The 72,089-nt window shown below is 40.4% G+C and overlaps 2 protein-coding genes and 1 long non-coding RNA gene across 5 annotated transcripts; all 3 read left to right on the top strand.

Annotated features, from left to right (window-relative positions):
* The first annotated feature begins 5,448 nt into the window (after window positions 1-5,448).
* Window positions 5,449-13,553, top strand: LOC131220775 (BTB/POZ domain-containing protein At1g30440). Of its 2 annotated transcripts, XM_058215612.1 has the most exons (5): window positions 5,449-5,658; window positions 6,307-6,490; window positions 9,046-9,115; window positions 10,868-12,094; window positions 12,515-13,553. In XM_058215612.1, exons 2-5 carry the CDS (start codon window positions 6,432-6,434, stop codon window positions 13,055-13,057), a joined length of 1,899 nt encoding a protein of 632 aa, XP_058071595.1. In that variant the 5' UTR covers window positions 5,449-5,658; window positions 6,307-6,431; the 3' UTR covers window positions 13,058-13,553. The 2 variants fall into 2 exon arrangements, with proteins under 2 accessions (XP_058071595.1, XP_058071594.1); XM_058215611.1 differs by having other exon boundaries at window positions 5,449-6,490.
* A 9,803-nt stretch (window positions 13,554-23,356) lies between these two features.
* Window positions 23,357-59,995, top strand: LOC131220774 (cation-chloride cotransporter 1). Of its 2 annotated transcripts, XM_058215609.1 has the most exons (13): window positions 23,357-23,652; window positions 35,833-35,973; window positions 36,224-36,302; window positions 36,545-36,636; window positions 37,830-37,944; window positions 39,129-39,229; window positions 39,549-39,610; window positions 40,114-40,344; window positions 40,524-40,638; window positions 43,541-43,735; window positions 52,442-52,842; window positions 57,349-57,510; window positions 58,759-59,995. In XM_058215609.1, the coding sequence occupies exons 1-13, from the start codon at window positions 23,483-23,485 to the stop codon at window positions 59,847-59,849; spliced, it is 2,955 nt and encodes a 984-aa protein (XP_058071592.1). In that variant the 5' UTR covers window positions 23,357-23,482; the 3' UTR covers window positions 59,850-59,995. The 2 variants fall into 2 exon arrangements, with proteins under 2 accessions (XP_058071592.1, XP_058071593.1); XM_058215610.1 differs by lacking the exons at window positions 23,357-23,652; window positions 37,830-37,944 and having other exon boundaries at window positions 35,911-35,973.
* A 3,115-nt stretch (window positions 59,996-63,110) lies between these two features.
* Window positions 63,111-66,124, top strand: LOC131219897 (uncharacterized). The gene is made up of 2 exons (XR_009158509.1): window positions 63,111-63,269; window positions 65,373-66,124. It is a non-coding gene; the product is annotated as an uncharacterized LOC131219897 (long non-coding RNA).
* Window positions 66,125-72,089: the final 5,965 nt, after the last annotated feature.

Genomic DNA, 72,089 nt, shown 5'->3' with positions numbered 1-72,089 from the left:
CTAAGTTCCACATACGACTGATTATTGGGGTGGCCCACAGCCCTAAGGGGGCTTATCAAATGCACAACATGGATGTTCAACATACATCACGGTGGGCCCCACGGCTGGGACCCACGTCAGCGCCTGCTGCTGCATGTTATATATATTGAAAATAGTATTTTCGGGGTTTTTCATAAGTGGGGCCCGCATCGGGAGAATGTAGCCCAACCATTACATTCTACGGCTTAAGACAGTCTAAATGAGCCCAATATTCGATGTATTTTGGTGTGTAAAAACATCAGAGTGAATTTTAACGGTAAAAACCCATGTTGTCTGAGCTATTGCCCACCAGAAAATCGAATTGGCCTCATATTTCGGCTCAACCCCTAAAAGGAGCTGGGGAATGGAATGGACGATGTGGATTAAACCCATACTTCAAGGTGGGGGCTGCATAAGCGATCCACCCAAGTTTTGACTCAAACTGACATTTGTTTTGTCGTCAGTACACCACACGGTCAGTGCACACTTCACTGCACGGCCACGTCTAGCGTTCCTGGACGCTAGATGGTTTGAATGCAGCACATTTTAAGGTGGGCCCCACTTACAAACGTGTTACAGGTGGGCTACCAAATGGCTGGATGGTGTAGATAAGACACACATCAAGGTGGGGTCCATCTAAGTGGGCCACACAACCACATCGTCACACAAAATGTGAAAGAGAGAGAGACACGTGTGATGGAGGGACCCCGACACTATGGGCCCTCCCTTCCATACGTCACAACATAAATCAAGTAGGTCCCATTACATGTGGGTCCATCGATCAAAATCAACGGTGGAGATCCTTTCTGCACCAAAATGCAAGGTTTAGATGACTCTATTTATGCAAGGAAAATAAACATCATGATGGGGTCCATGGAAAATGACCCCATCATGGAATGATCATGAGGATCAAAGTAGGTCATCGGCCACACCTAGGGTTCAAAGTAAGATCCATACCATCAATCGGTAGGTCTCACTTGACCCATCATCAAAGCATTACATCTAGGCCTATAAAACACCCACCGTTTGATCTTCTTAGTCCGATGGAACGCCGAACTCCTTGTGTATTACTTTGATGGAAAGTGATGAGAAATGAATAGCTAATATGATGGATCTTGTAGTGGGAAATGGGCCACACACACTCACTTTTTCTCACATTGGAAGAGCTTGGACGTCCACTACTTTTGCTTGAATTTTTTTTGTGCTGAGAAAGAGAGAAATGGTGGTTCTAAGGGAGAGGTGATGGATGTGAGTTGATAGGTATACTTGACTGTATGGGTGTGTAAGAGAGAGGGGTGAGAGATAGTTGATTTTGGAATTGCTATTGTACTTGACATGAGGTGATTGATTAATGAGACATGTTGTAGAGATTCACTTCGGATTGCAAACGCGCGATGTTTTCCTCGAACTGAATGCGGGCCATATCTCCCTACTAGGGTATCGGATTGGTACGTAAGACGCGGCGTTAGAACCGCGGTGACGGCGCAGTCACTAGGGTATAAGTCTCGGGTCGAGCTGACTCTGAAATATGGGATACGATTCAGGGTTGCGCACAAATGCAGTTTATGTGTCACGGGTAGCCGAAATTCGACCGGAATGATCGTAGAAGCCTACAGAACAGTACAAGCTAGGATACGGGTCTTACAGAAGGTTTCACTAGTGGTAATGAAGGTTTGGCTGGTGTCAAGGCCGGTGCCAAGCAAAGTATATATATTAAATAAATACTTCTTTTTTTGGTTTTTATGTTACTTAGAAGGTGTTTGATAAAACACCTGTAAAACTATTGCCTCTGTTTTACAAATAGTGAGATTGTGAAGTTAAAATTTAAGCATTTGTGGAAATGCCTCGATGACGAAATTAGCTTGATCTTGGCTCGAACTTAGCCCGAGCTAGCTTGAGTCATTGACCGAATCAAGCTGAGCTTGCTAGTCAAGCTCGAGAACCGAGCCAAGCTAAGTTCGAGGTGAGAATACTCAATGTATACCCGCAGACACGGTGGGGATGGGGAAGGGTTCCATCCAAAACATGCCATCCAACCCGTTCATAAGCTGGTCCATCAGCATAAAGTGAAAATACCAAATATAAGCTTAATCCACGAAATCGATTGGCCCCACGGAGATTTCAATGGTATGCAACGCATCCACACCGTTCCTAATGGTGTGGCCCACTTTAGTATTGGGTGTCACGTAGTTTTTGGGCCACGTCCTAACATGAGCTGACGAAAATGATGGTAGGAGTAGATCTCACACATATGGGCCCCACCTAGATTTTATTGCACGGGCTCCCTACAATGATTGTAGGAAATTCGCGTCCCCCGCACATGGTCCAGCTGGACTGGTTGACAGAACAGAGAACTGCTCGTTTTAAGGCTCGCATCGCGTGCGTCGCGACGCACGCTAGTCAATCTGTGTGGCTGGCTGGGGACCACCCTGCATGGTCAGATGCCTCGAATGGTGGGCTCGTCTTCTATGGGCTTTCATCCAAGGGAGCGCGTGAAAATTTCCTGAATCGATGTGTTTTAGGAACGTGTGGTATTCATGGAAGAGATCTAAACCGTCAATTCCTATTTTCATCACTTATGGTCCACGTTTGAAAAACCATATTGTTTGGATGATCTTAGCCCTTTATATTTGTGGCCCTAAAAGACGAAAAATAGCAACGGACCACGTTAATTGAGAAATTAGACGGTTAAGATTGTTCCGTCAAAGCGTATCTTGATTAGGAGCCAATCTACGGTGGACCTCACAGGATGAATGGCCCAGATCATCATAGACGTGCGGCACGTTTGTGGTACCCGATCTGGAGGCACCGAATTACTATGCCTCCGTAAGCAGGTACTCCACGCCGTGGTAATGATCTGACTATATGTTAGTTCCTGACAATTTTGAAAATGGTGGTGACTCATCTCTTCACACGTAGCCATCGAGAACCATCCAAATCATGGGACATACCGTGGATGGAAGAATCAGATAGTTAACATTATCTTCTCATCACAGCTGCATCATCATCGATTTGGACAGCCTGGATTGCCTTTTTGTACAGTCGAAGAGATTACACCATTAGTAAATTGTGCAAAACTAACATTGGATTCTATCCCAAAACACTTTTTTAACTGGCATTTTTGTGGACGGCTAGGATCAACTGACACGAAATCATGTGGGGCCACCAAGACATGCTGTACCTGCGATCCCTCTCATCGGATCAGTGGCCATCAAAATGGACGGTTAGCGTGGAAATGGTAATAAGTTCAATGGCTTATATTATCTGATTAATTTTGTTCTGCCAGTCTGATTTTATCACAACCATTCAAATTGAGTCCCACGTTTTCAACGGTCTATATTAACATATTCGCAGCCGTATACGTGGACGAGTCATTGAAACGGTGTAAAACGCACACATCGTTTCTCCAGTACAGTACCGCCACAGTACGAACGTACATCATTGTAAATGAGCACAGACAATCCCAACCGTCCAATTGATGGTCATCAAATGGACAGCTAGAAAGAAAACAACAGAGCATCCATTGCTCCTACTTTAATAGGCACACTTAAATACTCCAATCCTCCACTAGGTCCGTCCTACAGTAATTGTGAAATCCTAACCATGTAGTCAATATCCTGTGACACGAACGGTCGAGATTAGATGATGGGTCTAATGAGTGAAGGAAACACTGCTGATGGACACGGACGATCTTAACCATCCAGTTGATGGTCATCAAATGAACGGCTGAAAGGAAAATACCAAACGGCCAGAAGTTTACATCCAACATCAGATCGGGTCCATCTAAAGTGGGGCCCACCATATGTCTCCAAAAATTGAGTGCAACGATGCGACTGTTGGATTCCCTGAACTAAGCTCCGGTGAGAAATGAGTACTTTTGATCCTTTTTAAAGCCCAAAGGTCCCACCTTCTTTTATTTCTTACGAGGAGTTATGTGTCTTGATGTGTAGTCCTAAGGCATCAATCTGTCAAATGGTGGCCATATTTGATGATCCAGACCGTTGATCTTACGGATCATGTTGAGAATGTGCTAATGAAGAAAGATTTCACGTTATTACAATTTCCAAAAAATAAACAGTTTGATAATTCACATGAACTGTCCATGAAAATGACCATGGTTTGATGGCCATGATCTTTAAATATCTAAGAGCGCTTGGAATTCCTCCATCGGGTGCAATTATTATGAGATATACGGTCTGGATCAACGAAATGTTTATTTCATCTGCACTAAATCGGTGCATTGGTACACTACTCATTTCATATAACGCATCAACGGACTAGAAAAAAAATGGAAGAATTGAATGGATAAGATATTTAAATATTGAATTATTTCGTTCATCCGCTATCCCGGGTATCTTCCATAACATCAACGGCTTGGATCAACGACTGATGGGCCCCAGTTGTGGGAAAGGATTGCATCAGGACAGTTACAAAGTTCTAATGCATTAGGACTCTATAATAAAGTCTAACAGGTTGCACGATAAACAACCGTTCATCCAGAAAATATCTCCCAAAATTTCATGTTTTTGAGAAATCCAAACCGTCCAATACGTTAAAACCATCATTAATACAACATTATAATAAAATAATATTATTTAATGATCAAATGGATCATAAATATAATTTATTAATTATCAGTGGATATTTTTTTATGTTGTGGCCCACATAATAATTTTTTTGTTCTAATTTTTGTAAATGATATTAAGATACTGTGATAAATGTATTTTAAGGGTTGGATTTTACAGGAATATGACAGATTCTAAGTTATTTTTTGGATTGACTGTAGATTTGGTCCAACCGTTTGAATTTGGGACCCTCTGTTTATTTATTATTTTAAAAGCCTTGTATTGTCTTCCTTGTCTCCTGACAGATTGGTTTTTCTGCAATTATCAGAAAAAGATGGTTTTATTTTTTGTTTTTTTACTTTAACTGGACTCTTTCAAGATATATTATTTATCCTTACTCATTAAAAATAAAAACTACCCTTTGAAATTTGAATGCTTCTCTCTATCTCTGAGGATTTTCTTGTCTTTTTACTGTTGGGTCTTTTCATTTGATGTGATTTCAGAAGTTCCTTATAAGGTGGTTGGAGAATAGAAACTACCCTTTGGAGGTATCTGGATCATTTTGACATATGGCTATTTGAATTTCATGGGTTTGTAGCTAGTGCTTTGTGAGGTAGTTGTGGAAAAAAAGCTCTCTGTTGGAGGGGTGTCTCTGTCTTTTTCTAGCTGATGGGTTTTGCATTCCAAGGGGTTTTAGGTAGTGTTTTGTAGAGTGGGTAGGAACAAATCTAGCCTTTGGAGGTTTTCTATCTTGTGCTTTCAAATATGGGTTTTTTGGATGGTATTTTTTAGAGCAGTTGTAGAAGGGAAAATAAAAAATAAAAAAACTTTGAAGGTTCTCTTTCTCTCTCTCTCTATTTCATTTCTTTTATTATTTGGTGGAGTGGAAGTTGGAATCTTTGGGTGGTTTTGGGGCAGAAACATGTGGTGGATGTCCTAAATTTCTTCCTTGTTTTTTCTAGTGTTTTTGGGCAGGAATTTGTGGGGTTTGTGCTAAAGTCAGAAATCTGTTGCGTTCTTACTACATTTGTTTGAAAGGTGTTTTGGGTTGTGGCTTTGGGCAGAAATTTGTGGGGTATGTTCTAAATTTGAGTTTTTTTCCTGAAGGATTCATGGGGTGGTTTGATTTTTTTTAAGGGATTTAGGGAAGAAAAGTGTGGGGTATTTACTGCATTTTTTTTTGTAGTGTTATGGGTGTGGTTTTGAGCAGAAACCTATGGGGTATGTCCTAAATTTGATTTTGTTTAAGGGTTTATGGAATGGTTTTGGGGCAAAAAGCTGTAGGATATGTGCTAAATTGATTTAAAAAAGGGGATTTTGGGCAGAAATCTGTGAGGTATTTACTACATTTAAAAAAGTAGGTGTTTTGGGCAGAGATTTGTGGGGTATGTCCTAAATCTGGGTTTCGTAAGGGCTTTTTGGGGCAGAAATCTGTGGGGCATGTGCTAAACTTTGTTCTTTTGTTTTTTCTTTTGAAGGGTTCTCAGGGTGGTTTGGTGCTGAGATTGGCTGTTTTGTATTTGGGTTTCTGGGCTGAGAATATTGGGTTGAAAGTGGGTTTGTTCCATTTGGGGTGGTTGGAGTTGCCGAAATTCGCAGGGCGGTTTTTAAATTGAAATTTGTGGTTTTGGGGTAGAAGCATTTGGGTTGGTTATAGAACTGGATTTTGGAATTTATAGTGATTTTAGAGATGAATTTTGTAGCTCTTGCTTTGAAATTGTAGGGAATATTTGAATTTGGAGGTCTCTTGAGGGTGGATTCTTGGAGACTAGGTGCTGTTTTGGCTTGAGTTTGGGTTCTGTTTGAAAGCTTTCAATTTCTATTTTGGTTGTTGGATTTGTGGAAAAAATGGCTTGTATGAAGCTGGGATCGAAATCTGATGCATTCCAACGGCAAGGGCAGGCATGGTATGGAGCATTCTCTTTGCTTTTTTTTTTTTTAAAATTTTTGAATTAATATGTGGAAACCAGTTTTGATTTTGTTGGTTTGCATTCCTGCTTGTTTTGAATTAGTTTCACTTGTATTCAATTAGAAAAAGATGAGTTTTAGAAGCTTAGACATGGATCTGAGATGAGTGTTGTAATGTGAAGAAGGCAGGATTTAGATCTGCGGAAACTCGAATTTTGGTTTCAGAAATTTTGATTTATGTTTGAACTGTTGAAGAATCCATTATTTTGGGTTGTTGTTGTTGTTGTTGTTGAGTCTATTGCAGGGATTTGATTTGGACCGTTCATCTATTCTCAAGGTAATTTGGTGAATTATGGCCATGAAAATGAAGAAACAAGATTTCTTGTTGAATTTTCTTGGTTGATGAATGGATTTTTTTAAAGGTTTTGGATTTAGTCTGCACCCGGTATAATTCAGTAAATTCTTTATGAGTGCCCTTTGGCAATGGATCCCGACCGTCCAATTAGTAAACCACCTCTTCGATGAGTCATAGCCAAAAAATCGGGCTGATCGGAAATACCTAACCAATCTGAACTCTTCTGTACTCAATCCAACCCAATCCGACCTAGTTACATGTGATTTTTACGAACCCAACCTAACACGACCTAAATTTGCTCAACCCAAAACCAGCCCAATTTCAAATCAGGTTGTTCAACCCTAACCCGACCTGAGGACCATCACAACCTGAAAGAACCCAAGCTGCAGCCTTAGATTGGTTCAGACCTGTTGACTTATCAATTATCAACCTTATTAGCTATATCAGATACCATCTGCTTAATTTTGGCAAATGCACACTGGATAATCTAATGAACAGGCATTTTTAACTATGGGAAACCATTTGATGCTTTGGCAAAGTATGATGCTTGATACACTGGCACTTAGAAATTGTAGACGGGACCTGCATTGAATAAATTTGAAGTGACTGAACTGTGGAACCTACCATAGGTAAGTTACAGTCCCCAAATTAGATTGGTTGAACAATCCTAATCTCTGATTCATGGACACTTCTTTGTTGAGATAGGACCATTGGTTATTTTCCTTTTCCGCCATCCAAGAAAGTCCATCAATCCAATAGTGAGATAATCAAATAAGTGTAATTTTGGTTCATGATACATCTAAACCAAGCCCCATAATTTAGCCACTTCAGTTAGAATTACTTGTATGCCACATATGCAATTTCTATGTGCCTGTCTATCATTCATCACACTTTGCCAGAGTACCAAAGTTTCTCTTATTCTTTCAAAAAAAAAAAAAAAAAACAAAAGCAAACTTTCTCATATAATCAATCTTGCCGGGCATGTTAAATGACACTTGGATATGAGTATACACAATCTTGCCTAGAATTTCAGCTTTCACAAGTTTGAGGTGATAAAAGTAAGTTGCATGGATAGTTTTCTAGAATCTTGATCTCGCTAAATCAGTTGAATCATTTAGATTGATGATATGCTTTTGGAGTTCCATTCATTATTTTCAGGGACATGTCTAGAAATTCATCATTCATTGAAAGCTGAGTTCATGTTTTATGATAGCTGTACCGATGATGGTCTTCATACCCTGTTAATGTTGTTTCATAGGCGTAGGTTGTAACCTTGAATAGATTAGAAGATTTGTTTAGTACTCAGTTGTGTTAGTTCGAGTCTAGACACCAAGAGTCAGTTTTTTTTTTAATAGATAATATTTAATTTTTAAAAATCATAGTCTTGGTGAGTTATTATTATTATTTTTGAGTTTCATGTTGTATTCCATAACCGTAACAGTGGCTGTAATGGGCACTGTCGTTATTGTTATGATTAAAGTCCACATAACGGCCGTCATGACCAGATTTTTTTTAAAAAAAACTGTGTCGGCCCCATAACGGCCGTTATAGACTTATAGGCATTTTTTACGGTCCATCATGTGTCTCCACTGTTACCATTATGTAGCTGTTTTTGGATACTGTGGTTTCTTTGAGTTGAATCGAGTTGAATGAGTCTCAACTAAAAAAAAAAAAAAAGGCTTTTCTGATTCTTGATGACGTGCAATTGAGTCAAGTTTCTCGGTGTTTTCAAGCAAAAAGTCCTGAGAGGTAGCACTAATTTCATGAGTCAAAAGCTCTCTGATTGCACAGCCCCGATTTTGCTTCTGCCTTGTTAAATGGGACATGCAGGCGAAGTTGCATATGTACAAGATACAAATCGCTCACTACATGGAACCCTTTGTCTGGATTCTTTGGTCCGATGAGCGACTTGGATCTCGCACATGTGGGTAGCACTGGCATGTGCAGCTACAAGCCCTATTTGCATTTATCATTTCATCTAATTGATACCCCTAAGAAGTGATTTTCATGAAATCTAAATCTTGAGTCGGGCATGCTGTCTTGAAAATATCAGTCCGAGTCTTCTCGTAACTCAATACCTCAATAGTATTTTTCCTATAAAAATGACTATATTGATCTATTGCTGTTCTAATTCATACTTCATTTTGATGATACACATGGATTATATCTTTGGGTTTTTTTTTCCCAAACATTTTGCAGGTTCTGTGCAACTGGCCTTCCCAGCGATGTTATTGTCGAAGTTGACGAGATGTCCTTTCATCTTCACAAGGTGAGTTCTTTCACATGAAATAGCTCATACTGGCTACTGTTACTATAATAAAATGGCTTTTATCTTCCTACCCAATATCATCAAAAACTGGTACGTATCGCTGGAAACATACCAGTATTGCCCATGAATGATACGGCTGTATTGGCCCAAAGCAGCCCAATTCAGGGGCGGCGGGGGCTTGTATCAATGGTGAGCGATGCAATCCCCGATCAAGGTATTCAAAATTGGTTATGTAACGGATGTAACTGCTACGCGTTAAGGGCTGAAACAGCCGTTGCAGAAAAACGAGCCATAACGGCTCTGTAACGGTCCCATAACGGGTACATAAAGGCCTTGTAATGGTCCAGAAACATTTTTTTTTTCAAAAAAAAGGGGGGGGGGGGGGGGGCGGTAACGGCCATTACGGCCCATATCGTAATGGTAATAGCGGTGGCTATGTACCGTTATGGAACACCCTGTCCCCGATACACCGGTTTAAAACCCTGTTCCTACCTCTTGATTGTTCCTTGTTCCCTGAGTTGTCGACCATGGGATAAGGGTAGGATGCTGATTAATATACTTCTCTCAGGCGATCATGAGAATTCTCATCTCAAATGTTGATAATTGCTTGGGCATTCGTTGCTAGTGGCCTACCACAACTTGCGAACCCAATTGTAGTGGCCCAAATAGATGGGACAAAAGGTATGATGACGATAGTGGCGGTCGCGGTGATGATCTTAGCAAATTGGGGTTGGCTTTGAAATGCTAGATCAGCAGCAGTTCTCTGAGTGGCTATCCACCGGGCATCAACATCCCTTTTTTACTAGGGCCCATGGAACCAATCATATTGGAGGCCCACATTGACACCACTTACATGCCAACAAAACCCCACCCAGCAGATCCAAGCCATTGGATTGTGATCTTGACGTGGACCTTGGTGTACTATGAAGTGTCAGATTGACAATGGGAATGGCGTAGTACTTCAAAATGGTTGATATTGGTCCTAGAGCTTCAGCTTTATTTGCAAACTTATTGGAGAATAATCGGAGGCAATCTGGATGCTTTGATCGGTCCTGATCATTTGGTTGTGAGACCTGAATTTTCCGACAATGTCCACCATCGAAACCTTCCGCATTGTAAATCTTGAGTGAATGCCATCCTATCCATTCATCTGACACACCTCACCAGAATGAAATGATGCCTCGAAAACCAGGCCATTCCAAGACTCAGGTGGGCCACACCACTCGGGTGGAAAATTAATATTGTATGTGGAGAATCTAATCCTTGAAAAAACAAGAAATACTCAGGATTTTGGAAAGAGAGTGCTGTCCGTCCATCGTTGTTTTCTGAGATTTCAGTGAGATGGATATTTGCCCATCCAAGTGAGCTTGCTATCTTGACCATCCACGGGCTTCAATGATCCGTTCCCTTCGTATGTTCAAAAATAACTTCCATTTTTCGATTCTCATTATTTCACGGAATGCCGGTTTTGCTACTTTAGAGCTTTACTAAGTCGCCCAACTGCATATCCAAGCTGCCCATCAAGCGGTCCCGGCTTGTGGAAGGAAAGGAACATGCTGGTCATGCAAATACAAAAACAATGCGGTGGGTTAAAAGAATTGCAACTGTTACACCTTTGATGTGCATGTGTGGCCCACCTGCTTGATTTTTGCACGACGGCATCTACATTGGCCAGTTCCACCTGATGCGTGGCTTGGATCCTGCACACGCGGGACACTTTCTCAAATCTCTCTATCTTTGCATTCTTTGCAGTTCCCATTGCTTTCTAGAAGTGGGGTTTTAGAAAGACTGATCGCGGAGGCATCTGATGATGGAGAAGAGGGCTGTGTCATACAGCTCTCAGACATTCCCGGCGGCGCAAAGGCGTTCGAGCTCGTGGCGAAGTTCTGCTATGGTGTGAAGCTCGAGCTCACTGCGTCGAATGTCGTCCACCTCCGCTGCGCGGCGGAGCATCTTCAGATGACGGACGAATATGGGGAGGGCAATCTGATCACACAGACTGAGATATTCCTCAACCAGGTTGTGCTCCGCAGCTGGAAGGACTCGATCAAGGCTCTCCAGGCATGCGAGGATGTCCTCGCCCACGCTGACAATCTCCACATGGTGAAGAGATGCATCGAGTCATTGGCTGTGAAGGCGTGCACAGACCCAAATCTGTTTGGGTGGCCGATGACGGATCGTGGGCCCATGCAGAGCCCCGGTGGGAGCATGTTGTGGAATGGGATAAGCACCGGGGCCCGGCCGAGGAATGCTAGCTTGGATTGGTGGTACGAGGATGTATTGTCATTGAGCCTCCCTCTCTATAAGAGGCTGATTTCGGTCATGGAATCCCGCGGCATCAAAGAAGAGATCATTGCTGGTTCAGTCACACACTATGCGAAACGTTTTCTCCCAGGCCTCAACAGGCGTCAGAGCATGTCGGGTGAGCACAGCACACGCCTTGTGGCTGTGGCAATTGCATCCGCACCATCTGAAGAAGAACAGAAGCATTTGCTTGAGGAGATTGATGGCCTGCTGCCCATGCAGAAGGGTGTGGCATCGACCAAAATCCTGTTTGGGCTTCTCCGAACTGCCATGATCCTGCGGGCGAGCCCGGCTTGCGTATCAAACTTGGAGGAGAGGATTGGGATGCAGCTGGACCAGGCCACCTTGGAGGATCTTTTGCTGCCCACCTTCTCCTACTCTATGGAAACACTCTACAATGTCGAATGCGTGCAGCGGATTCTTGAGCACTTCCTGGTGTTGGATCAGGCGACAGGTGGGGCCTCCCCATGTTCGGTTGATGATGGGCAACTGATGGGGTCTCCTTCTCTTACGCCGATCACGATGGTGGCCAAGCTCATCGATGGGTACCTTTCAGAGGTTGCACCTGATGTTAATCTGAAGCTGCCGAAGTTCCAGTCACTGGCTGGGGCCATTCCTGATTATGCCAGACCGTTGGATGATGGGCTTTATCGTGCGATTGACATATACTTGAAGGTGATCTTCATTTATGAGAAATGCAATGGCTATTTGTGTGTCCTCTGCACACATGCTCCCCTATAGCATGTGATCGAGGAATCTGGTTCATCCATCTGGTAGTCCAACCAACCATGTATGTGCCATGGCCCGAAAATCAGGCAAGTCCGATTACCAGGTGGGCTGCATATTTTCGAAAAAAAGACAGAAAAATTGACCAGTAGATTGCAGTCCAGATCCTTTGTGCTCATGGGACCTGCCTGTTGACTGGGTCAGCCTGATTTTGGACCACAATATATACATGGTGTGGCCCACCTGATGAACGGCATGGATTGGACACTCAAGTGGATATTTTCTATACTATTAACCTTTTATCAGGACATTTTCTTTTGAAGTTTACAGTCTACACTTTGATTTTGATCTGTTCCTTGATGCATTCAGGCCCACCCATGGCTCACAGATTCGGAGAGGGAGCAGCTCTGCCGTCTGATGGACTGCCAGAAGCTCTCCTTGGAAGCCTGCACGCATGCCGCTCAAAACGAGAGGCTCCCCCTCCGTGTAGTTGTCCAGGTCCTCTTCTTTGAGCAGCTGCAGCTGCGGACGTCGATCGCGGGCTGCTTCCTGGTCTCTGACAATCTCGACGGTGGGTCGAGGCCTCTGAGGAGCGGGCTCATGGGCGGGGGGCCGAACGAAGGGGGGTGGGCGACAGCGGTGCGCGAGAACCAGGTGCTGAAGGTGGGGATGGACAACATGCGGATGCGGGTGTCGGAGCTTGAAAAGGAGTGCACAAGCATGCGGGAGGAGATTGAGAAGCTGGGCCAAGGAAAGGGGGTGTGGAGGTCAGTCCCACGGAAGTTCGGGCTCAAGATCAAGTCACAGATGTGCAGCGCCCAGGAAGGGTCAGTCAGCGATCAGAAGGCGGCTGAGAAGACAAAGGAGAGGCGAAATGGGAAGCATATGAGGAACTTGTCTGTAGATGGGTAAGCTTCATTTCTTCCTTCATTTCCAGTGCCTGTGTCCATCATCTTTCAATGAATGCGAGTGGGGCCCATACAAGTGTGGTGGAGGGGCCCACTTCGCACACGTGCACTTGTAATGCCTGTGTTAGAGATCCAGGGCTAGCTCAACAGGTGTGGCCCACCGCATACTAGAAAAGAATCGGTGGTCGCGGCCCGGTTCTGCTCATCATGTGGTCGACAAGCGTTTTGAATTCTTGAGCCGATGGTCTCTTCTCCAACTGTTCTTTCAACTGTGGTCTACCTGATGAGCCGACTGGCCTGAGCTTTTTTGGGTCAGGGTGGAACGGTCGTGGCGGACCCCAGCTGATGTATGGGCTAGATTTCGCACAAATGTTCTTTGTTGGCGTGTCTGAAGTCGGCCCTTTCATCTCATTCACCATATTTATCTTCTGATTGATTGTATCTGTATTTTGTTGGGCTGTTTTCCTTTTCATTTTTCAATATGAAACTGTGAAATTTCATCTCCTTTCTTTGTGGATTATTCTTGTTTGGAGGAGCATGTATGATCATTTGATCCGAGTTCAATTTGTGGAAGTTGGGCCCACGTAGTAGTGATCCAGACCATTAGACCGTTGGGTCACACAGGAGATTGACCGTGCCTGAGAAATTTTCTGAACAGTATATGATCTTAAATAGATGGTCAAGAATAGCAATGTAGAGCATGGGTCCACAATCAACTGAGAAAATGCCCAAGATCAGTGGCTAGGATTATCCAAACCGGGAGTTTTTTTGGGTCATGGTCTAACTATGGGCCTTGCTCAATAGATCGATGGTATGGATCACTAAACCGTGGGACCCACTTGTAGAAATGGAAACTCGGTGAGGATCATCATCATGAATTCGTGGTCATGATCATATGATTTACAAAATAAACTGTGAAAGATATAAAAATGCAGCTGCGTTTGTGTTGCACTTGTGCTTGATCTGGACGGTGAATTTACTGGGCCATCTCGTGGATGGTTGCTCGTCCCATCATTAGCTGCAAATGTACTGTGCTCAACGATTGTACGGTCAGGATAGTTCAATCACTGCAATTGTGATACTGAGTGAACTCTGTGGGCCCCACTGATTTATGTATTTTATCCACTCCACCCATTTTACCAGATAATTTTAAGGCTTAAGCCCAAAAATGGGGTGGAGACTAGGTACTACCTCCAGTACGGCAGTACCTAGCCAGAGATGGACGGTCCTGTCAGGGGCTCTGTGCGGTGCACCGTGATGTATGTATTTTATCCATGCCGTCCATCCATTTTCACTGGTAATTTTAGGGCAGGAGATGAAAAATGAGGCAGATAAAAGGCTCTAGTGGACCACACCATAGGAAGCATCGTGGATTGCATGCCTACCGTTGAAAATGTCTTGGGGGCCACAGCAGTTTTGGATCAAGCTAATATTTATGTTTTCCCTTCATCCATGTCCGTGTAATCCTACGAACAGGTTGGATGGAAAACAAACATCAAGGTGGGCCTTAGGAAAGTTTCAACGGTGGGCGTCACTCTCACCGAGGCTTCCTGTGGTGTGACCCACATGAGCATTAGATCTGCCTCCATTTTGGCTTTATGCTCTAGAATGACCTAGAAAAATGGACGGACAGCGTGGATAAAACACATACATAATGGTGGGCGCATAGAGCCCCTGACAGGACTGTCCGTCTCTACCTTCGTCCTCGTGGGGGTGGTACGGTTCCCCATTCACGCACCCAAAAATAAGTGTATCCAAAGCTCAAGTGGACTACACTACTTGAAAAAATGTGAATTGGACGTCTACCATTGATAAATTTTGGGGGCCACAAGTTTTGGATCAAGCTGATATTTGTGATTTCCCTTCATCCATGTCTGAGTGATCTTATGAACGGGTTGGATGACAAATAAACATCACTGTGGGCCCTGGGAAGGTTTCGACAGTGAAAATCATTGTTCCCACTGTTTCTTGTGGTGTGGTCTATTTAGCTTTGGATATGCTTCAATTTTGGGATCCGCCCCTAAAATGAGCTGGAAAAACGGGTGGACGGTGTGGATAAACCACGTACATTCACGGTGGGCCCCACAGAGTTTACTCAGTGTGATAAAAGCCAACTGAGTTTACGCAATCCGATTTCAACTGATCCGCTCATTGGGTGGGCAAGTGTGTATGATGTGTTGAACTGTCGGTTGTCTGGTGATGCTGACATGTTGAACTGTCGGTTGTCACCATACTGTTGAGAGGATCGGCCTGATTTTTGTGCGTGGTCATCTTCATGGTGGGTCCCACCATTGCAATGGGATTGATGTACGACGCAAGTGTCCTGCTAGCGTGTAGGCGCGGCATTGCCCTGCAAGTAGGGGTGTACATCGGCTGGAACACTGGCTGAGCTCGACTCGGTCCTCAAGTCAGACTGGCCAGCTCAGCTTAGTTCGGTCAACAGCTCGGGCTAGATCGGGCCGAGTTTGCCAATGTGGTATTTCACAGATATTTTATCAAACACTCTAAGTAACATAAAAATCCAAAAAAAAAAAATAATAAATAAAAAGTATTTGTTTAACGTACAAACTTGCTTGCTACCAGCCAAACCGTCCTTGCCACCGGCCACATTTCGTTAAGTCATTTTATTAAACACCTGGTGAACAACATTAATGCCAAAGTAACTGAGTCACCGAAACTGGTTCGATCTGGACATCATTATATCACCGTTTCTTGTGGCGTGGTCCACTCGAGCATTGGATATGCTTCAAATTTGGGTTGCTGGCAAAAGGATTGTTTGAACAGTGAAATTGGCGGTGGGGTCCACAGTTTAGTCGGTTCAATTTGAGTTCATTTATGCCCCCTTTCACAATTTCGGAGCGCCTGAGTATTAAGCGTCATAATCTGCCAGAGTATCAAATAATGCCCCCATGTGTAATTAACCGAAATACCCCCAGCAACCTTGATGAGGTGGGTCCCTTGGTGGACCGATAATCAAGCGCGCAGGGAATACTTTTCCAGTAATCAATCTTCACGCGGGAGCAGCCATCTTGATGACGAAGTCATTATTGTCCGCTTATCAGGTGGGCCACACATGAACGATAGCATGGCGAAATTGACCAATTAAAAAATTAAAATAAAATTCATGACTACGGTTGGCCGTTCTTTCGACTATCCTCTTCTGTGGCCGTATAAAATGGAAACGGATTGGCTACTCCCCCTGCCACCAGCCCCGTTGCTGGTGGTCGGTGTTCTGTGGGCCCCACCATGATATGTGTGTTTCATCCATTCCGTTCACCCATTTTTAAAGATCATTTTAGGTGGTGATACCAAAAATGAGAGGTATATAAATCTCAGGTCGATCACACCACCAGAAAACAATAGTGATTGGATATCCATCATTAAAATCCTCCTAAGGACCACTGTACTGTTTATTTGACATCCAATCGGTTGATTAGGTCATACAGACCCAGATGAAGGGAAAAAACAAAGATCAGCTTGATCCAAAACTTTTATGGCCCCCAAAAGATTTTTAATGGTCGACGGTCATTAAATACTGTTTCCTTTAATGTGATCCGGTTGAGATTGGTAATATCTAATTTTTGGTCTCTTAAGATAAAATGATATGGAAAAATAGATGGACGGCATGGATGAAACACATACATCATGGTGGGGCCCAAAGAGCACCGACCATCAGCCATTGGCTGGTGGCAGGGGGAGTAGCCAATCCGTTCCCGTATAAAATAAGATCTAAGTGGGCCCCACCCATAATCCTTGCGCGGGAACTTCCTTACGAAAGGCTTTCGTAGGAAATCCGCGTCCTTCCTTCTAGAACGGTTGAACTGTACGGTAGGGACGCGGATTGCCCGGAGACCCCGTCACCATTCACCGGCGATATCACTGGAGGCCCACCCTGTGGGTTCCACCATGATGTAAGTGTTATCCACTCCGTCCATCTGTTTTTCCAGCTCATTTTAGGACATGAACCCAAAGATTAGGCTGATCCAAAGCTAAAGTGGACCACACCACAGGAAACAGTGGGATTGAACGCTTACCATTGAAAACTGTAGGCCACAGACATTTGGGATCAAGCTGATATTTGTGTTTTCCTACATCCATGTCTGTGTGACCTTAAAACAGGTTGGATGGCACATCAACATCATGGTGGGCCCTACGATGTTTTCAACGGTCGGCGTCATTATCCTGATTGTTTCGTGTGGTGCGGTCCACTTTAGATTTGGATCTGCCTCAGAACGGATGGACGGACGGCGTGGATAGAACACATAAATCATGGTGGGCCTCAAAGTCGGGTCACCAGGGATATCCGTGGTGACCGGGTCTCCAAGCAATCCGCGTCCATACAGTTGTATTTTCTGCTTGGTTTGGGTCATGGTCAGTGAATATGGGGCCCACCGGACGAATGGTTCGCACCACTGTCTGCGATGGATGGATTTCCGAATCCATCCACCTCGATCGTAATGATCTCGTTTTTCTACATGCTACGTGGAACACCCGTCTTGGTCCGTGCTGGCTGGCCCACTGCAAACGTGGCCACGCGTACGGTGATGCAAGCGTTCGTTGGTTTAGTGGGCTTGATTGTGGAACGGTAGCTAACAATACACGCTGTGGGCAATTTCAGCCGTCGGATTCTTGGCTCTCAAAACCTTATCGGTGTGATCTTATGCTGATGGTGTGTCCAAAATGGGACCAATGGGATGGATGGCTGGGATCACTACACGACGACCACCAGTGTATGGCGACAGTCGTGCCGCAGATGGAAGATATGCACCGCAGGTTGTATTTGTACATCTGCAACTGATGAATTGGACGGCTAGGGTCATCTATAGGGGAGAACCTGGGGCATGGCCGTCCCATCATATGTGGCCCACCAGATGAACGGCGTCCAAATGCGCCATGGCTCCATTGGGCAGAAAGAAAGATGGGCTCTCTTTCTACCCAGTATCACATCCTACAATGCACACGCGCCCACTGGACATTTATTTTAGATCTTGGTCGTTCATCTGTTTGGGTCCCTGTCTTTGCACGTGCCTAGGTGGCCCACTCGTGCATGAGGAAATGGTTGGGAAGGATGAAAAGCAATTCACATTCCGCATGTAACTCTTGCGTGTAGCCATGGAACTCCCATCCGGGAATGATCACGAACGTTCAACCGCATGCGAATTGCCATACGTGCGAGCTGTATAGGGCCATCCATCCAACCCGTCCATTAGATGCGCCTAAAATGTTACACATGTACTCTAAAATCCATTCTGATCCATAGCTTAGATGGGTCGCACCAAAGGGAACAATGTGGGACGTTGGGCAGGGATGCCGACTGTAAAAACTTTTGGATGGGATGTGGGGCCCACTTTGTTGTGTATATGTCATCCAACCCATTCATCAGGTGTACCCAAACCAGGATCAAGGGAAAACATATAAAAAAAATCCAAATTTTGGGCAGGCAAAAACAAGCAAACGTATAGGCTGTACGCTTGATTGTAAATTGCTCTCTGTTGTGTGTTCCATATGAGTTTTAGATAGGAAAGATCCTCGTGATATACGTTACCCATGAGGAGATCTTTCCGATGAACGGTTTGGATCCTAACCCATCTGATGCTTCCCCCCTCTATGAATAGGTACATACACGTGCCAGCATTGAGCTCGTGTGAAGGACGAAGCCTTCTGTCAAATGGGCCCACGTGTATGTGCATCAGTAGACTCATAAGGTGGGCCACTTGTGCCAAAAAAAAGGTGAGGACGCGTGCTTTCCACTTTTTTTTTTTTTTTTCCTCGACACTGATTGCGCTGGCAAATGTGGCTATAGGTGTAGATGAGTTGAACCGAGTCAGCTCGACTTGGCTTGGCCACCGGGGCTGAAAGTTGGGCGGGTCGGGTCGGGTCGGATTGGTGCTCAAATGACGTAGAGATGAACGTGACTTCTCAAATCCACGAGGAAATAAAATAGAAAACATAAATAAATTCTAATAAATTCAAAATTAATTAATTAATTTTTGATAATTGTCTAATGTATCTCCTTACACCATTAATATAGAAAAAAATAAACTAAATTTCGTAATTACCAAAAATAGTAAAATTCTAACTCTAATAAAAATCCTAATTCTAATAAAACTCTTCTAAGGCCTAATTTCTAAAAATAAAAATTACAAACAAACTTTCTCTAGAAGAGTCCTAGTATAACTAAAAGTTATCTCTAAAAGGAAAGAAAATTTCAAACTCTAAAAATATTTAAAAAATCGGAATTACTAAAAATAGTAAAATTTTTCTAAGACTTCTCGAATCGACAAGAAAAGAAAGCAGAAAATATAAATAAATTCTAATAAATTCGAAATTGATTAATTAATCATTGATAATTGTCTAATGTGTCTCCTTACACCATTAATATAGAAAAAAATAAACTAAAATTCGTAATTATCAAAAATAGCAAAATTATAACTCTAATAAAAATCTTAATTCTAATAAAATTCTTCTAAGGCCTAATTTTTAAAAATAAAAATTGCAAACAAACTTTCTCTAAAACAGTCATAGTACAACTAAAAGTTATTTCTAAAAGAAAAGAAAATCTAAAACTCTAAAAATATTTTAAAAATCGGAATTACTAAAAATAGTAAAAAAAATTTAAATATTCATTTTTAAGTTGAAAGCGCACGTTTTCTGACAAAATAGACAGATGCGACCCACTTTATGGGTCGGTTCACCTCGAATGACCCATTTCAGAAAAGATTGATAGGTTGTGTGCCCTATAACTATACCCGGATCAAAAGTCATGGTCAATTCACGGTCCATCTTCTTTTGGCTCAACCATGCTGGGAACGTATCTATGACACGTTCTGCATCATCAACCCTAGCCCCAACCCAAGGTTCTTATACCTCAACCCTAACCTAACCCAACCCAAGTTGGGAATTCTCACCTCAAGTCTAACCCAAGCAAGCTCGGTTGGGTTGATCGTGTTGGTTGAGTGGATATGTGCTAATATTTTCATAATTACATTAGTTTATTGTATTTAAGTACACATTTTTTTTGTATCTATGATTTTATTAATTATATATGTAGTTATTTATAATAAAAATTTATTTTTTATTTTTTCCCAAACAAACAAGCTAAAATATAGGACAACTGTTTCTTTAAAAGTCATGTTGTGTAGCACGTAATCTATTTGGGAGAGAGAAATCTGACATATCTTATTAGCTTGAGTCATCAGAAATGATGTGGCCCAATGAGACCCAAGAACATTGTAATTTCTTATTCATTCAACACAGACGATCTACACTCAATTATAATTTGTTAGTAACTTATATATTGATCAGGTTTGAGTTGGGTCAGGCAATCCAAGACCTCAACCTTAGCTTGACCTAAGTTTTATCGAGTTGATGTTTGTATGGCTCAAACCCACGATTGGACTCGTTACATCTTGCCCAAGCCCAACCCAATGTCGGGTCGGTCAGGTTGAACCCGCCCAACTTTCGGCTCTATTGGCCACTAACTAACCCCACCTTGAACTCGACTCGACTTAGTCCTCTAGTTTGAGTGGCCAACTTAGCTCGGGATAGTTTGAGTTGAGTTCAAGCTAAGATCGAGTTGAGTTCGCTTGTTCATCATTTTCACAAAACACATGGGTTATACCTTTAAATTCTCATTGTATGTAAAACAACAATGGTAGTTTTACAAGTATTTCATTAATCACCTAATAAACAACATTTAAAAAAAAGAGTATTTGTTTCATATACATACCTTCATTGCCACCAACAATATTTCATTAAGTCATTTCATCAAACACTCAATGAACAACATCAATAACAAAGTAACTGAGTCATTGATTTGGTCCTATTTGAGTTTGATTTGAGTTGGGGTTTGATCCGAATCAAATCAAGCTCGAGTGGGCTTGAGCTCGATTTGTATTTTCTTCAAGCTCAAAATATAAGCTCAACTAGGCTGGAACTTAGCTTTGAACGGAGTCAAGTTGGGCTTTTACGAGTTGAGTTATGCGAGCTAATCAAGGTAACTCAGTTCTTGTACAACCCTAAATGCGGCAAACATATGTACGATCGAGCCTCTCATCAAGTGGGGTCCACCAACTAGTTGCCCGGGACTGAAGATCAGGCCGGGCTACTAATGTGGTGGGCCAGACTTGTACAGAAGAAATGGACGGTTCAAGGATATTGGTCAATAGTTCAAATTCAAAGTACACCCCGCCCGAAGTGTACCAGAATGGCTTTTTGTGCCAGGGAGTCTTCACAGTGGGCCATGCCCGATGAGCCAATTGGGCTTAACACACGTGTGACACTTTCGCGCGTGAAAGCGTTTGCTCCTCGCGTGGGTACTTCCCATTTCTAGATGGACCTTGACGCAATAGATCGCCGAACGGTTCAGATTCATCCCCCACGTATGGCCCAGATGAAATGCATCCCGGCCAAGTAACATATGCAGGACATATACATGAGGCAACCAACCCATTGAACGTCTCCGATGTCTCGTACGTATACCAAGAAGGCACTTGTGCGGGCGTGTAGGATTAGCCAAGCTACATACGGGCAGACATACGCCGGATATCCCATTTTCCCGTCATTTTCTCAGCCTCCTTTTTTGAAACCTCAGGATAGAAAAACTTTGATACTCGGATGGAGTATGATTGTTAATACGCAGGTACTCAGAACATGCATAGAAATTGCAAACATGGATTAAAATTAGTTCAAATTGAACGGTCCAATTCTATGCACTAGTTTCTATTTTTTATATAACAAAATTTAGGTTTATTTTATAATCAGATTGTCCGATTGGTAAGCATTTATTGGACGGTTAAGAATGAAATAAATTCACCATTCCTGTTCCAACAAACAAGTGTCAATGAATTACAGGTCAGGGTTGTTCAAATTTTCTGATTTGGGTATCTGAGTTGAAAAAATTGGGCTCCACAATTTAGTCAGTTTAATATTTTCTAATATATGCCACGTGTACATTTCAAGAAGTGCCTGTGTACCAAGTTTCATACGCTGCCGGAGTATCCATATTTCATTTTCACGTCCCCTAATTTCCTCCTCTTGATGTTTGCTCGAATACATCTGGATGTATTATAATACAATACATACGAACTTTGGCATCCAAATCTATTTTATCTTTCAATGATCCAAATCGTTTATATGATAGGTCAGACTTTATATTGTATCTGGATTGTGTCTGTTTCAATCTTTTATTCATTTAGCTCTGTAGGTTTGAATACGGACGGTCATCATCACCTTTGTGAATATGGACGATGATCTTCATCTTTTTGTATTTCCCTTACCAAACGGTATTCCTATCAGATAAACGGTTTGGATCGATGAAAAGAGTCCAAATCCAACGGATAATGTCCCGATGTTCTGTATGTTTATACGTGGCAATGTATTCCAAACAAAGGGGAGTTATTTTTTACTCTGGCTACGTTTGACTCTTGATCCGCAGGCACTTAGAATTGTACAAGTGAAAAGAACTAACTGAAATAAACCGACTAAAATGTGGATCCCACCGTATATAAATTACACTTAATTTTTTTTTTAAAAATAATCCTAAATTCCGATTTTTTTAAAATAATCCTAAATTCCGATTAATGGACACATTTTTTCTGAAATAAGACCGTTGGATGTTTCAGTTTTAATCGTCCAATAAATATCCAGAAATCTAATTTTTAGATATCTAAGTTAGTGTAATTTTCTGTAAATAGAACAAATTAACTCAGAGATATAATTTGAACGGATTATTTTGAATTAATTTTACGCAACATATGCAATTTCTCAATAAATTTTAACTTCCTGCGTATCATCCACCACGCTCTGCCAGAGTATCGAACTATTTTCTCTTCTGGAAAACTACAATCTCCGTACCTCTTTATCCGGAGGAGTTATATGATACTCAGGCTGCATATGATGCTTCATACGCAGGCACTCAGAAATTGTATACGTTGAATATATTAACTTGAATAGAACCGAATATAATGAGCATTCTACTTTGTCCACGTTAAAATCCCGAGATCAGATGGTTTGAACGATCCTAACCTTTGATCGTCGGACACTGAATTGGGGAATAGAACCGTTGGATGTTTTCATTTTTAACTGTCCAATGAATGTCAACCAATCTGATATGAAGATAATTAGATAAGCTTAAATTTTTTGTTCATGACACATCTATACTGGTTTCCTTAACTTGGACGGTTTAATTTGATTACTTGTATGCTACGTGTGCCATTTTTAAGAGCCTGAGTATCATCTATCACACGCTGCCAGATTATCAAAGATCTTCGCCCTTTGCATTCCGCCTCTTTCCTTCAAATTCACATTTCATTTACAAGAAACACCCCAAATCCCAAAACAATATCCATTTAGCCCCTTTTATATACAAGAAGATCCTACGCTTTTTCAGATCTCTCTCTCTCTCTCTCTACAGATCCGAGAAAAATCCATGGAAAATGGCGAAATCGAGGGCAACGAGGAGGAGCTCTCCGCGCAGAGAGGACGGCAATACCGGCCCGTCGTCGCACACGATCGAGCCGTGCTTCAAATATCATCCGCTGATTCCTCTGGATCTTCTTCTTCCCCTCCACGATCACCGATTCGCGACGGCTCGATGAAGTAAGCTGAAATTCCCCATCTTCTCCCCTTTACTTGCTGTCTTTTTCATGTTCATTTCTTGATTTCCCGACGGTGGATTTCCGTATCGACTAGGAATGATTCTAGGGCTTTGATTCGATGGGTTTCTCTTGATTCGATGAAATTGAGCTTCATATCTTCAGCAAAGTTTGAAATTTTCAATTTGATGAAATCAAGCTTCTTATCTTCGACGGATTTTGAATTACATGAGATGTATAGATATAAATAGGGAACTCCCTCCCTGATTGATGCATGCACCCTTCGTTTGGTTTTGTTTTTGGTTTTTTTTTTTTTTTTTTCCACTTATTGCATGAAATTGGTTTAACTTTGTACTATTGTATTACCAAAAAGTAGGAAGGGTGGAGTGTAAAGGGTTTATATACATTTATACATATGTGCCCCCATTATATAAACCTTTTAAAGTTCACATGGGGTGACCTATTGTCAATCCAAACCGTTCATTCATTCATACAACTAGGAGCAAGCCATGGTGCAAAAATTATGCCAATTGGGTGACCTAAGCTTCCAATCAATATCATGAAATGGACAATCAAGATTGACCAGAGAAACAAAATTGGCCAATCATCATCTTGAACGCTTGTAGATAATCTTGCTCTGTATTTCATATGGATCCAATGATTCAAGCCATCTAATTTATAGCTCGGAGATCATCATCTTGAACATCTTGTAGATAATCTTGCTCTGTATTTCATCTGGATCCAATGATTCTAGCCATCTAATTTATAGCTAGGAGACAACTGACGGTTGTAATAAATTGGCTCTGTTCAAAGGGCCAGGATAATCCAATCAACATGATTCTTGCACCCTTGCTCTTAGTTTTATGAATGAACGAATGGTACAGATCAGCGATCTATATATGTGAGAGAGAGAGAGAGAGAGAGAGAGAGAGAGAGAGAGAGAGAGAGAGAGAGAGAGAGAGAGTCTTGCGAACTAGACTGCAGTCTGCAGGAGATGTTACTTGCAAGCAAAGTGGCGGCTACCACTCTTGCCATTATGATTTATGATGTGGGCTGTAACAGCCGTTATGGTCTATCTTAATTTTTTTTTTTTAAAAAAAAAACTATATCAGCCCTGTAAATAACCGTTACAGGGCTGTACTTGGCCGTAATGGGGGCCACAATGACCATTATGGGGCCAATACAGTTTTTTTTTTGTTGTAATGGCTATTACGCCTGTTATGACCGCGTAATGGTTGGCACCGTTGCCATTTTGTATCAGCTGATGCGGCACACCATGATTCCGACCATCAAATGCGTCAGCTCAAGTTAGGCCCAAGGCTAAAAAATCAGCCACATCCATGATTCAGGTGGACCACATGAGTAAAAATGTGTGCAGGGGAGTGCCCACCCTCCAAATTGTTCCCCTTGGTGTGGTCCACATAAATCATGAATCGGCCTAATTTTTGAGCCTCGGGCATAAATTTTCACGATGTAGTTGATGGTTGGGTTGGATTGAATATAATCATAACGATGGTTCTTGTAAAAAATCAATAGTAAACATCCCTCTTCAAATTGTTTTCTTTTGCGTGGCCCACCTAAATCATGGGTTAACCCGAGCTTTGGGTCATAACGATGGATGACGCAACTAGTGCTTGGAGTATATTGTACATAAACATCACGGTGGGCCCCATAAAAAATTAAGGGTAGGCGTCCCCTCCCAATAGTTTCCCTTGGTGTGGCCCACCTGAATCATGAATCTGCCTCGTTTTTGAGCCCTAAGACTAAATTTTCATCATGCATCATCATGGTGGTCCTTGTAAAAAATCAATAGTAAACACCCTTCTTTGAACTGTTTTCTTTCGTGTGGCCCACCTAAAGCATGGGTTAGCCCGAACTTTGGGTCCTGGACATAACAATGGATGATGCGACTGATGCTTGGAGTAGATTGCACTTAAACACTTTGGTGGGCCTCATAAAAAATTAAGGGTAGGCATCTCCTCCCAACAGTTGCCCTTGGTGTGGCCCACCTGAATCATGAACATGTCTTGTTTTTGAGCCCTACAACTAATTTTTTGTCACGCGTAATCACGGTGGTCCTTGTTAAAAATCAACAGTAAACATCCCTCTCTGAATTGTTTTCTTTTGCGTGGCCACCCTAAATCATGGGTTAGCTTGAACTTTGGATCTTGGACATAACTATGGATGACACAACTGATGCTCGAAGTAGATTGTACATAAACATCATGGCGGGCCATGTAAAAAATTAAGGTTAGGCGTCCCCTCCCAACGGTTTCCCTTGGTGTGGCCCACTTGAATCATGAATCTACCTGGTTTTTGAGCCCTACAACTAAATTTTTGTTACACATTTGGTGATCGGAGTGGATTTTGGAAACACATCACAGTAGGGCACACCTGAGTCGCCCCATGTTTTCTCACAATTATAAGGTCTCCCGCGGTCTGGTCCTGCGGTCTGGTTTATAGGAGACCATTTTGAGAATTTCCATGGATGCATATATATACACGCATACAATGACAAATACATATATACATACACATGCATGATCCGTCCATCCATACATCCATGGATGCATGAATGCAAGCACACACATCCATCCATCCAACCAACTAATCAACCATCCAGCCATTACCCATCCTTTGCATTGTGATAATCAAGTTACCATTCATATTGCCAACAATTCAGTGTTTCGTGCAGTGTTTCATGAGCGCACGAAGCACATTGAGATTAGTTTTCACTTCATTCGGGAGAAAATGGCTAACAAGGAAATTGTGACTCCATTTGTTTGCACTGAAGACCAGTTGGCCGATGTTCTTACAAAGTCTCTTAGTCGGGATGCTCTTCTTTGTATCACTAGCAAGTTGGGCATGATCAATATTTGTGCTCTAACTTGAGGGGGAGTATAGGAAGAGTAGCGTGTATATTTATGTCTTTTTGGGTGTGAGTATATATATAGTGTTGTACTTGTATACTCCTGTGGACTATTTTTTCTATATTCTTGACCTTGTAATAAAAGGTGTGGAGGGTTTGTTGCCCTAACACACCAAGAAGCATCTCTCTTAATGCTCTTATTTTCTCTCACACTTTTCTCTTGCTCTTCTCCCTTTTCTTATTCATTTTGCTCCCTAAATCCTCAAAACCAACTATGCCCTTATGTCTACTTTGCTATCCAGTCCAAACAAGTTGCAAATAAATGTTCATCTTGAGACAAGCGGTCATGGGAGGGGACGGTGCCACCATCGATCCGAGTTCAGAAAGTAAGGTATTTCATAACGTTAATGGTGGTTGTAACAAGTGTTCGCATTGTCGATGAAATGTCGATAATATCGCTGATAATATCGGTGTCGCTAGTCTAGCGACATCGAAACCCTAATTTTTCGTTTCTCTCTGGATTATCGGTGAAATATCGTTGATAATTTTGGATTCTCTGCGACAAAATAGGTAAAAAGCGAAAAAAACCGAAAAAAAACCTTTGATTTCAGTAATACCTGGTTGATGGTTGATCGGAACTCGGAAGAAAAGAATCTCGTGGGCAGCGATCGACAGCTCTCGTCTTCGATAGAGGTAAAGAAATCTGAAAATTTTCCCTTTTTTTGTTCGATTGGAAGATTGATGTTACTAATACATGATTTCGGCAAAAAATCAGGGATTTTGGGAGATTGAGATAGGATTTTGAAACCCTCAGTCGAAAATCCCCCCTCTTCGCCGAAAACCCCTCTTCGGAGATGAGATCTCCTCCTTTTTTTTTTTAAAAAAAATAAAATTTTCTTTTATGCTTCAGAACTATAGAAGTAGACTGGGCGCATGGTGCGCGTCAGCGTACTGAGTAAACTCTCTGGGCCCACCGTGAATGTATGTGATTTATCCACGCCGTCCATTCATTTTTCTAGTTCATTTTAGGGCTAAATCCCAAAATTAATGCATATCCACAGCTCCAGTGGACCACACCATAAGAAACAATGAGAATAATGATTTTCACCGTTGAAACCTTCTTACGCCCCACAGTGATGTTTATTTGTCATCAAACCTTTTTGTAAATATAAAAAGGCATGGATGAAGGGTTAAAATAAATATCAGCTTGATTCAAAATTTCTATGGCCACCAAGAAGTTTTTAATGATATGTGGTCAATTCACACAGTTTCCTGTGGTGTGGTCCATTGAAGATTTGAATCTGGTTCATTTTTTGGATCACGCACTAAAATAAGCCGTCATATATGATGGACGGTGCAGATGTAAGGTACATACTTCATAATGGGTCCCACAGTTAGGGATCCACCGGAAGCGGATTGGCTGGTGTACCTCACATTAGCTATATAGCTGCTGTAGGTATGTGTCGTGTGAAGACGAGCACTGACGCTCCTCGAGCTCCGAGTTGTACTAACGGTTCAAAGGAGATCAAAGTTACATTGGCCCCACAGTGATGTATTTATTATATCTACACCGTTCATCTGTTTTTAGAGTTCATTTTAGAGCATTATCCAAAAAATGAATCATATCCAAAGATTATATGGATCACACCATAGATAGCAGCGGAGATAATGATTTTCATCGTTAAATAATTTGTAGGGTCCACCATAACGTTTATTTTGCATCTAATCTGTTCATAAAAACACAAATATCTGAATGAAGAGGAAAAACAATTTTCATATTGATCCAAAACTTCTGTGACCCCAAAAAGGGTTTCAATGGTAGACGTTCAATCCCCCACTGGTTTTTGCAGTGTGGTCCACTTGATAGTTATATCTGTCTTATTTTTCGTCTAAAGCCTTAAGACGAGCTCTTCAAATGGATGAACGGTTTGGATATAACACATACCTCATGATCAGACCCACAGAACTTGCTGACGTCAATACAACAACTATATAGCTGGTGTGAGGTACACCGGCCAATCCGCTTCCGGATCCACCGACCTCGGTAAATTTTGGGATCCATACAAACTGCGCCAGAACGGAAGTGGATTGCGTACTAAGTAAACTCCGTGGGCCCATCGTAACTTACGTATTTGATCCACTCTGTCCATCCATTTTACTAGATGATTTTAAGGCACAAGCCAAACAATGAAGCATATCCAAAGCTTAGGTGGACCACACCACATGAAACTGTGTGAATTGAATGTTTACCATTGAAAAATTCTTGGGGGCCACAAAAGTTTTGTATCAACCTGATATTTCTGTTTTTTATTCATCCATGTCCCTGTGATCTTATGAACAGTTTGGATGACAAATAAACATCACTGGGCCCTATGAAGATTTCAATGGTGGAAATCATTATTCCCACTGTTTCACATGGTGTGGTCAACTTGAAACTTAGATAAATTTATTTTGGTTATTATTAGAGTAATTTGTTATGGAAACATATGTTTTTTTGGGCCCCATTAAATGAAAACTTATTATTTAATGCATTTTTTTATAAATTTTTAATTTCTAAATGCAAATATGTGTATTTAGGCATGTCCTAAAGTTTCATTAAAAAATTTCACCGTTATCTCCATGTTTTTGCATTTTTCTCGGCATTTTCGGTTATCGGCGATATTATCGGCAATAACGATATTATATCTTTATCTCTGGCCAGCGAAACTCGTAGCGATACTGACAACTCGAACACTGGTTATAATGACCACTCTATTACGGCCTCTCTCTCTCCTTTTAATTTTTTTTTTTTTTTAATTATTTAATTTTGTATAAAAGAAAAAAGTCAAAACCAACTGTGCCCTCATGCCTACTTTGCTGTCCGGTCCAAACAAGCTACAAATAAATGTTCAGCTTGAAACAAGCGATCATGGGAGGGGACGGTGCCACCATCGATTTGAGTCTAGAGAGCAAAGTATTTCATAACGTTAATGGTGGTCGTAACGGCCGCTCCATTATGGCCTCTCTTTTTTTTTTTTTTTTTTTTTTAAGAAAAAGAAAAAAAGAAGTTTCGGCCTTGTAATGGCTGTTATGGTCCTGTAATGTGTAATGGTTACCATCGTTACAATTACATTGTGGCTGTTATGTAACTGTTTTTTAATACCTTGTCGGAGAGTGAAGCTGACACTGTCTGAGGCTATTCACTTTGCATTTCTAAAATGGAACAATCTGAGATTGCTATAGAACCTGAAGCGCAAATGGCTACTGACACTTTAATATTTTCTAGTATCACTTCCGTGGACAATTGCTTATTGTTGAAGATCCTGTTGTTCTGTTTCTTCCAAATCTCCCAACATATTGCAAGCGAAACGAGATTCCAAAATCTTTGTTTTGCTCTTAAATGGACTTCTGCTCCAACCGAGGAAACCGTACGCCATCAATCGGAATTGGAAGAAAACCCACACAAGTTTTAACTTATGAAAGAACATGATTCCAGATTGTTGTTGCAACCAGACAATGTAAAAACAGATGGTTGCTGGTCTCCTCATCCCTTGTGCACATAATGCACCTGTTTGGTGTAGAGATTACCCTTCTTTTTAGGCTTTGTAGTAGGGTTGTTGCCATCTTAGATTGATATGAAAATTAATCTAATAGTTGGAAAATCTTAATTAAGGATTCATAGAGGTTTTAGGTGGGTCTTTAAGGGTCTATAAAAGTTTTTGTTCTATGAGGGAGAAGGCACTACATTTTCTAAATTTTGTGACTTTTGTTGAAGTATTTGTATGAAGTGAAGAAGTTTCAATTTCAATGAAGATGTTTCTCTCTCCAATATTCTTGTGGATGTGTTATTCGTTATTCTTACGAGTTGGGTATTGAGATCTCATTGATTCGATTACCGGTGTGCATCATTTTTATTCAATAGAACATCTCTTCCTACATTGCCCATTTGCAAGGGAGGTGTGGGAAAGTCTCTTTGGGATTTTTGGGATGTCATGGGTGATGCCAAGCTCGATCAAGGGGTTCTTTAGGCAATGGTATGGAGGGGGTAATGGCAAAGTTGGGAAGAGTAGTGTGGAGGATGTCTCTTCTTGTAGGGTTATGGGCAATTTGGGGGTAAAGGAATGGCAGGTGCTTTCAAGGAGTGTTTGGAAAGCCAAGGGGGTATTCGATAGGGCAAAATCCATTGTTATAGAATAGCCATCGGTGTTTGCTAAATTTCGTGTATGTAGCTTAGTTGCAAAGGATTGGGGATCTTTTTTTTTTTTTTTGGTTGTTGTTGTTGTAATTTTGTGATTTTTGTAATTCTTTGTAGCCTGGCCATCTCATTTATGAATAGTTTCCTCGAAAAAAAAGTTATCAGGTATCTTGGGTTATGCCAGTGCTCATGGTGGATTTGGTGGTGGCTTGATCCGCGAGGACTATTTTCCTTCCATTGGTCATTTTTTACAAAGCATTTTCCCCTGCTAGTTTGTGGGGGCATTTGGAGAGGTGAATAATAAGGATATATAAGGGAAAGGTTGTGACACAGATGTCGCTAGCTACCATATAAATAAATATATTATTAATTGGACTCACATCATAAGAACTTGATGTATAGTAAAATCATTAACAGGGAAGATATTCACTGGGATTGGAAAGTAGTGGTGGAATGCGTTAATTGATTTGGTAAGGCTAGAGGGGTGTGATGCCCTCCAGTGGGGTAAAAGTGGATATAAGTGAGGTGTAAGCTACACTACACCGCCACCACAAATTGGCCCCTTCAATTTTTCTATCACAAATGAAACGTTCTATTCCAGCATCGAGTACCAATCAAAATAAACATCAATTGACACAACCAATCAAAGCCATCGTATTCAGCTGTCAATAAAAAATCAGCAATGTCAAGGCAGACTTCCTTTAACATAATAGTAGGAGTCGTGTGGCTTGAATCTCCCTTGATCAAGGATTTTGAAAGCCCTCCATAAGCTTCCATCTTGGCAGCCTCCTTCAAGATTGCCACATTTCTCACAACCTGGAGTTGGTGTACAAGATTGACGGGTCATCACTTGATTTTCATCTCCTCGTTGCCCTTCTCGTCATTCTAGCTCCATCATTCAACACTGTTGGGTTTTCTAGAGTGTGAGAGCTCTCTGAGTAGATATCCTCTCAACTTGTTGCGACAATTCAAGTCATTTGTCGCATCAACTCCATAATCAACTCGTCCGTTTGATTGTCCGACATCACAAGGGTGTATGACCTACCACAATGGATTGGCATAATGTTCCAAGAGTCATGATCCGTAAAACTTACTCTGAAACCAAATTTAATGTAAGACATATGAAGAGGGTGGTCGTGTACTTAGGTTATGGGGTTAGATTAGCGTTCGGAGTATTTGTATCGCTACAAGTTTCGTTGGCCGAGGATATGGAAATAATATCAATATCACCGATAATATCATTGATAACTAGAAATGTGGGGAAACATGGGGAAAATGGTGAAATTTTGCAGTGAAACTTCAGTAGATGCTAAAATACACATATTTGCATATCTAGGAATAAAAAAAATTGTAAAAGGAATGCACACATAATAAGTTTTCATTTAATGGGGGCCTAAAAATTTGTGATGTCGTAAGAAACCAATCCAACCATCCCATCCAATCCATCTATCCATCCAACCATCCAACCTTTCACCCAAACATCATTGATATTTTAGAATATTGATAAAACATGATATTTTGCCGAGAAACCATTGACAACTGGAAAAGAAACGAAAGATTGTAGTCTCAATATCGCCCATGTTGCGATAACGATAATATTGAGATATGATTGATATTATCATTGACAATTTGAACACAACATAAAACCATGTGCCCATAAAAGAATTTGAAATAGAAATTTTTTAATAAACATATTTTTAGCAATACTATCGAAATATTTCCAATACATTGGCGATACAAGTGACTCTTGGAATTTATAGAGTTGAAAATATTGGCGATATCGATATATTGGTGATACAAGTGACGCTTGGAATTTACATAGTCGAAAATATTGGTGATACATTGGCGATATCGATACATTGGCGATACTTAGCGATACATGTCCGATACTTGGAATTTCTGAGACTAGTAGTATTATTGGTATCGCTACCAGTGTTACTGGTATCACCGAGCTGGAGATAACGATAATATTGGGGATATCTTGATAATATTTGGGATACTCCAAACAATGGGTTAGATGAGGTTTAGGATTGGTCAAACAAGAATGAAGAATTGAAGATGGATTTATGTGATTGTCGAAAGATCAGAAAATTTAAGGAAAGATAAGGGTAGAAAGGAAGGATAATGGGTAGACCCACACAACCTCAAATTGACTACTCGGAGTCTTAACTTAGACCTCTAATTCTAGACTGGAGTCACACCAATCTATTACAGATGTTACCCCCCTAAGGGTTGAAGGAGATACACCACCAAGGAAGCAAGCAAGTGATGCAATTTTTTCTTTTCACACATTCATGCTTAAAAGAGAACTAAACTAGTAACTGGCTTTTTACAGAAGAACAAACTTGTTGAAGGAGTTGCATATGATTAATAGTTTCCACGCATTTCACCTTTCTTAGGCCAATACCCTTTTTAATGACTTACATATCCTATAGTCCCCTGGCACCTTGGCTTGCATGCAAGTTACCAGCCTACGCTTGGGTATGGGACTAGGCCTTGCTCGTGGGCTTCGACTTTGGGCATGGACTCGGGCTGTCTCCATGAAGAAAGCAATGTGAAGCTATGATACTTGGATCCTTCAAAAAAATTGAGTACCTGAATCAGATACATTTATTACGGAGCCCTAACCCGAGACTTGAAATCCAAGTGTTTTGGGATTTCAAGAACTATTAGTTATATATAATTAAGAAAAAGGCAGCAAATTCAATTTGCCTTATTGTTAGAAGTCTTTTGACATGATTATAGTACTGAACAATATCTAATCCTTGCTGTACTAACGTACTGAGAATTTGGATTTAGAGGATCCACTGAATCCTTGCCATACTCAATTCCCATCTTCATACTCAGGTAGCTTAGATACAAAGCCACCACAGATGAACATAAAAGAGGTTTTTGGTTGGCACATATAACAAGGAAAGGTTTTGGACATCTTTTTCTTGTAGGAGCAATTTGGCTTGTTTATATTGATTTAGTTAATGCGTTCAGTTTGTTTTCACTTCTTTCTCAGCTGTCTTTAAAATTTAACAATTTCGTTATTATTTTTATCTTATTTGTCTACCATTTTTTTTTTTTTTTTTAAATTTTAATTTTAAATTTCAATTGAAAATTATTTGGTAGTCATGTCAAGAAGCTTACTCTCATGCTTAGTCTCCAAGAGGCCTAGATGAATGTCTCACCTCATGACACTACCTTTAGATCACTGGCTTTGAGCATGTAGCTTGTTCCTCGGGCAAGCCAATGGCCCTTGCACATTAAGTGTGTCTAATGCCTTCAATAACAATGTTGAAAGAAACATGAATGGTTCCTTGATGCACCCTTAGGAGGTCCAAATATGGACTGGGGAAATGATTTTAGAACATTCAAATTCCAATTGACCTATGGACCTCACAATATGATATGGGTGGCCAAAACAATTGTCTGAGTGGACTGTGGAGCACATAACACCACTGTTAAATACGTGAATCAATTAGATTATGGGGTCCGCAAGTCTATTTGATTACTTCTTGGGTATTATGTAAATCATACAGTCCCTATTGGCCATTCGTTTGAGCTATGCTTGCTAATTTTGGAGCTTTTATTGGTTAGTCTAACTTGTTCAGCAAGGGTTTTCTTATTCAAATTTTCAAACCCAGACCAGAACAAGAGCGGTTTAGGCCAGAACTGTAAACCAAAGCAGGCTGGGTCGCTAGGAACTTAGGTCAGCTACGCGGACAAAATTTTGCTAAATGCTCACATTTTTCATGATTTTAGATTAAGGAAATTCCTGGGTCAGCATGGGTCTGAGCAGTTGGACTGAACTGCCCACAAACATGTGTCGAGGTCTGGTCTGTGTTCTAAAACCTTCTTATTTTATTAAGGAAAGAACATGACTAATGGGATGACAGTAGGATTTTTTTTCTAACTGTGATTTTTATTTATTTATTTAATAGGGGCAATAGATGACCTGTAAGGCCATGCATATGTTCTATTCTGTATATATTTTTTTAATTGATTGCAGTAAAGCTTTAGAGGTTTTTTCTTTCTTTCTCTCTTTTCAAGAAGAGTGATTATATTCTAGTTGTACTTTACTAGAAAGCTGTTGGAATATATTCAACGGTCCCTTACTATGCATAGGAAACACCGGGGAGCGATCAAATGACAAAAGATATAACAAAAAGCTAAGATCAATGGAAACACATGCCCTTCAATGCAACGCATGCAAGAGGATGAATATTTTTCCAAGAGAAGAAACTTTTATTCTCAAAACAGCCTAATGAGACTATATGGCTGGCCGGTCGTATTTGATTGCGAAGAAAGAAAGGCAACCCTAATTCTAATGAAAATATTAAAATACCCTCGCTTATTTTACTTAAGCAGGGATGTCTTGGTCATTACAAGGCATAAAGGAAAATAATTAATGATAATAATAATAAGCAAACAAACGCTAATACCAAGCTATTAAGAGTGAGACTATGGGGTTCCAAGCATGTGTTCATGTGGGGCCCCACATGTCAGATCAAGTTAGTCCACACATGGTTCCATCACTTTGGAGAGTTTCTTCTATCTTTTGTGGCATCTAAGAGGAAGATTGAATCTCCAATTCGTATTTATAATTTTACTCTTAATTTGGCCTGCTGAAAAATTTTCTGCTCTTACTTTTGGGTTCAAATTCCTCTCCCTCTTCATCATTCCTTGAACATCAAATTCCTGTTCCCTAAATTGATTTTTATCCCTGGCTAGTGACCCTCTTCCTTTTAAGCACAGGTCCAATGAAATGCTTGCTTTCTCTGGAGATAGTCTGGGTTGCATTTTATTTTATTTTATTTTTTATAGGTAAACGAAAAGAAGGCAACTCCAGACTATATCCGAAAAGGCATCTCATCGGACCAATTGCTAGTTTCCACAAGACTTTTCTGATGGCACTTTCAGTTAACTGGATATATTGTGTGGAAAATGCAATTATAAGATTCTTAGATTCCATATTACTTCTAGTGACGTGCTACCATGAAAATGTCTTAACTCCTCTCTTGTTTATTAGATTATCATAATGCTTAGTGATAATTGTATGAAAGACTCATCTCTCCTTGTGTTGTTGCTATCAGCTCTATTTAGAAGTATTCTTGTCAATGTAGTACTGAAATATAGCTTAATTTTTGTTGAAGAAAAATCAGAGTGCCCTCGCAACCAGACATGGCGGCCACTGCAAGAGATGATACACATGAAGGAGGCAATGGATCCCAAAGGGAATCAAAATTGGAGTTATTTGGTTTTGATTCTCTTGTCAATATTTTGGGTCTTAAGAGGTACTTGGCCTGTCAATTGAAGAATTTCCATTTTGTTCATTTATTATGTCTACATGCTGTTGTTATCATTTCAATCTTTGCCTCATATCATGTAGCGTTTGTCTGAATTCTTTGTCTACTGGCACAAGCAAAGCATGCCATTCATCCATTTTTATGGATATGGATAATAACATCTACTTTTATAGGTTAATCTATACAAGTGGTAGGTTTTAAGTTGCCATAAATTGATTAATCAAACAAATACTTGCAGTATGACAGGGGAACAAATTCCAACACCTTCTAGTCCTAGAGATGGCGAGGATGTTTCCATCACTCTTGGACAACCCAAGGTAACACATTTCTCCATAGCATGTTGCAGTGCTGCGATGAATGTACCGATTTTTAAGTCGAAATGTGCGCTTATTTCATGGGTTCCGTAAAAATAATTACAACTGTTATTTGAGAATGACAATCATATATCCAAAGAACTTTGTTAATTATTTTATGATTCCCTCTTCTGCTTGCATTTATCTTTTTTCAGCGCATGGAGATTCTGTATATTTGATGAGTGGGATTTGATTTTTTTCTGCAGCCATCTGGTGTTAAACTCGGAACAATGATGGGTGTATTTGTGCCATGCTTGCAGAATATTTTGGGAATTATCTACTATATCCGATTTTCTTGGTAAAACAACCTTTTTCCTGCCACTGATTTTCTTTTATTTGTTATTTTGCTCTTTATTATGAGACTTATTCCTTGGGTCTCCCAATGAATTCTTCACTCTTTTCAATTTTTGTCTGTTTTACTAGTCTTTAGTCCAAATACTGTGCTTGGGATGTTTGAATCGTTACTCTATGTTTTCCTTTGCGGTGTGAAAATCAAATTTACATTATCCATCCAACAGGTATTAATCTTCCCTGGATTTTTTTTCTTCATGATCATTTCCTTTTTGATGATTTTTTCTTTGAACGCCAGCCAAGGTTCCTAAAGTCTGAATCAATGTAAAATGCATGTGGAGGTTGAGAAGGATGTGGTTGCTAATTTTAGATTTATTTCATACCTATGGAAGAAAGTTCTTTCCTATCTCAACTGTACGAAAGTTAGTAGCTTGTAAGTTTAGTTAGTGAAGGCAAGAAGGTTAGCATGACTGTGCTTTTTAACGATGATTTTGGATGGATTTACTATTTTAGATAAATATTCCATCATTGGAGGCCTTTGGCTTAGTTTTACAAAATTCTTGAGCTTATTGGATAGGCTATCACTAGTGACAAACATTTTTCTTCATTATATTTACCAATTTCTATGTATTATTTTCAACAAAATTTCTACATGGAAACTGGAAAAAAAGGGGACCAATGGAGAAACATTATTTTCTACCTTTGATGGTATACTTCTTAACTTTCAACAGGGTTTTCAAATCTATTTCCTTTTATCATCTATTATTTAAAATGGCTGTTGTATAAAATTTGGGATTCTATATGGTAGATTAGACATTTTCAGTTTGTAATGCCTCTTTCCTCCTGTTATCGACAGGCTTCTGGTGATTCCCACTTTCTTAAAATGCTACTTTATTGCGAACACAGTTCCTCAATCAATTATTGATTTTGGTGGAAGTTCTTTTAGGAAATGAATTAGTTCTTCTTCCCTGTTAAGAAAACTAATTGGTCAAACATTTTTGTTCCTTAGGATGGCATGTAGTGGTCGAATTGACATGCGTTTGATTCTTTTGGGAATATTCTGATTTGGATCCAAGAATTGTTTATTTTATGTTTTCTTCTGGCATGCTCTTGATTTTGGTAGTCCTTTCACATACCCTTTTCGTAAGATCCATTTCCCACATGCTTGGAAATAGTTAATAATAGCGGATCATTTTGCAGGATTGTTGGTATGGCGGGCATAGGCGAGTCACTTGTGTTGGTTTCCTTTTGTGGCTTGTGCACATTCTTAACTTCAATTTCATTAAGTGCGATTGCAACTAATGGTGCTATGAAGGTATGCTAAACTGGCAGTGGAGATCCTCTCATGTTTTTGGCAGTAAATTGCTTTCCTTTCTAGCTTCCTTTTTAGGTAAAAAAATCATCAAGTTTGACCCTAGGCCTAAGATTAATCTCCAAATTACAAAGTTTTTACAAAGACTTGGGAGTGGAGGGAGGGAGGTTACAATGTTACTGCATTTAGAATCAACGAGAGTGAGGGAGGGCTAGGGACCTGATTATGTCATCAGTAGTATAATGCATATAGAAGATAAACTTGTCTGAGAATTATTATTCTAGAAGTCACGTTAGATTATTTTGCCTACCAGCTACTGCTTATAGTTTACAATTTTATGGGCGACACTCTTCAAAAAAAAAAGAAATAAAAGAAAAAAAACAAGAAAAGAACAAGCATATCATTCTGCAAGTCACAGTCTACAATATTTAATTATAAGTGAATAGTGAAAGGGTGGGAGGTAGGGACCCGATTATATCATCGGTTGTGTAATGTGTATAGAAGATAAACATGTCCAAAAATTATCATTCTAGAAGTACAGAAGATTATCTTGCCTACAGTTTATAGTTTACAATTTTATAGGCGAAGTGGGTCTTTGAATTAAGCAATCCGCCATCAAACGAACAAGCATATCATTCTAGGAGTCACAGTACATTATTTAATCATAAGTGAATAATGAATCACAATTGTAGATTATATTGCTTGCAATTTATAGTTTACAATATTATAGGTGAACTGTCTCGAATTACACAATCCACCATCAAACTAGCCAGCATATCTCAATGAACCAAAGTAATTTTAAACATGGCAATCCAATGTAATTCAGTTATGATAGTGTGCCGACACAATCATAACTGTGGATTATTAGCCACTTATTCCTTTTAATTTACTAGCCTATGTAATTTGAAGGACAAAAGCCATTGGTATATTTCTAGTGTTGGATGTGTTTGGATTATTTAGCTAATAATTGATTCGAACATACTAGGAAAAAAATTCTTCATGTTTCTGTGAATCTAGCCAGTTGCATCCGCGTTATTCTCTTTCCAGGTTAAGATGCACTCATTCTGGTCCTTGCATTTATGTAGTGAGACTGCTTACTTGTACATCTAATATCCGTTACTGACAAGTTCATGATGGGACTGGCTTTCTATGTTTTCATGTTGATCTTTTCCAACTTGTATTTTCAGGGTGGTGGGCCATATTATCTCATTGGGCGAGCCCTTGGTCCAGAGGTTGGTGTTAGTATTGGCTTGTGCTTCTTCCTGGGGAATGCTGTTGCTGGATCTCTGTAAGTGTATATTATGTCTTTCATTTGTGATATCTTGAAATAGTTACACTTTTTAACTAAACTTGAACAGGAAGTTTCTGAGTGAAGCTGTTAGTTGACTGACTCTTCACTTGAAAGACTAGAATTGAGGCCCCTAGTATATTTCTTCTATCATGTTTAATGGTCATTAGTTGACAACTGATCTGTACCTAAATCCTAGTTATATATCTTTTGAAGCATAGGTTGTTGTGGGTAGAGTTTTCTTAATAATCGAACTTGTTATTGCAAGAAGCTTTATGATTCTGCTTTTCCTCTTACATGCTCCTCGATGTGGTTTCAGATACGTCTTGGGAGCTGTAGAAACATTCCTAGATGCAGTTCCTGGGGCTGGTATTTTTAAAGGTAATCATTGAGAAAACTTCATGAACTGTACTTTCTACAAGCATTTATTTTCACATTCTTCGATCTGTTACTCGTATTATGGCAGACTACATGGCCTTATTATCATTTTGCCATCGTGGGTATGAGTTGCCTGCCCAAATGTCATTGAGGTTTAGATTCCGAAGGCTGTTGTTGACCTAAGAGAATTCGAATGAATAGCGATCTGATTTTACTTTCTATATTGTATTTTACTTTCTGAGTGAGTATGATTCATCTCTCAACAATCAACAATTTCTTATATACTGCTTCATCATGACCAATTCTATGAAACTCAACATTTTTTAACCATTATTACTTAAATGGCTATCATGTGCTTGTTTACGTGCCATTAAGATTATAATGTCTTTGGTGATTTTTTCTTTTCGAAGGCTGTTTGCTGGTGTTTCTTGAGACAATTCTTGTAGAAATCGAGATAATAACCTTCTTATTATGTGTTCCCCTTTTCTCGTTTGTTCTTGATGCAGGGACTGCAGCAACTGTTAATGCCACGGCAGGAGTTAAAGAAACCATATTCACTCCCAGTTTACATGACCTGCAAATTTATGGGATCGTTGTTACCATCCTTCTATGTTTTATTGTATTTGGTGGTGTGAAAATTATCAACAAGGTTGCACCTGCTTTCCTTATCCCTGTCCTATTTTCACTGTTTTGCATATTCATTGGGATCTTTGCAGCACCAAAGCATAACGCTTCACGTAAGTCTTGTTTTTTTGGTATTCTTTCCATTTTACTTTCTGCACACCATTTCTTTTCTTTGCTAACACATACCTATGTCAATTTAAGGGTTTTTTTTTTTTTTAAAAAAAAAAACTTATTGTAGAGCTCATTTAGTCATCTAAGTTGTCTTTTCCTTTAACTTCAATCTCTGTTGCAGCTGGAATCACGGGGTTAAGATTAAGTACATTTAAAGATAACTGGAGTTCAGACTACCAATTTACTAACGATGCGGGGATACCAGACCCTGAAGGGTCAACTTACTGGAACTTCAAGTAAGCCATTATAAGCACCAGATACTTGGTTCTTTTACTGTTCTTTTGACTTCCTTGCATTTGTCTGTTGATTTCCTATTCTGGTGCTTATTATGAATTAGTTTTGCTTACAGCAGAATGATTTACTAGAGTGAATGATCAAGAAGAAATTCACATTAATATGACCTCCTGGGTTTCAACTTGGTTCGTCTGTTTGGTTTATTTTGATCCCATGATTGTTATCTGTGTAGTTTTATCAAGGATTCAGATTATTATGGCAGCTTAAAGTTTTTTTTTTTTTTTTTGAGTAAAGAAATTTTATTGAAAAGACCCGCCGGGAACCGGAACGGGAAAAGAAAACAAAAAAGAAAGTAAAAAAAAAGAAGAAGACCCTGATTACATCCCAAACAAGGAGGGGAAATCAAAATTGGCTACAGCTGGCAGTGAGGAGGCCCAATCGACAATTCATCACCAAATCAACCGTGCCAGCGGAGTTGCAGAAACACCAGTTGTTTCTCTCCCCCCAGACAGCTCAATGATGGCAGGAAGGATGAGCTGCATATGATCTTTCCTTGGTTTCCCACCCCTCCACCATGCCAAGCCGAAAGAAGCATCTTTGTTGAGGAAGGCATGACCCATGATGTGCTGAAAACCGAGATAAAGTACGACCAGATTTTGATGGTGAATGGCCGATGTATAAATACATGATCGACTGTCTCCACATCTTGCTTGCATAAATGACACATGTTGCATAAACCAGATTTTGATGGTGAATGGGTAGCTTAATGCTTTATCGACCCTATGTAACTAGGATAGTTCATTTGTATATATATTTTTTTTCATTCATGTGTCAAGCACTCATTTCTAACAGAAAAGTCGGTGCAATTCACCTTCTGAAAGATATAATTTGTGGTTGTCTAGATTCTATACATTTGCGTACTTCTAGATTTAAGGTTATATATGCTATATTTACATACTTTTGCGTCCTTGTTCTTGTGCCTGGGTGTGATCTTAGAAAAATTGGAAAAGCTTAGAAGAAATTTCTTATGGCATGGAAAGGAAGAAAAAAACGAAGTTTCATCTCTTGAATTGGAAAGAAGTGTGTAAGCATATTGAAGATGGAGGGGCGGGAATAAAAGATCTTAAAACTATGAATAGGGCTCTCCTAGGAAAGTGGATTTGGAGAGTGGGATCTGAGGATGGTTACTAGTGGAATTCATTAATAAAGAGTAAGTATGGATGTTCGATAGGGGGCTGGTGGACTAAATCTTCATCCATCTTCAGATCTTCAGCAGTGTGGAAAGGGGTCCTATCAACTAAGGAGGAAGTTTTCAAACAAATTGGCATCTCAATAGGGAGAGGAGACAGGATCAGCTTCTGGTCAGATTCATGGGTAGGGAATGGAGTGTTAAAAGTAAAGTTTCCGCGCATTTTCCGTATAGTGGCAAATCAGGACACTTCAGTAGCTGATAGTTTTTCTGTTATTGGGGGTGTGGTAGTTTGGAATGTGGAATGCAGAAGGAATCTCCGCAACAATGAGGCCGAAGAGTAAATTGTATTCAGCATGTCAAGATAAATACGGAAAGCGAAGACAAATTAATCTGGAACAAACACAAATCAGGAAAGTTCTCGGTTAAATCGTTTTACAGGTGCATCGATAAAGGAGTGGATAAGGAAGAAGAGTCCTTCACCAACAAGATCTGGAAGTACAAAGCTCCTCCTAAGATAGTTGGGTTCACTTGGTTACTGGGCAAGAATAGAGTCCTCACGATTGACAACTTAAGAAAAAGAGGGATGATTCTCTCTCGGTTTGAAATAAATTGGGCAGCCCCTTCTTCAGCTGGTAGTTTTTTAAAGGCTTGGCATGGCATCTATATCGAGAAGAATAAGTTGTCTCTTTGGAGAATGTCGCTTCTCGCTGTCTGGTGGGCCGTTTGGGAAGAAAGAAATGGCAGGTGTTTTAGCGGGATTTCCAAATCAGCAGATTTTGTCGCTTCCAGAGCTAGATTTCTAGTTGCTGAATGGGCGGTTAATGTAGTAAATTTAAAGGACTGTAATTTGCTGTTTCTAGGCTCATAGTAGTCTTTGTAGCTCCCTCGGTAGTGCAGTCTACTGTTTTTGTACTCCCTTTCGTTTATTATTATAATATGTGACTTTTCAAAAAAAAATATTTACATACTTTTGCAAACTGATGTTTAAACTATGATTATTCTATATTACCAGCAGTGCACTGTTGTTTGATTCCTCTTTAATCTGACCCTCTTCGAATTGTGCTTCGGGCTCCCACTCCGACTTCCTAGCTTTTTATAGTTGATAACATTTTCAACAGACTTTTCCCTGCTCTCACAACCCCATTAAGTGGGCTTCTTCTGAATCAACAGGGCTGTTGAAATTGGCTTCTTATATCTTAGAGATGAGAGATCACTGTTGAAATAGTTGTATTTTCTTTTCAATTCAAAGAGATGCCAATGAGGTTGTGTTCCTTGGTGCCTCTCCCTTAATGTTGCTTTTTTCCTTAATTGCAAGATCCTTCTAACCAGGTGCTACTTCTGCTCTGAATTATGGTTGGGGCTCATGCTCCCGCTTCCTAGCATTTTATTCTTGACAACATTTTCAGAAGACATTTCCCTCCTTTTGCTCATGATTCTTTTGCCGCTTTGCTGAACACTCTGCCCAACATCGCACTCGTTTAATAAAGCTTTGGTTATCTTTCAGAAAAAAATAAAATAAAAATGCATGCTTATGTTACATTCCCATGTGGGTTATATAAATGTTTGTATCATATTTCCATGCGAAGTTATCTCGACCCACTCCTGATACGATGCATTTTGGCATTTTGAACCTTGGATTTGTAGATTACACTTCAATGGAGGTAGCTTCTCTCTACATGTATTTCTAACAATTAAATTGTTTATGTTATCAGTGCATTGGTAGGTCTCTTTTTTCCAGCTGTAACAGGAATCATGGCGGGTTCTAATCGCTCTGCATCTCTAAAAGACACTCAGCATTCAATACCCATTGGAACATTGGCTGCAACACTTGCAACCTCTGCTATGTATCTACTTTCTGTATTACTATTCGGAGCTCTGGCAACAAGAGAGGAACTTTTGACAGACAGGTATTTACTACTCACTTTTTATTTTTATTTTCAGCTTTTGTTCTTGAATGTATCATGGGTGAATCCATATAAAGCATTGGAAATTATCTTAGTAAATGAGCATGGCAGCTTATAGATGGAACTCAAATACTGTTCTTTTTAGCTTTAGACTACTGGAATTTGAGAAGTTGGAAGCTAGCAGTGGAAGAGGCTTGTCCCAGATGATTATAAATCATGGTAAATTGGTGAAAGACTGGAACATTGTCTTGTAACACCAAGATGATTTGAAGAAGATTGGTCCTTGTCATTTTTCTTATCACTATTCTTACCACTATCTTGGCTCATCATTTTGGCATACTACTGACCTTTCTTGGGAAATCAATGTCAACTCCTCAGAAATTATTCTTTCAACTTCTAATCTTAAGGTGCCGTTTGGTAAACTGAAAAATAAGGTCTGAAAATTAATTTAGGTTCTGAAAACTTGAAGTACTGAATTTAAGTACTTATAAGTACTGAAAAATCTGTTTGGTAATTTGTCTGAAAAAAGTCATGATATCTGAAAATAAACACTTTTTTTTTTTTAGATTACAAAAACTTGTTTGGTAAAAATAAACCACAATTGTCTGAAATTTGGCAATTTGTCGTATTCGCCCTATTGTTTCAATTTCTATCTTTTGTAGAACATGAGACCAAACATGTTATTGCCATGCCACCAAATTTGGTACACCTATGTCCCATCCATATACATCTCTCAAAAATAACTCTTCAGACTCTTCTTGATAGAATAATTATAAGCTTTCGATTGGTGGACCAGGACGTCTCACACGAGCACAATACTGGCCAATCATATATAGGGTCCCACCTACAACATGCTTTTGGACCTATGACCTTGAATAAAAAAAAATACTTTGGCTTGGGAAAAAATACTTATGTCCAGTCGAATAATTGGCCACGCATGTACAAATTGTTATCTTATAGGTGTGCATGCCACCAAATATTTATCATTGATAATTCAACAAACAAATAGTTTCAATTGTATATCCACACATAAAATCAAATTAAAAGAAATATTAGATTGTACATCCAAGCCGTCCATATGTTTTGCTAGCCTATTTTAGGACGAGTCCCCAAAAACCAAACATATGCAAATTTCAGGTGGACCATACCACAAGAAACAAAGGTCATTGAATGCGCACCATTAAAAACTTCCTAGGGTTCACTGTGATGTTTCTTGACCATCCAACCTATTGACATGGTCACAAAGGCCTCTATGAGAGAAAAAAAAATCATACCGGTCCAAAACTCTCTTGGCCTCCAAAATGTTTTTAACGGTCAATAGTCATTGTTTCCTTAGTGTGGTCCACTTGAAATTTGCATCTGCTTCATTTTTGGGACCATACCCTAAAATAATATGGGAAAACAGATGGACAATGTGGATATACAATGGCATATATCGATGTGGGCCTTCTGACATCACTAGTTCTGGGTCGCAGCCAAGTCGCTCCCTGGTGGGGGTAGTCCTTAATAGAAACAGATTGCGTTGTGTGCCACACACCACTAACTTTGGTGGTGTGTTGACCTAATTAAGTTCTGTGGGCCCCACCATGATGAATGTGTTATATTCACACCATCTATCCATTTTGCAAGATTATTTTAGGGAACGGGCCCGAAAATGAGGCTGATCCAAAGCTCAGGTGGACCACACCATCGAAAGCAGTGGGGACAATGACGACCATTGTTGAAACCTTCCTAGGCTCACCATGATGCTTTTTTGCCATCCAACTTGTTCATAAGGTCACACAGACCTGAATGAAGTAACAACTTGATCCAAAACTTCCATGGTCCCCAAGAAGTTTTCAATGGTAGGTGTTCAATCTCTATTTCTTTCTTTGGTGTGGTCCACTTGAGCTATGGATCTGCCGCATTTTTTGGGCTCATGCCTTAAAATGATCTTTAAAAATGGAGAGACGGCATGGATATAACACATTCATCATGGTGGGGCTCACCGAACTCGGTGACGTCGACACACCACCGGTGGTGTTGGTGCTGTGTGGCACAACACGTAATCCGCTTCCGTCCCTAGTGGAGGTGGATTTCTCACGAAACTGGTGGGGCCCACTATGATGTTTGTGAGAAATCCTCTTTGACCATCCAATTTTCCGGATCACGTTAGGACATGAGACAAAAATTGAGGCATATCCAAAACTCAAGTGGGTCGCATGACAGGAAATAGTGAATATTTTAGTCCATCGTTGAAAAAATCATGGGGCCACGAGAAGTTTTTGATCAGGCTAATATTTTGTGTTTTCACTTCATCCCAGTAGGAATGACCTTATGGATGGACTATAAACATCACAGTGCACCCTTGGGAGGTTTCAATGGTCGGCATTTCCCTACCCACTATTTCATGTCGTCTGGCCCACTTGAGTTTTGCACTGCCTCATTTTATGTCACATGATCTAACGTGATATGAAAAAATGGATGGACGAGGTGGATTTCTCACAAACATCATAGTGGACCCCACTTAGTTTCTGTGAGTAGGGGTGTCGATGGGCCGGGCCCGGGCCTGCAAAATCAGAATTTTGAATAGGGTTGACCTGGCAGCCCGACCCGGAATAGGTCAAAATCTAGGCCAAGACTAACCCTAGGCTCGACCCGTTGACAACCCTATCCGAGAGGCTTTCGCAAGCAATCCGCATTGCATCGTGGCTTTCAAGGGCAATCCGCATTACAACATGGTGTGCTACGCAACACCGACCCTTGTTATGGGTTGACACCACTAAGTTTTGTTGGCCCTACCATGGTATATTTATTATATCCAAACCGTCCATCCATTTGGTGAGATCATTCCAGTGCCTGAACCTAAAAATGAGGCAAATCCAAAGCTCAAGTAGACCACACTACAGAAAGCAGTGGGGATTAAATGTCTAACATTGAAAGTTTCTTTGGGCCAAAAAAGTTTGTGAAATTGCGTGGATTATCTAACACGATACCATGACACGTGGAAACTTGCGGAGCTTAGAAATATGGCTAAGTCATAGAGGGGGGTGAATAGGACCACTTAAAACTACTTACCAATTAATGCAAATTAAGCTACAAGGATAATTGGGTTCAAGATCATAGACTCTAAAAGATACAATTAAATGTGCAAAGAGTCTATGATGTGACATAGGAAAATACTAATTGTGTGCTCTAATTTAAGTACCTAGCATACAATCTATTTCATGCATTTATATAACATAAACAAATCATTCACAAGCATAAATGGAATTGCATCTACCTAAACAATTGTAAACATAATGATGTATAGTGGTTTGGCTAAATGCCTACCATTCTTGGCTAACGCACTCAAACCTGGGTGTGCCGGATTTCACTATCTCAATGGTTTTCGATAGGTTCACCACAAACCTTTACAATGGTTGTCAATAGGTTCATCACAAACCTTTGCGGTCCTACATAAGGACCCACACGTATACACTCGTGTCGATGGCAGTCTCATACAAGGACCTACATGTACACACCCGTGTCGGTGGCGGTCCTACATGTACACACTCATCTTGGTGGCTCTCTCAGAGACTTTAATGGTTTTCTATATGCTTACCAATAACCTACATGTATGCACTCGTGTCGGTGGCTTCCTTAGAGACTTACAAGGTTTTCTATAGGCTTACCAAGAACCTGCTCACATGTAGACTATGTACTCCCGTCAGAGGCTCTCTCGAAGACTTACAAGGTTTTCTATATGCTCACCAAGAACCTATGTAGACCTACACAAGGACCTACGTACACTCCTACCGGAGACGGTCGTACACAAGGACCTCCGTATACTCCTATTGGCAGCGGTCCTACACAAGGGCTTAATTAGAGTTTGAGTTTCAAACTCTATGGACTTTAATTAACCTCTTACAAGTTTTGGATGAGCCCCGTTGATAGCGCCTTCTTGAGATGCTCGATCAATCTTAATGCGACTTCTTTTTTGCTCCCTTGATCTTTGATGTGGACGTTCTTCAACTCCAATGATCGGCTACCTTGTAATGATGTACTTATACGGATGACAATGTAATGGGATGGTGGTGAAATCTCCTACAACTAATGGGATAGTTGGTTTCAATTGAGGATTCACCTAGACGAGCATTCTAGAGGGTGATAGGCATAAGGATTTATGATGCAGGACAATTAACCACTTGCTCTAAAAGCTCGAACTGATAGAGCATGGTGAATTAATTCCTTTATCTCATAGCCCAGGCCCCATATCGCATGGGTTAGGACCTCGAACGAAACCCCCTCGTGGGCCCCACTTGACATGGGTGTTGCTTCACATGAGCCATCCACCTCACACGGTTGGGGCCCGCGTCACATGAGCCACTCACTCTGAGTGTGCCCCCGCATCCCACAGGCCGCCCCACTCGAGCCCGATGTGATAATGCCCCTGCATTAATCACCCCCGGTGAGGAGTCTCGAACACGAGACCTCTCGCTGTAATACCAATTTGATGCAGGACAATTAATCACTTGTTCTAAAAGCTCGAATTGATAGAGCATGGCGAATTAATCCCTTTATCTCATAGCCCAGGCCTCACATTGCATGAGTTAGGACCTCGGCCGAACCCCCCTCGTGGGCCCCATTTCACATGGGTTCTGCTTCACACGAGCTACCCACTTCATACGGGCCAACCACCCCGACTGTGCCCTTGCATCCTATAGGCCACCCCACTCCAGCCTGGTGTGAAAATGCCCCTGCATTAATTTACCTATGAGATTAGTGTTTAACCTCTAGAGAATGCTTGAGAGCGTGTACATCTTCAAAGGGAGCTTGGAATGCTCATTAGAGTGATGAATCACAAGGAAGATGACACAAATCTCTTTGGGATAGAGCCTAAAAGTAATGAGGAGTGGGATACACTAGGGCTTCTAAATCACAAAAAACTATTTATTTTGCAAAGATCTAGATGCCCTTTTTATAGAGAAAAAAGCTCAAACGTATTTATAATGGCTAGTTCGATCGAACTCAAATCAATATTGTTGATTGGAGTTTCGATTCGATCAAAATGATCAAGAATGTGCAATTTGCTTGTTGGACAATTTTTAACTGATTTCGGTCGGACCGATTGGGCTGAAAAGGTGCATAGATTTCCGATTGTTTTCTCAACTCTTTTGGTCATTTTATGTCGGACCGAAAATGGTCCAAGTCTAATCGAAAATCCATGAAATACCTTTAAAGCCTAGTTGATCTTGTTTAAATTAAATCCTAAGGCTTGGGATGATGAAACAAGGTTTTCCTATCGAGTTGTCTCATCTAGAGGCTTTCAATGGGGGCTCAACCGACTCAAGACACACTAGCATATGTTATTAACAAACCGAGGCACTTACAATCTCCCCATTTGTCAATTACGTGACAAAACCTAAGCTAGACCTTGTCATGGTGCATCACCAATGACAAACCAAAACAACTTAAATTTACATGTCAAGTATTACAATGACTTACAACATAAATACAGATATGACATGCAGACACTTGCTATGCTCCCCCTAACTCCATCAAATCCTTGCAACAAAGTGAATCTGCAAAATAGAATTCAACACATGTTTTGGTGGGATCTCGAGTTCTCTTCCTTTTTTGTGACAAAAAGATAATTTCATAGTTATTTCAATAAGCACAGAAATATGGAAAGCTCGATAAATCATTAATTTACCTTTAAGCACATACTGACAAAGGATTGTAATAAGGGTGCATATATACCAATACGTCTGATGGAGCATGCATAATATGGTCATTCAAGAGACATACCTATTAGGCAACATGACTAAGATAATTTAGCAAAAATAAAAATGAGAATGAAGCAACTTAAAGTTAAACTAACGAAAAGATAAAGAGGCTATAATCCTAAGATTTGCTTATAAAGCTCATATAGATCCACAAGGATCACCGATCATTTTTCACAACCCACTGAGGTATGAATTTTATAGGACCTGGATTTTTTTCGGGAGAGTATTTCTTTCTCAAATTCAACTCTCTTTGGTGGAATCCTATTTGGAGATCTGTGTTTGGTAGGGGATTTACTAATATGTTTCCTACCCTTATCGTTATTGCCCCCACCAAACATTTTCCTTGTTTTCTCATTTAGAAGGGCAATTTGTTTTATTAACTCCCTCATATGATTTTTCATTCTTGGAGGGGTTGGAAACTTCTTCTTCTTGGGTGATCTTCTAGGACTCCTCATAGGATGTGCCATTTTCTCAGTCACGACAAATTTACTTATACAGTTTGGGACTGAGGTGGATTGCCAGTTTTTAGGTATTAGGCATTCAAATTTCATGTGGCCTATGTCTCCCGAAGAATGACACACAGGAGAGGCTTTCGACCTACTTCCAGAAGAAGACGAGTCCTTTATGATCACCGAAGGAGTAGAAATTGTTACAAGGGTGTGACTATCAAGTTCAAAACCTCTTTTATCCCCAAAAGGTTATTTACCCATACCTAAAGATTTACCTATTTGACCTTTTGTTTGCGTAATTTTAACCTTAGAATTAGCAAAAGAATATTCAAGTTGTCTAACCTTTAATCTTAGGTCTTGATTTTCAGATTTAACTATATCAAGTTCAAATTGAAGACCTGTGTATCTCCCTAAAGTCTCCTCAATGTTAAACTTAAGATTTTTCCTGTATTTGAATTAGGGAGAGAGTTTCAGATTTTACTTGTTCTAATTAGTTAGCCAATTGATTCTTTTTAGCTTTTACCCGACCTATCATTTTTATAAATTTCAAACTTTTAGTGAAAAGCCGGCCGTTTGCATCTTGCAATTGGACATCATCTTCTTCTTCATCAGAGGATGTGTCATCTTCTTCTTCCGAGGTGTTATGGCCTGAGTTTTCTCCCAAGTCTTTATTCATAGTGAGAGTAGAAGTGGTGGAGGCCGTTAGAACTTGTAAGGATCCGAGGTCTTCATCACTATGGGAATTCTCATAATCATCCCATGTAGTTTGCCATTGCCCTTCATTTTGATTTACTTTTACTACGACATTCAGAGGCAATATGGCTATGACCCTTGCAGTTGTAACATTGAGTTTCTCTTAAAATTTCGACAGATTTACTCATATGCATGGAGTCAAAAGATTTACCCCTTTTGTGACAACAACAATAAATTCCTCTATTAGACATTATTCTAAAGCTCCTACGGATCAAACTCTAGATAGTTTAGTCCTTGAAGAATAATTAGGAAAATACTAATTGTGCGCTCTAATCTAATAAGTACCTAGCATACAATCTATTTCATGCATTTATATAACATAAATAAATCATTCACAAGCATAAATAGAATTGCATCCACATAAATAAATGCAAACACAAGGATGTATAATGGTTCAGCTAAATGCCTACTCCATTCTCGGCTGACGCACCCAAACTCTGGTGTACCAGATTTTACTATCTCAATGGTTTTTAATAGGTTCACCACAAACCTTTACAATATTTTTTAATAGGTTCACCACAAACCTTTGCGGTCCTACATAAGGACCTACACGTACACACCCATGTTGGTAGTGGTCCTACACAAGGACCTACATGTACACACCCGTGTCAGTGGCTTGCTGAAAAATCACTGAAAAATGCCTATTTCAGTAATAAGCACTGAAATTAAGTTTTACCAAACAGGCCCTAAGTCAGCTGAGTCGACTGAAATTTGCTCATTTTACATGTCAGCTATGCTATTTTTGACTCAGCTCAACTTGTTTTTAATCAAATCAAATCTGGACTTCTTCCTCAGATTTTGGCCTGTTTGAATTGAATCGTCTGAAACCTCTACCTGTGAATATTCTGTGCTTCAATAAAAGTGGTAGCAACACTACATCAACTAGAAAAGCAACCAGCTGATACTGCTTTTGTGGTTGGTCATGCTGCCCTTTTCTGTTGTGCATTGTTGCTACCACCTTTTTAAATCATCAGACACTCAGCCGCAGCCTGTTCTTAGAAAATTGTTTTGCTCTTCCAACCCTCTGACCTGATCGGTTCAGTGGTTAGTCAGTTCATTACCATCATCTAAGCCTTATCCCGACTAATTGGGTTGGCTACATGAATCCTTTTCCATCATTCCACTCTATTAAGGGCCATAACTTCAGTGAGTTTTGAATGTCATAGTGTTCAGATACATGTTGGAAGTTATGGCATAAGTGTGACACTGGCCGTCAACCTGGTGCAGCCCTCCTCTATCCGATGCTAGGGACCAGCAATGAGAGCATAGAACTCCCAAAGGCGTAATTTAGTAGACCATTACATAGGCTGGTTATAATCAAAGCAGTATATAATAGTCTTTTACATAGGTCGATTATGATTAACCAGTTGATTACAGTCAACGAGTTTTGAGTGGTTAATTAGTTAGTTTCTGCAATTTTCTGGACCAGTTGATAGTAGATCCACAGATTCATCTCCACCTATATAATAGTCTTTTACATAGGTTGATTATGAGTAACCAGTTGATTACAGTCTAACGAGTTTTGAGTGGTTAATTAGTTAGTTTCCGCAATTTTCTGGACCAGTTGATGGTAGAACTACAGAATCATCTCGCCATGTATGAAATCAATCACCTAGAAGTTGAAAGAGTGCTATTTTCATTGCTCAAGGCCCCATGTCTTTTGGAAGATTGCTTTATGTCATTTAGAACAGATAAAAAATGAACTGGTATTTTATTGTTTTTGGTTACTCAAATTCAGCAGAACTATAACTTGTACGCAGGCTACTTACTGCTGCAGTGGCTTGGCCTGTTCCGGCAATCATTTACATTGGGATCATCCTGTCCACTTTAGGTGCTGCACTTCAGAGTCTGACAGGGGCCCCACGCCTGCTCGCTGCTATAGCCAATGATGATATCCTCCCCATTCTGAAATATTTCAAGGTTGCAGACAGTTGTGAGCCTCACCTTGCGACTCTCTTTACGGCCTTCATCTGCATCAGCTGTGTTGTGATAGGGAACCTGGATTTGATCTCACCGACCATAACCATGTTTTTCCTTTTGTGTTATGCTGGCGTGAACTTATCTTGTTTCCTTTTGGACCTTCTCGACGCTCCAAGCTGGCGACCTCGATGGAAGTTTCACCACTGGAGCCTCTCACTTCTTGGAGCATGTCTCTGTATCGGTATGCTGCCTTTATTTCTACATTTGTTTCTTTTGAAATTTCATGCATGCTTATTATGTTTAAGAGGCTCGATACCCATCTACATTTACTACTGGGTGCTGCATGTGGCTTCATTTTGAGAGTTCTGGTAACTTTTGTTATGGGTGGTGTTTGGTGTATCGGTATTTTTATATGTAGCAATGACCCAGGATACAAAAACATGTATCGATATCACCAATATTATCGCTGATACCTGAAACATGGAGAAAAAGGTGGAATTTTTCAGTGAAACTTCAGGAGATGCTAAAAAGACACAATCTTATATATTTAGGAATCAAAATATTGCAAAAAAAAATAATACATAATAAGTTTTCATTTAATAGGAGCTTAAACCATGTGCTGTTGTAAAAAACACATGCAACTGTAACCAAAAAGAGTTGATATCATATATATACAGGTGAAAATACAGACACACGTACATGCATGCATTCATGATCCATCCATCGTCTATCCATGCATGCATGCATACATATATTATCCATCCATCGTCTATCCATGCATGCATGCATACATATATTATCCATCCATCGTCTATTCATGCATGCATGCATACATATATTATCCATCCATCGTCTATTCATGCATGCATGCATACATATATGATCCATCAATCCACACACGCACGCACGCACGCACGCACCATATTTTTTTGAGCGATTATAACATAATTTTATTGAGAAAAAGACACACACACAGATAATACACACACACACACACACACACACACACATATCATACGTGTATACATGCGTCCATCCATAAAAAAGAGACCCATCCACAATACATCATATTTTTTTGAGCGATTAGAACATAATTTTATTGAGAAAAAGACCTAAGCTAGAATATAGAAAGGGGACAACTAAACACCCTCACGGGAACCATTAATGGTCCACCCAATTGGCCATCTAGGGGGTTCTTCTCGTCCGCCTAATAAAAAAAAACTGTTATTTCATCTCTATATTAAAAAGAATTTTTTTTTTTTTTTTTTGAAAGATGAATAAAGATATTCATTGTTTAAAAAGAAAAAAGAAACATTAAATAGAAATTTATGAAATGAAAAAAATTACTTTTAGAAAATTAACAGATTTTTTTTTTAAAAATATTTTATAATAAATCTTTAAAAAAAAATATTTTTCTTGAAAATGGAAGATACAATTCATCAACATCCATCCATAAATAAATAAACGAAAAGTATCTCATGATGAAATGATCTTTTCTCCTAATCAAAACATATTCTTTAATTCATTTTCGTAATTTGAAATAATTAAAACATTCTGAAAAGTCTGAAAAGTTTGTGAGAATTGATAGGCTGGCCAACTCTCATCAACATACTAAAATTTCAATCCTCAATTACTAACTTTAGGGGAGAAATTGGAGGAATATATATATATATATATATATCCGAATTTCTACCTCCAAATGTTGACATTTTCAACTCAAATCCATGTCAATGCATGCGAATCATGCATAGACATGGAATTGAGTTGAAATTTAGGCTAAAGATCTTAAGAAAAAAAAAGAGGCATTTTCAAAAAATTTCTCACCTTTAAAGTTTTGGCCTACTGCACTTGTTGTGTCAAATCTCCCCCAAATTCAAGCTTTGAGAAAAGAAAAAAGAAAAAAGAAGAAGAAGAAGCTACGGTTGAAATCCACTTCAAAACAAATTTCTCAAAAAAAAATAAAATCTAAAAAATAGGCATTTTCCATTTTTCTGGATTTTTCCCAATCTCACACTTTTTCCAAAAGCCCCAAATTCAAGCTTTAGGGGAAAAAAAAAAAACTCTAGTCATTTTCCATTTTTCCGGATTTTTTTCCCAATGTCACACTTTTTCAAAAGCACTATGTCGGCGATAATATTGCAAGTATCACGGACACATGAGAGATTTGTATTGGCAATACAGACGACAAAATCTATATATTGATACGCACGATACATGGAAAATCTATGGTTTCCAGGTGTTTCTGTATTGTTGCCTCGGCGATATCAAGAATATCGGTGGTATTATCAATAATATTGCTGGTATTTTAAACAATGGTTATGGGTTTGATTGGGTTTTTGTTCTAAAACCTTGCTAAAGGGAACAACTCGTCAAGATCGTGCATGTGTTAACCACCGTGACAAATATCATGATTTTTTCACGAAAAAAATTAAAGAAATGATATTATCGTGAGATTTTCAAATTATTAGCAGTTTTTATTTTTTTGCAAATTTATCGCAATAATGTTGCAATATTAGCAAGGAATTTATTTAAAACTTTTGAGTAAATAATAATTATATGTTTAAAAAATTGAAATTATTCATAAATGTATAATAAATATTTTATAATTTTTATGAGATTTTTCCAATAATATCCTTTGAAAATCATCATATTTTGAATCTCCCTGAGAAATTCCCAAGAATGAGATCTGTCACTATGGTATTAGGCAGCCCAAAATGACGTGGCAGGGAGGTTGCTGCTAGGGCAGCAATTTACATGTTGTTTGCAAGGTATTCCATTATGGTAATGGCAACTATAGCAGCCACTGGTGTTACCATTACGATACAGGCTGTTATGGTCGTTACGTCCTTTTTTTTGTGTGAAAAAGAGAGCATGTTTTGTGAAAATGTAATTTTTTTTTTGGTAACTGCTGTTACGGGCTCCAAATTCATAACGGTTACCATTGTTACCATCCATCATGTAACCATTTTTTAATACCATGTTATTGGGACCATGGTCAAACTATCATTTCCATTAGTTCCAGGTTTTAGTTACTCAATAGTGGAAAGATTAAAATACCCATATCTGTTTGAAAACATCTATGCTACACACACACACACACACACACACACACAAGGGAGCTTCCATGAGATCAACCTCATGGTAGCTTCCATGAGGTCGAGCTTTGTGGCCCCATAGTGATGTGTGCCAGACATCCACCATCTGAAACCACGTGAAATCATGCCTATATATATGTATGTATGCATGTAAGGAAACAGTACTATGAGGTTGATCTCATGGGAGCTTCCCATGATGTCAAGCTTTGTGGGCCCCACTGTGATGTGTTTCTGATATCCACACTGTGCATTTGGTGGGTTCCCTCTAGGTCATGGGATGTCCCAAAATCAGTTGTATCTGGAACACAAGTGCCACCATCTGAAACCATGTGAAATCATGCCTAAAACATCTAAAAGCACTTGGTGGGGCGCACACCTGAGTTTTGGAATGGCCTGAAATTTGGTTTGATCCCTCATCCAAGTGGGGGACACAATGGATGGGCTGGATGTCTGAACCACATATCAGTAGGCCCTACAAACAATCAGCACGGGTTCAGTGGGTGGGCATCCACTCAACCATTGTCTTTGGTGTGGCCCAACAAAGTTATGGATTAGCCTGATTTTGAGGCCCATGGACCATGGAAGGGTGCATCTGATTGATGGGGAAGATGTCTGATGCACATAGCTCGACCTCATTGGCAATTCCCATGAGGTCGTCCTCATAGTGTACATTTTCCCATACATACGTACTTACTAGTGTTGTCAAAATCCTACGATTTACGATTCGAGTCAAATCTCAGACAAAGCGAATTGAATCCTGCTTTTGAATCCCTTTTTATATGAATCAGTCGAATCTTAAGCAAAGCGATTTGAATCCCGCCTCTGAATTCCTTTTTATATGAATCCTATGATTTACGATTCAAATCACACCTGTTTTCTTCTATTTTAAGCTTCACTTGGCTTTCATTTCATGTTTTTAAATTAGTGGGGGCTTTAAAAATCATTTCAAAAAAAATGTTAAAAAAAAGATTAGTTTAGAAAAGCTAAATTATTTTATTTTGTTCTTTATAAGAAATTTGATGATATATATTCTTATCAACGGTAAACTGTGGATTTTTTAAAAATGATTTCTTCTTAGAAACACCAATTTGATGTATGACTTATCAAGAATGTTTTTATGGATGGTCATGAATGATGTTTAGAAATCAACATATCTTTTTTCATCGGTCTATAGAATCAAATGCCGCTTTTCCAATGTGATTCTACATTCAAGAAAGGTAATAAGAACATAAATTATTAAAGGATCTTAGTAAGTTTTTTAAGGAAAATTTCTTGAAAGACAAGAATTAGGAAAGATAAGAATCCTTTAACACTATCAGACATGGTATTACTTTGCATCTTGATGGCAAAAAGAATGATTCTTAGTTTTTATTTTATTGTTTCTGATTTATTTATATTTTTCATATTTTTACGAAAATCATAAAAATTCTTACAATCTACAATTCGATTTGTGATTCAATACGATTCAACCCCTATTATGATTTGCGATACAATAACTAACAATTTTGACAACATTGGTACTTGCATACTTACAATTATGTATGTATATGTATATAGGTGTGTGCATGCACGCACAAGCATTTGGCTACAACTTTTCTTCCTTGTGTTATTTTGGAGCTATCTTTTAACTCCCACTCTGCTGGTTTGTGCAGTGATCATGTTTCTGATCTCATGGTCGTTCACTGTGGTGTCTCTGGCCCTTGTGAGCCTTATTTATTATTATGTTAGCATAAAGGGGAAGGCTGGGGATTGGGGTGATGGATTCAAGAGCGCATATTTTCAACTGGCTCTGCGGAGTCTCCGATCATTGGGAGGTATGTATACTGGAGATTTATGAAGACTTAACCCGCATTTGGTGAGGGAAGGTCAAATGCTGTGCAATTGTTTTCTTGCATTTTGATGTCATGAAAAACATCCACATGAAATACCATTCCTTCATGTTTTCATCTATGCGAATCATTAGCATGTCATTATACATAAGATGTACGTATGCATCAAGGTATTCGATAACAGTGGCCGGCCGTATGACTTTTATGATATGGGCCATAAGTGCCCTGCAATGGTTGAAATTTTCTTTCTGAAAGAAAAAAAAATAAAAATTTCTGTTCTTTTTTTAAGGAAAAAAATAAATGTATCAGCCTTGTATCGTCCATTACAGCTGTTAAAGGCCATTGTCTTTCACCTTGGGCATTTCAGCCTTGTATCGAGTAACAGGTCCCACCGTTACCATACGTAACTGTTTTTGAATACCCTGGTATGCATTGCAGGTGTATGCATCAATCCATGCCTTCTTTTTTAAAAAATAAAAATAAAAATGAATACGTATGCTAATGCATGCAAGTTCATGTGGTTGGTTATGTTGCATGGTCTAGCCTCGCCTTCAGTCTCCCATAATTTACACTTGGATCTTATTTTCTTCCTTTCTTTAAAGCGTGTTTGTGATTTGCATGAGGAGATATTGAAGAGGTGATTCATGGCGCATGCCAACTTAGCACACATGTGAGAGTTTCAGGGCACACATTTAGGTGGTCCCCACTGTATGGTTCCCCTGGCCCAGAAATCATGCTGGTTCCCTCATCAGGTGAGTTGCACCCGTATGAGCAAAATGCTCAGCCAGAAAAAAAAAAGGGGGGGGGGTGCGTTGTGGGTTGGTGAGGGTGAGCAACAGGATTTATTTTAGTGTTTGCGTGTGGGGCTACCTGTTAAGTGGACGGGCATGATCTTTAAGCATGGCCCACTCATGATGGGAAAAGGGCAAGGGAACGGCCCAAAAAAGGATCGAGGTAGTAAGAAAAGATCTAATGACCTATGGTTTAGCTGAGGACATGGTCCTTGATAGAGCAGAATAGCTGGATGAGATCACTATAGCAAACCTTTGTTTTGTTTTTTAAAGATCTATAGCTAACCTCAATTAGTTGGTATAACGCTTAGATGATGATGATCATGATGGCAATGCTCATGGCGGGATTCTTCTGATCAGTGGTTTGATATTGCATGTGCATGCTTTGTTGACACATGCCACGTCTCTCACTCTCTAGCTAACCAATCTCTCACTGTTGCAGCCAACCAAGTGCACCCCAAAAACTGGTACCCGATCCCACTCATCTTCTGCCGTCCATGGGGTAGGCTCCCGGAGAATGTTCCATGCCACCCCAAGCTTGCCGACTTTGCCAACTGCATGAAGAAGAAGGGCCGAGGCATGTCCATCTTTGTCTCCATCCTCGATGGTGACTACCACGAGTGTGCTGAGGATGCCAAGATTGCCTGCCGCCAACTCAGCACCTACATCGATTACAAGCGCTGTGAGGGCGTCGCTGAAATCATCGTGGCCCCCTCCATGTCGGAGGGCTTCCGTGGCATTGTCCAGACCATGGGCCTCGGCAACCTCAAGCCCAATATCGTTGTCATGCGCTACCCTGAGATCTGGCGCCGTGAGAACCTCACCCAGATCCCCACCACCTTTGTCAGCATCATCAACGACTGCATCATCGCCAACAAGGCAGTTGTGATTGTGAAGGGCCTCGACGAGTGGCCCGGTGAGTACCAGAAGCAGTATGGCACGATTGACCTCTATTGGATCGTGCGGGACGGGGGCCTCATGCTCCTCTTGTCGCAGCTCCTGCTAACGAAGGCGAGCTTCGAGAGCTGCAAAATCCAGGTCTTCTGCATAGCTGAGGAGGACGTGGAGGCTGAGGAGCTGAAGGCAGACGTGAAGAAGTTCCTCTACGATCTACGGATGCAGGCTGAGGTGATTGTTGTGACCATGAAGTCATGGGAGGTGCATGTTGACAGTGCGCCCCAGCAGGACGACTCTCTGGAGGCATTCACCGGTGCGCAAAGGCGGATTGCTGCCTACCTCGGGGAGATGAAGGAGGCAGCTGCGAGGGTGGGCGGGCCGTTGATGGCGGATGGGAAACCAGTGGTTGTGAACGAGCAGCAGGTGGACAAGTTCCTGTACACAACACTGAAGCTGAACTCAACGATCCTGAGATACTCGCGGATGGCAGCGGTGGTGCTCATCAGCCTCCCACCGCCCCCGCTCAACCACCCATCCTACTTCTACATGGAATACATTGATCTGTTGGTCGAGAATGTCCCGAGGCTCTTGATGGTCAGAGGTTATCGTCGAGACGTCGTGACCCTGTTCACATAGTGTGGCCCATCGATTCCCGTGTTTTTCGGGCGTCAATGTATGAGTCTAGTTTTTTTTTTTTTTTGTTAAAGTAGTCCACAAATTAAATTCATTCTTTCTACTCTTGTTATTCAGGAATTTTTTATTTGATTTGATTTTATTGGCTATTCTGACCTTTTGGGGGACTTGGGTTTGTGCTAGGGTGACCCTTCATTGATCTGAGACGTTGATATGATGGGACTCACCATGAATGAATGGCCCATGCACCAACACTTCCCCATGCTGGGCGGAAGCGGATTACATAGCGGACGGAGTAAACTCTGTTGGGCCTATCGTGATCTCTGTATTTTATCCACTCCGTCGATCCATTTTACCAGATAATTTTATGGCTTGAGCCCAAAAATGAAGCATTTCCAAAGCTCAAGTGGACCACACAATAGTAAACAGTGTGAATTGAATGTCTACTGTTGAAAAATTCTTGGGGGCCATAGAAGTTTTGGATAAAGCTGATTTTATTTTTATATTTTGTTTTCCCTTAATCCATATCTGTGTGATCTTATGAGATAACAAATAAACATCACTATGGACCCTAGCAATGTTTCAATGTTGGAAATTATTATTCTCACTGTTTCCTGAGGTGTGCGGTTCACTTGAGCTTTGGATATGTTTTAATTTTGCGCTTACTCCTAAAATGAACTGAAAAACGGATGAACCCCATACATTACAGTGGACTCGGTAAAAGTGTACTAATAAAATCCGATTTCATAGGGAATAAACTCCATGGGGTTTATTGTGATATATGTGGAAGCTGATTGCGCGCTAACCCAGATCGACCACAGTGATGTATCTATTTATCTACACCGTTCATCCCTTTTCTCATATCATGTTAAGGTATGGGCCAAAAAATGAGGTAGATCAATTCTCTAGTGGACCACACTAGAGATGACTCACACACTTAATGTGCATTTAATGCAATTCAAGATTATTATTTGGTGTGGTCCACTGGAGCCTTGGATCTGCGTCATTTTTGGGACCATACCTTGACATGATCTTAGGAGAGGGATAGATGGCGTGGATAAATATCCATGCAGTCTAAGGTTGAAAGTGGTGGGTTGGGTTAGGGTTGAAACCCAATCCAAGGTTCTTATATCTCAACCGACCTAACCCACCCTTGGGTTGGGAATTCTCAACCCAAGCCTTACCCAAGCGGGCTCGGTTGGGTTGGTCGGGTGGATACATGCTAATATTTTTGTTATTACATTAGTCTATTACATTTCAATACATGTCTTATCTTTTGTATCTATTGTTTTATTAATTATATATATGTAGTTATTTATAACAAAGAACTTTGTTTTTTCTAGACAAACCAGCTAAAATATGGGACAACTACTCTTTAAAAAGTCATGTCACATGGCTAAGGAATCTATTTGGGAGAGAAATCGTGTGTATCTTGTTAGCTTGTGTCATTGGAAATGATGTGGACCAATGAGACCCATTGGCACTAGAATTTCTCGTGCCTTCAACATAGACAATTCACACTTAATTATAATTTACAAGTAACTTATATGTCAATCATGTTTGGGTTGGGTTAGGCTTCCTGAGACCTCAACCTGAACCCGACCCAAGTTATATTGGGTTGGTGTTTGTATAGCCCAAGCATGAGACCTAACCCGATACATCCTGCTCAAGCCCTACCGGGCCGGTCATTGGTTGGTCGGATTGAACCCACCCGACTTTCAGCCCTAACGTAGTCCCTCCACCTTTTTCAGCTCATTTTAGTGCATGAGCCCAAAATTGCAGTATTTACAAAGCTTATGTGGACCACACTATAGAAAATACATGTTGGGGGTGGACATGGAAGGCATTATAGAAAAAGATGGGGTACCTTCCTAGGGCTCACAGTGATGTTTATTTGTCATCCAACCTATTTTCGAAGGTTAAACATGCATGGATGAAAGAAAAACACAAACATTAAGCTGATTCAAAAATCATATAAACTTTGAGAGGTTTTCAAACATATAGTTCAATTTTTATTGTTTCTTGTGATATGGCCTACGTGGGCTTTTAATATGCTTTAATTTTGGGTTCATATGCCCCGCAATAACCTCAAAAAAAGAAAAAGAAAAAAGAAGAAGAAGAAGATGGACGGCCAGATACTCTACATACATAACGGTGGGCCCCACGGAGTTCACTCACCGAAAAACTAATAATATCTTCTCCCCAAATCAGTTCCCGTCAAAGTCAATCTTAGTCAAAAAGACATTGTTTGGTCATGGGTCAAAGATATTGTTTAGTCAAAGTCATGAGTCATTTGGTCAAAGTCATGACTTATGGATAATTAATTTCTGCGCGCGTGTATACGATGTGGCACGTAGGTTCACATCGAAGCCACATATCAGGTGGGTCCCATCGTACCAGTTGAAAATACCCAAAAAATATGATGGTCCACCTGTTACCTTATGATTAATAATGTTTGAAAGAAATGATGGCTCAGAAAAACTTTTAACGCTTCCTTATCATTCTATATTTTTCATAGCGTGTGGCCCACCTGGCTGGTGCATCAAACTGAAAATTTCGTCCAGGGTATCTATAAATGTGGGTCCACCTGATGGACGGCTACAATCTATTATCCCATGTGCCACATTGGCAGATCCAGACACGTGGAGTCGTGGCCGCGTGGGATTACCATAACTTAGGTTTAGCCGATCCGGTACTTGTTAGGGCACGGGCGTTTTGGTGCCTCCAACTCATTTCTTCATATGTGTAACATAAACATTTAGATCTAAACCGTTCATTTGCAATTTCCAATAGTAAATGGGCCATTCTATAATATTTGGAGTCTTTGGATTACCCTACCACTTCAATTGGCATACCTAAGAACACCAAAAGCCAGAAAACAACGGATTATATTAATTAGATGCTCCAATCAAAACTAGCTCCGGTCAGCAGCTGATGGAAGGATGATCCCGCGGGCTAGCTGGATTGGATCATGATAAAGATATACGGGAAATGGTAGTCCACCATCTGTGCACTGATATCAATCTAAGACCAATTTCAGCAGGCAGGGCCCACCACAAATGGGAACGTTTTTCTCGGTCCGCAAAAACGAACTTGACTGTGATCGTTGACCATTCAATGATTTTAAGTCTCAAATAGAACGAACGGCTAATCTCGTTTCTGGCAACTAATACTTTTCGTATGGTATGATCATGACGAGACCTACCTTTTGAACGGTTCCGATCATCCATAAGCATTGCACAACCATCACAACGGGGAATTTTCTCCAGTAGTCCGCGGACTACAATACCAGCTTCAGGAATATATAATGAAAGAGAGCCTCAGAACGAGAAATACGAAAATGCAGAAAATGAAGCTGCTTTGGGCAGTTGTTCGTGTGTTATGCCTCTTCCTACTCCTTTCTCAGTGCAACTGCCAAAGAGGGTAAGTAGGCATTTTCAATGCAAGTAGATGTATGGTAGTTTATAATGCATCTGGTGTATAAGTATCAAAATGCCAAGTTTATACAATATCTAATCCGTCCAACAGGTTTAATCCATTATAGAGAACATCAGTTGCTAAAATCAGGCGGATCAGATTACTTTGTGGGCCACATGGACTAAAACAAGGGAAAGCCATCAGTTTGGTTCAAAGTTCAATGTAGCCCACCTGATGATTGGTTTGACCTGATATTTTCCTTTGGCTATATCGATGGTGGAATGAACCTATTGGACGGGTTGGATGTCACATGCATGTGCTAGTTATAGGGCTCATGCAATTGTGCTACTGAATGGTTTGGATTCTGTAGCACAGGGCAGATGGTTTGGTAATCCACGCCGTTGATTTATGGGACTCGCCATTGATCTGGGTAGTCCCTTGATATCTATGCGATCCTTCAATCTTAATTCTTTAATATCTGGCTCTTTTCCATCAAAAATCCCAGGTTGAGAGCCAGATTGAGATCTCTCAAACTGGGAGAGTTTTGGGACATCTCCAGTCTTTGGCAGGACATCATATCAACGGTTTGGATCCCCTAACCATGGACCCTACGTGTAAGTATGGCCAAAGTGGTTGGGCTCATATTGAACCCAAGGGCCCAACCTAACTTTAGGAACTGTCATCTTAAACATTGTATCACCCAAAGGTAAAAGATATTTCAATCTAAGTAGTTTTTTTAAATTTTATTTTTACTGTTTGTATCCTCCATCCATAGTGAGAAGCATGGAAAAAACGGTTTGGATTATTGAAACGAACTCTAATCCAATGGCTAAATTCCCGACTTATCTTATTACAATACATCATCATTTAGGCAGAAAACCTCATTTCTGGGGAATATTTACTTCAAAATTCCTTAGAAGTTGGGGTGAGATGTTTTTTGAGGAAGAAAATCATGAAAATGCCCACTATATTTTCTTTATAAAGTAATGAGGTCGAGAATTGTGGGGCCCATATTATGTGTATAACATTCAACCCATCCAACATATACACCCCATTATGAGGATCACGCAACAAAAAATGTGGTTGATCGAATCACTAGATGGGCCGTATTAAGATGTTTTTGAGTGGTGTATATTAATTTTTATAATTTGGCCCATCATTTAATCGATCTGTCATATCTATTTAACCTATTAGATGTTAGACACATACCATATAGATTTGTGGATTGGATACTACCTCCACCCGTCCCAAGCTGAGAACGGATGGGTGATCTGAGGTGGCACCGTGCTGTCCATCTATTTTTCCATATCATTCCGGAGCTCACGTGGACCACACGTTAAGGATTAAACACTTAATGTTGAAAACTTTTTGGGAGCCACGAAGTTTTAGATCCAGCCGATATTTATGTTTTCTCTTCATCCAAGTCTATATGACCTTTTGAACAGGTTGGATGGCTATTAACTATCACGGTGGGCCCGTGAAGGTTTCAAAAGTGGGTGTCATTATTACCATTGCTTCTTGTGGTGTGGTCCACTTGATCCTTAGATCTGTATCGTTTTTGAACTTATGGCCTAAAATGATATGGCAAAATGGATGGACGGTGTGGATATTACCCTTATATCGAGGTGGACCCACAAAGGCCCTGTCCGCTCCTAGCTAGGAATGGTTGGGGGTAGTCCCCAATCCATCCTCCACCATGTTTTACCTCACAATTCTTGATGCTTCACTTAACAAAAAAAAGAAAAAAGAAAAAAGAAAAAAGAAAAAAGAAGAAAGAAGAAGAGAATTTCGGTGTTAAGGCACCGGTTGGTAAAATCTAAATTTCTAAGAGTTTTGCTGTAAAAATTCTTTTTATTTCTTATTTATGTTTATATCAACCTTAAACAAGCTTGGGACCATGACTATGGGCCTACCAACACAGGTTATCAAACATGGGCTTGGGTCTTGCAAATGAATTCAGGCCCAGGCCACTAGTTCAACAATCAGGCCAAAGCTGGGCCATAGAAATGTATAGCCCAGCAATAGGTGGGCCATTCTTAATAATACACTATATATAACATGATCAAGACCAACAATCTAATATCATCATCACATTCTGATGGTTTACAGGCCTGTACCACCCAGTAGTGGTCGGAACTATGATAGACCATCACAACCGGCACTGACGGGTGGCCCGCCGCAGCGTCCATGAAAACCAGAAAACCGGGATCTGTGTAGAGCTTCGAAGCAGCCTCTTATTTCAAGTTTGAAGATTAAAGGGGTGTCATGCAATAAAATAAATTGGTTTTTGTTAACCTTCTTATTAAGGTATTGTCGATGAAGTGATTTAACATTTCCAAGACTTCACCGGCACTAATTGGCGAACACGTGAATGATCCAACCCGTACATTAGGATGACCACCTCTTGGATAGGCTATTGGTCAAATCCCAGATTGATCGGATGGTCTGATCTTCGCGAAAAGTATACATAATTTGGATGGTTAGGCCATCCAATTTAATGGATATTGCAAGCTAATAAGAGGTGGTTGTTCTGATTTGGGTTTGGGGAAATGGCCCATCTAAGATGTGGTCATTCTAATGGACGGTTCAGATCAGTTCACCAATGAAGGTCGGTGACGATTAGTGAGGGTTTATATATATATAATTTATGTAAATAAAGGGCATTCTAGCAATCAAGCTCTACTCTTTCTACTCTCTTCTTGTCTATCAGAAATTTTCATTTGATTTCATTTTTCTAGCCATTCCGCCCTTTTGGGTGACTTGTGTTTGTGAAAGTGGGACAACAATGATTGATACACACACGTGATGTGTGGGCCTGGTATAATGTGTACGATTCATCTAATTTGTCCATCATGTGCTTCCTTGATTCTCTCTTATGGCAAGAGAAAAAAACAAGCCGATTGATCGTTAGATGGACCACACTTGAGGGAAGGATGAGGCGTCTAACATTAAAAACTTTTAAATTGCTTTGGAGCTCACTAGAGGTGTACACGAGTCAAATTGACAGCTTGGTTCGGAGAGTCGGAGACTAGCTGACCCCAGCTCAAACTCAGCTCGGCTTAGTCCTCGAGCCTAATTGGCTAGCTCGGCTCGGTTCAATCAGCAGCTCGGGCTAGTTCGAGCCGAGTTCGAGCCAAGATCGAACTAATGTGGCATTTTCACAAATACATGGAGTGTACTTTCAATTTCTTACTGTATGTAAAATAGCAGCAGCTGTTTACGGGTATTTCATCAAACACCCTGTAGGTAGCATCAAAATCAAGAAAAAAAATGTATTTGTTTCATATACATACCTTCCTTGCCACTAGCAGACACTTCTTTGAGTCATTTCATCGAACGCTTGGTGAGCAACATCAATATCAAAGTAACCGAGTCACTGAACTGGTTCGATTTGAGTCAAGTCGAGCTCGGGGAAGCTTGAACTAGGTTAAAAAAAAACCAGGCTTGAACTCAGTTTCAAACCGAGTCGAATTGAGCTTTTTCGAGTCTGAGTCAAGCAAGCTAACCAAGCTAACTCGGTTCATGTACAACCCTAGGGCTCACTATAATGTGTGGAGGACATCCAATACGTCCGCTGCATGCATGCTTTGATACTTTCTTAAGCTCTTCAGGAAAAAAATCAAATCCTTTTTATTTAATTTATTGATTTTGGCATGATTTATCACCCCAAGGTCTGTAATGTAAATACCTACATTGTATCTTGTTGATACAGTTTTCTGGTAGACCCTCATTGATTAACCTTATGGGACCTGCACAAAAGAAAGTAATAGACAAAGGAGACCCTGACTTGTACAGGGGACCCTCCGATGCCTAAGTCAGGTGTAACACCCCGGGTTTTCAGGGGCCGTATAGGAACTCGGCTCCCGAATTCCCAGGTGCCACGGGTGTCTTAATGGGCTTCAGATTTTAATTAAGTTTGGATAATCTCATAAACAATGAAGAATTTTTTAGCAATGTATGAAGCATAAATAAGTCATAAAGTAGTATCAAGTGCTACTAAATATAAAAATATCTATACTACAAATTCAAAATCATCTAAATAGGGAACTAGTCCCACCCATACATGACCCAAAGTGACTAGAGCCCTGGCCCATACCCCGCGGTAGCCCAAACTCAGACTAGAAGGATCTACCGAAATTCTGGAAGCAGGGAAGCTCCTCTTCCTTATCCATGCTTATCCCGCTCAGCTCGTTGAGCTTCGCCTCACCTGCATCTAATGACGTATCTGGTTGGTGTTTTAAAACATCGTCCCAGAGTGGGAGTGAGTAGCTAACTCAGTGGGTGCCATTAGCTATAAGTTACATCAAATAACAATTCCATGATGAATTTAATGAAAAATATAAATTCATAACTCATTAACTAGTCTTTGTTAATGCGTATGCATGAGTTATGTATGATGCATGACCTCACCCACAACACTCCCTCGAGCGACTTCGTCTCACGGTCACGCATGACCAACACTCTCTCATTACGACCTTAACTGCCGAGTTGTCAAATCCTAGCCAATGCGATGTGTGAATAGTGTATTAGTCGAGTTTTTAATTAATTTCGTTCATCCAGCAGGTTGAAAAAATTGGTACACCTCAACGATATCAATGCCCTTATCCATTTATGAGGCCAGGACCCCTCAACGTGCGAGGCCAAGAACCCGCGATCCTTGATCCCATCGGAGTCCCCACCCTCGATTGTAAGCACGTGGAGAGTGCTGGGAAGCAGGATCGCTCGCGGTCACCACGGGGAGGCTCGTCACCCCAGCGTAGGCCAATAGCTCGGACATAGTGTCCCATTCCACCATGCTCGGCTCACGATACTGTGGATCAGTTTCTAGCTGTTGTCAGTGGGGGTCAGTGGGCGAGGGGTGTTATAGGTTCCAAACGGGCATGAGCAAACATGGTTAACAAACATAGTTGGTCAGTCGGTGGACTAGACCGCCCAAGTTCAGACAAGCACGCAATGCATAACATCGGGTGCAAGCAACCCATGTAGTCCCGCTACCGTCACCCGTTCACGTCCGCCCAAATCAGTTGGACTAGTCACAGGATGGTCCTACCAACGGAACCACCTTCACCAATCTCAATTCCCTGACCAACCTAGAAAATGGATTGTATTCAATAACACTTAACGCAATTAAGAGTTCATCTTCTAGTACAAGTGGAATCATGCATACAATACATCGAGCAAAAAATTCAGATTGTTAATATGAATGCAACTACTCTTAATAGCATAAAATAAACATGTGTGCGTGTGGTGCTGGATTACCTAGGAGACCAAGGTTAACAGATCACTCAAAGTACAAAAATCCAACAAGAAATAAGGCAATCATACATGCTACAGAGAAAATCAAGCAAAAATCGGATGTGAAATGAACATGCAACACCAATTTCATGCCTAAACATGTTGAAACCATTCAAACAACAATTTATCGTTGCATGCATGTTAGTGGACCTATCATATAGGTTCCTAGCTAGAGTTTCCCTAAATCACTCATGCACATCACTTTGACATTCACAATAATTAAATTTATCGTAAAATTGGACTTGGCCACATAGGGATAATGGTCTGCACCTTAAGAGGAGATTTCTATTCTTTGAGATCTTAAGATTTGGAGATTTGGATAAAATCACCAATTCCTAAATCAAAATCAAGAAAAACAACATTAATGATGTCACATCCCAAACTTGGAAATCGGGCTCACAAAATTTTCGATCGCCCAATCCGGTGCGACAGGCTCTATAGTACTCCATTCTCGGCTTCCAGCGCCCATACACCTGGTTCCGATCCTGGGATCCTACAAGGAGAATTTTTTCAACGTACATTTATCTCGTAAGAAGCATAAGCACAAGTATACCCAAATCACAAAGGCAACATCATCATCACATATCCACTAATATAAACATTTGAAAACAATGCTGAAAGGGAAATACATATTTCAAAATCAAAGCTTCAGGAGTCCGCTGTACGCTCCAAGCTTAACGCTGTTGCGACCTAACGCTACCTGCACGCATCTATCGTGCATAAGCTTATAAAAAGCTTATAGGGTGGTGTAAGTGTATGCTCAAGATAAGTGCCAAGTATTCAATACAACGCCATAATCATATAATGTCGGAAATACTGGCAAGATCATGAATCATACGATATCAGAGTAAGCAAAAACATACTGGGAAGTCCATAAGTACCATCAGCCTTATCCAGGCCATGCAATGCAAAACACAATAAGCCAATATCATATACTGAGGAAGCAATGTAGATCAACTATGCAATGCGGAGACATAACAAGCTAAATATCATCTATTGAGGATGCAATGCAATATACAAATCCTGACGAGTCCACGAATGTCGTCAACCTCATCAGGTAATGCAATACAAAAATAAAGTAAAACAAATGCTATATGCTGAGGATACAATACTATATGTAATGCGAATGAAATGACCAAACTGAAGTGTGAAGTCAGGATGATAGTACGTAGTATCGCAAGCTACGGGGTCCACCATAAGGGACTTCTATCCAAACCAGTCCCATACCTAAATTTGGATAGTCAGACTCAATGTAATAAACTCCTGATCTCAAGTTAGTCACGCGCCTAATCGAAATCCTGATCATTGCGAAGGTACACATATTAAATTAGTTGTATACTACCAGTTCGAGTGGATAGTGAATGAATGAATGAATAAGATACTGAGTATACAACTCCTACTTAATAAGTCCATATATCAACACCGTACATCTCTGGGATTATCTTCGGGGTCTAGTACACTCCAAACCAGATTGCCGCCCTATCGCACACAATCAGGTAAGTGAAAAAGACCTCACTATCCGTCTGACCAGTAGTCAGCCAATACCTATCCGGCACGACGATAGCGGACCCATTTATGAGCTGGTCAAACTCAACCTAGTTTTGCCTACTACAAATCGGGCGAATAAGGCTACACCCTCTTCCAACCGACCACGATATAGTGAGAGACGTGGCCTACTGGTATTCGGCACTCGGGCGCTCATATAATCTACTCAGTCTAGACGTTGGAGTGTCTTCTGGTACCAAGAGAGTTTAAGAATTTTCACACAGGGCCATCTATGGCGGCCCGATGCTAGTAACAGATTTTTGGTGTCCCATCTGCCTATCTACGATATGACTGTGGAGGCTACGACCCTGATGTCGCTAGGGCATACAGTAATCACAACACACAATGAAAGATGTATGAATCATACAATCCAGTCATGCATCAATCCTACGCATACTGTGCACTCATGTGAGACAATCTTCGCTAATCAGGGAGTCTCATAACAACCTGCCCTATGATATATGTAACGACCAACCATATCTCATAACAAACATACAGATGATGCGTATGAGCATGTATCATGATGCTATGCTATCACAAACTCATAATCGGTATCGATAATTAGCATCGATAATAGCTTATACAATCGGCCTCGACAATTGGAATCGGCCTTGTCAATCAACCTCGACAATTGATAATTGGCCTATACAACCGGCCTCGACAATTGGAATCGACCTCGACAATCAGAATCGGCCTCGATAATTGGTCTCGACAATCGGCCTAAGAGAGATCAGAATGTGGACATTTAACCATCATTGCCCATCAATGTGAACATTTAACCAACATTGCTCCTAAGGGGTGGCCCACATAGAGCCAAACATATAGTGGGCCCATAGCCTCACACAAGGGCCTAATATACATCACACTGGGCCATAAATACATCACATCGGGCCTCATCAATGGCCACAATTACATCACAACGAGCCCCATATAATCTCAATGGGCCACATATAATCACAATGGGCCACATACAATCATAATGGGCCATGTACAGATCTTAATGGGCCACCTACAAATCTCAATGGGCCACACACAATCATAATGGGCCACGCAAAAATCTCAATGGGCCTTACACAAGGGTCTCATACATCAAGCGGGCCGCATCGCATGAGCCTTATACATCACATCGGGCCTCATCATATGGGCCTTAATATACAACACATTGGGTCGCATCACATAGGCCTAAAATACATCACTATGGGCCGCTCACACGGGCCCAATAGACATCACTATGGGCCGCTCACACGGGCCTAATACACATCACTATGGGCCGCATCACATGGGCCTAATACTCATCACTATGAGTCACATCACATGGGCCTAATACACATCACTATGGGCCGCTCACATGGGCCTAATACACATCAATATGGGCCGCATCACATGGGCCTAAAATACATCACTATGCGCCGCATCACATGGGCCTAACACTCATCACTATGGGCCATATTACATGGGCCTAATACACATAACTATGGGCCGCTCACACGGGCCTAATACACATTACTATGGGCCACATCATATGGGCCTAAAATACATCACTATGGGCTGCATCACATGGGCCTAACACTCATCACTATGGGCCGCATCACATGAGCCTAAAATACATCACTACGGGCTGCATCACATGGGCCTAACACTCATCACTATGAGCCACATCACAAGGGCCTAATACATATCACTATGGGCCGCATCACATGGGCCTAACACTCATCACTATGGGTTACATCACATGAGCCTAACACACACCACTATGGGCCTCTCACATGGGCCTAATACACATCACTATGGGCCGCATCACATGGGCCTAAAACACACCACTATGGGCCGCATCAATGGGTCACACCAATGGGTCTCATATACAAAACATCGAGCCTCATCAAATGAGCCATAAATACATTACATTGGGCCTCACCAAATGGGCCATAAATACATCACTTTGGGCCTCGCCAAATGGGCCATAAATACATTACTTTGGGCCTCATC

The sequence above is a fragment of the Magnolia sinica genome, chromosome 12 (genome assembly GCF_029962835.1).
Source record: "Magnolia sinica isolate HGM2019 chromosome 12, MsV1, whole genome shotgun sequence".
NCBI lineage: Eukaryota > Viridiplantae > Streptophyta > Magnoliopsida > Magnoliales > Magnoliaceae > Magnolia > Magnolia sinica.
Note: the sequence above shows the minus strand (reverse complement) of the source record. Positions and strands in the feature narration are given on the sequence as shown.

Coding starts and splice junctions, on each gene's coding strand:
- LOC131220775 (XM_058215612.1), top strand. CDS start 6,432: ATGGCTTGTATGAAGCTGGGATCGAAATCTGATGCATTCCAACGGCAA. Junction 9,116..10,867: donor TGTCCTTTCATCTTCACAAG/GTGAGTTCTTTC, acceptor CATTCTTTGCAG/TTCCCATTGCTTTCTAGAAG. Junction 12,095..12,514: donor CGATTGACATATACTTGAAG/GTGATCTTCATT, acceptor TGATGCATTCAG/GCCCACCCATGGCTCACAGA.
- LOC131220774 (XM_058215609.1), top strand. CDS start 23,483: ATGGAAAATGGCGAAATCGAGGGCAACGAGGAGGAGCTCTCCGCGCAG. Junction 40,639..43,540: donor TCAACTTACTGGAACTTCAA/GTAAGCCATTAT, acceptor TTATGTTATCAG/TGCATTGGTAGGTCTCTTTT. Junction 52,843..57,348: donor TGGAGCATGTCTCTGTATCG/GTATGCTGCCTT, acceptor TGGTTTGTGCAG/TGATCATGTTTCTGATCTCA.